A 72,089-nucleotide genomic window follows, 5' to 3' on the forward strand; every position below is an offset into this window, starting at 1 on the left:
TTTGAAATAGTAGTGTTATTTCACAAAGTAAAATGTGTTTTAATATTCATTGAGGCCATTATATACATGTACATTTACAATATATGTTAATATAGTTTACTTTATATATACTTTTTGTTGCTTTAAGAAAACTTTTTTTGATTGATAGGAACTTTCCCTGAATCGTTGCCTTTGCATAATAAATGTGGAGTTTTGGTTTTTCAATGATAAATTATTAATTTGTTCAAACAAAAATGTTACTTTTGACAAAATTCTAAGAATGTTCATTTGTAAAAAACAGATAACTTCATATTTCCTATCAATCAAACTGCAGTTGGGTTGTTTTGATTTAGTAATAATAACGAAACAAAAAATACAGCTACTAAAATTAATAAACATGATAACATTATCAAAACAATTATGTTGTTTATGTATTTTTGCAAAGAACCTCTTCATATTTTGTTTCATGTTAACGTCACAATGCTACTCCTGCACTTGAAAACAATGCATGTAATAAACCTGAATACTCTTGATTTATTGCACCCCAGAATGGCTCGAATCATCATTAAGAAGCTAAGCCTCCACATCCTGCGGTGCAAAGAATCTCATTCCTCAGAACATTTGTATGGATTAATTAAAGTTGAGGGATTTTTAAGTACCCCACCGTTCCCCACTGTGTCCCTGCGGCCTGAACTGTCCAAGCAGTAATTGCTCCTGGCTGACAGTAGTGTGACAGCAGACTTAAATCAGTGTTTAAATATGTGCGTGTCTTTAAAGGATGTTTACTTCCGTATGGGTGTGCCCTGCGTTTTGCACAGCAAATGGATTGGATATGTAAAAACAGCTGTTGCATTGATTTTGAAATGAAGTTGACAGCAGACTGACAGTGGGAGGGGAGGAGTTCACGGATGCTCCAGCAAAGCCGTCTAATTTACGTAATGTGAGATGGATAGTCATTTCAGCGCGGAAGTGCATTTTTAGACTTTTAATGGAAGACTATGAATGACAAAAAAATGTTTTTCTTGAAAAAATAAGAATTGTAAAAAAAATTTCACTGGGACTTTAAATACACATTTGGGATTTGAACTATTAAACAAATTCAAACAATACAGCTGCTGCTTATATGCAGGTATTAGGTATTCACGTTGATGTGCTGGGTTTCAGAGCCAAAAAATACAATGTATTAAGAAACTAGGGGGTAAGAGGGAGAGGTGAAATGAAACTTGGGTTCACACTAACATTCAAAATGTAAATTCAGCTTGACTGTTAGTTTTTATGTGTAGGAGAATGAAAGACATACTTTGGTTTGACAGGTGCCGTCACGTGTGTTTAGTGCTTGATCAATGTACAGTATGTGAACACACGCACGGCTCAGTCACAGTGGTGTGACAGTCAGCTGATATTAATGGTGGAATACCAGAACCCCCCCACCCGCTGTTTCCACAAGCTTTCTGACACCGTGCCAGAATCGCCGTGTCCGTTATCAAGGCCTCGGGCTGATGCTTTGAAACCTCACAGATAGAGTTGGCAACAGTTCTTTGATTGAGACATGAGCTCGATCTGCTGATTCTGCAGAGTTGTATTTACTTCTCCAAGTTTATTCATTTATTTGCTCTTTCGTACAGTATTAAAGGCACAGCTGCAGTCTCACAGATGGATTAGGAATACTTGTGTAATCGCAAAAGCATGTGATTATGGTCTGGGTAATTGTGTGATTCTCTGTGTTTTTTAAGCATGCAAATTCTGAAGACATGTGGCCCTCCAAGGACGTTTGTGAGAGGTTTGATCGTATTGCATGCCTTTGCTTTGAATGAAGACATTGCTCGCTTTTCCATCCGGATGTCATTACAGACACATGGCGAATCTTCTTTGAAACTGTGACTTGGGGACAAGCTTCGTATCATTTTAAATAGTGGAAGTCAGGCTACTGTTCTGAAATGGTAGTTTGCTAGGTTAAGCTACAAACAATATACAGTTGTAACATGTTTAGTATAACAAACTACGTATTGGGAACAGTGTTATAACTTTCCAATTGCATATACTGTATAATTTAATAGGAGCTTGCACAAAAAACCCTCCCAAGTTGAAAACTGAGGATTGGACATCAGTTTTTATTCTCAAACCGTGACAAAATGTATTGGAATTACTATTATATTGGCGAAAACTTATTAAACGGTCATGACAGTATTGATCAAAGCTGTATCAGAATGCAACACTTTATGCATGCACAAACATATTTGTGTCCATATTTGTGTCAAATGTGAATAACTTTGCTTTGTCCACGATGCCAAGTTTAAAATGATCTGGCTCTGGTTAACACAGAGGGAAGAACTCTTTCTGTAACCCGGGATTATTTTACCTTGTAAACATGGTCATTTATCTTGATGGGGTTTTAAATTCTGATTTGCGGTGCATGAGTTCTGTGTTTTACTGTATCCATCTGGATTCCAGGCGGCAGGCGCAGTAACAGAGCTGTGGTTTGAAAGCTTGCAGTCCTAAAAAACATTACGGCTGCAAAACTTCATTTCATGTTTTCTTAGCGCGTTGCCCGAGGCAAAAACGCTGTTTCCTGAGCAGGCAGGGATTCTGCCCCAAAAACACGCCGGCCCCCACTTACTTATATTCACTGTATGTGGTCAGCAGTGAGAAATGGCAGGCATTTAAATTATACTTACTGTATGTGACTTGCCGTCAATTAGATTCAATTGAACTGATACCACACACTGTTATAAGCACTCGGAGCTTAGAGTTGCTTGGTTGTGACTGATACGGTATGTCAGTGAACGTTTGTAATATTTTCATTTTCATATTTTTGCTACTCTTACATTAAAGGTTTCTTGCATTAAAAAGTCACAACAGTAACAGGAAGAAAAGGAGATATACAGATATTTTTGCTATTTTGTCTTTAAGATGTGAATTTAATTGTTGTCTGTTTTGACTGGATGTTCTTTCTGCAACAGTGTAGTTTACAGTGCTGTTAATCCATGAGCTATCTGAACATTTGTAAATGTTTGAATGCTTTGCAATAGCCTACACTTAAAGGGATGGGTCACCTAAAAATGAAAATTCTGGCATCGTTTTCTCGCGCTCTTGTCATTCCATATACTGTTTGACTTTCTTCTGCAGAGCACAAAGGGAGAAATTTGAACAAATGTTGGCATCTAAACAACATTGGCCCTCATTGACGTCCTTTGCATGGACACAAAAAAAATTTTTCAAACACATTCTCAAAATATCTTCTCAAAAAATAAAGAAACTATTGTCATATCTTCAATCGGGTTTCACAGAAGAAGGAAAGTCATACCTATTTTGAACAACATAATGATGACATTGGGTGAACTATCCCTTTAAACATTGCATTTTGTACTTATAATAATCGATAACTGTTTAGGAAATAATTGTATTCTTTTTTTTCTGATTCAACTACGTCATGACGTTCGTGATGAAACTCATTCAAAAGTTGCTTTGGTTCAGGCTTGGATTTTTAAAACGCTTAGGAGGAAACTCTTACTTCCAAAGCCAAGGCTGGATACTTGATATTTGAACAATCCAATTTTGCAGATTAGTTTTCATAAACAGTGTATTGCACTGATACAAAAGCATTGTGAAATTTACAGTAGGGCTGAATTCGACAAAATATGTCCACTTTAAATCATGATTTCCATATCTATCCAACTACTGTAATATTACATTCGCTTATTTATTCTGTGCACTCATTCATTATATGGGAATCTGAATGAATGTGTACCGCAGTTCCAAAAAGTAAAGAGGTCTGGCCGTCTCTAACAGCAGAGATTACTGCCAGCAGCCACAGTGTTTGTGTTCTTTTCACTCTATACATTCTTAAGCCTCTATTGTATTTTTCTCCCCGCTGAGTTTTCTGCGTGTAACTGTGAATAGTTTAAAGCTCTGTACTGTGTACCGGGATGAATGTCTTAATTTAAAGAGGCAGATTATATCCATCATCAAGGAGAGATGTTTTCATGCACAAGTGAGACAAAAGACATATTATTCACAACAGTGCCTTTAAAGTATGCGCTTTTTTCTTGAATAAGTCGAAAGTTTTGCATGCATGCGGATGGAGGGCGTCAATTATCCTTTGATCAATTGACAGACGGACACAAACGCATGTGATTTTACTTGCGAAAGATGCATTTCTTTGCAACACAACAACCCACATTTGATGGTTTATTGTTATGTAATAGTCAAGTCGGTCAAGATGTTTACACTTAATGGATCAAAATATTCATTCGGAGCATCGTGTGTCTGGATGGTCAACATGAAATGATCCGCGCCAGATATCCACACATCTCTATCAGCCCAGAATGTGTTTGCAGACACGACACGGCACCCTTAAATGCATTTTCAAACACTGCCTTTTTTATTAGAAATGGTTGTACTGTATTTTGTAATGGTGATGCTCATGGACAACGCAGTGAGACAGAAAGTGAATTGTCTGCTGTACAGAACTAAAGCTGGCAGTCAAGAGCTGATATTGCGCCAGAGTCTCCCATCTGAACGTCTGTGGGTGAAAGAAAATACAGAATCACACACAAACAGAAGAAGGGTTTTGTGCTGCACTGTATCATTTGCGCTGGGCTTTTTGACAATGCCTCTCTTAACAATTGTGGCTTTGACAGTTTTATAAATAGACGAACAGTGAAAGGGAAAAGAGAATGAAGGTGTGAACGGTTAGTGACACCTGAGAAGGTGACAAGGAGGATGAGAACAACAGAACTTTGTACAAACAATCTGTGTCATGCAGCTTCAGAAGTTTGCTTTGCTTTGTCTTTCTCTTACTTCCTTAATATTTCTGTACTAAGAAAAAAAATGTATGTTAAGTTTAAATAAAATTATTACAAAAACACTCCTCCTTCAAATGATGTATCACGATTGACTGCATGTGTTTCCTCAATAAACCCTGAAGTCTGACTGAAGCCGAACTGTTAAGCATTTCCTGGAAAGATATTTTCTAGGAATAGTCCTTAGTGAAATTGTATGGAATGCAGACCTGCCCGGTCAAGCATTAGTAACACAATTATGAATTGAGTTTCTGCAACGCTCATTTGTTTCATTCATTTACATTCTGCCCAGCAGATATTTAACTCCCCCTGATGTTGTTTCGAACTTGTTTGATATACTTTCTACTAAAGAAAATGAAAGAAGGTTTTAGACAGATGTTAGCCTCAGTCCCTGTTCACTTTCATTGCAAAATATGTGTTTAAAACAGTCTTTTTACATTGCCCCGATTCACAAATATAATAATAATTTACTATTTGTGCCGTCTGATTTCCTGAGAAACCATTTTTTTGTCTTTACACGATGTAAAGATAAGTAGGCCTACATAAAGTAACCTGCAATTTGATGTTTCAAACAGAGTTGGCGATAGAGAGGCAAAGGTTATGTTTAATAATAAAAAATTCTGCCATAAAAGAAAAAGTTTTGTTTGAAATGCCAGGTTGAGTATATAATGACATGACTTCTTTATTTGGGTCTCTATTTATTTAACTATTATATTTTTGTTTTGTTGCATGTTCCCCTAATTGCCTTTTCGTCGCATCTGCCAAATGCATAAATGTAAATCTAATCCCTGTGCACAAACCAAATCTGAATGCTTCTTTATTTGGCGTTTAATTCAAATGCTCCCTCCCTGATTCAGAACAGTTGTTTTTCTCATCAGTCTTCTGAAAGGTGACATTATGTAGTTTCCAGAAGTTTCTTGGCTTCGAGACTTCTGGATACTCGCCCTTAGAGTTTTGCTTTTTATCTTTCTCCTGCATCTTTCATATCATTTATTTACTTCACTCTTCCCTCGTTCATTAAACGTCTGCATTTGGGCTTCTGAACCTCATTATTTCGTAGATTTTTTTAGGTTGGAATGGGACATGGGTGTGCGTTCTGTGCTAATATCACTCCAGTGGGCTTGTTTTCACAGCAGAAAATCAGGTTCTATGGTCAAAGGCTATTTTTTGCCCTTACGTAGGTTCGCACTGCAGGTTTGGCTCTTGGGAAATGCTATCGCAAACTCAAGTCGCTGAACTTAAAGAGCCGGCTGTGTAGCCTGATTCATGAAAACTCAATAATGTTTAAGTTACAGGCACAGCGGTGGCATTCAGCTAATGGTGGATCAGTTTCCCAGCACGACTGCTGGATGACAAGGCAACAATGTATCAGTGACTGTGCATACGAGTCCATTAAAGGGGTCACATGGTGCGAAAACGTGTTTTTCTGCGGTGTGTTATAAGTTGACCATGCATGTTTTAGACACTTAAAAAAGTGTCAGAAAAAAAGATGCATTCCATCTAAAAGCGAATGCTCACCCAGACCTGCCTGACACACCTCGTGTAACCACTTAGTATGATTTGATTAAGACCGCCCAAATGTATGCGCGTGGAAGGTGGGCGTGCATATAAGTTAAATTGCTTTGGAATCAGATGTTCCAAATATGGTAAGAAGCGTCACATTACGCCTGCAGTATTCAACCAATCCATACGCACTGGTTAACTGGCCAATCATAGCACACCTCGCTTTCAGAGCGATGAGCTTTGTAAAAAATCTGCCCTTTCAGAGAGGCAGGGCAAAGAGGAGATAAAAACATGCACGGTATGTGAATTTTGTAACGTCAATCGTGTATACACATTGCATAACATCAAAAACAAAAGATCATATTCGTTTTAGCCGTGTCAAATGACCCCTTTAAAGGTTTGTTTGAAAAGAGCGTACAACCTTTTGTACTTAAATCCATTGACCAATAAAGCAAAAAGCCACAGGAAGCAGTGGGTTACAGTGAATTTTATAACAACTAAGGGCGTTGTGGCATGATGTGACTAAAACCAGTTGTAAATGGCTTAGAACTCAACAGAAATTTCCATTTTATCATGAAGATTTTGGAGAGGGAAGACCAAATGAGAACAACCAATGAGAGTTGCATCCATTTGTGCTTAGACCGCTGACACAGAGTTAGTGTACTTGGTTACCAAGAATGTCAAGAGCTTCCTTGAGATAAAGTACAATACATGTGATGTTTAAAATGTCAAACACAATACATAATGGAGATGTTCATTGATCAAAACAAAGACAACGTACATAGTTTTTCTACTGCATAAAATACATTACCACCAATGTTGGTCATTGTTAGTAATCGAATTGAATAAACTAGTGAGATGTGTGTTTTATAAAGGCTATTTTCTAAAAGAATGGCCACAATGTGAAAACCTTGACTCATTAGATCATTTAATGTAGATTTTAAGACCACGGGACCTTCACTAGGGTCTGTGGCTGCTCGGCTCACAGAGGGATCATCTTACTGTAGTTGGAACCATTGGATCTAGCGAGACTTTCTGAGAGCGCGAGAAGATAGAAAGAGAAAATTAAACGTTACCACATGGCCAGCGGAGAATTGTGATGGAGGCCAGATGTGTATGTATGAGAAGAGCCAACATTAGCTGCCTTTGGACTGAAACTAGACCAGATTGTACGTAATTTTGTTGTTCAACACTGATGGTTTGAAGCGACTGTGGGCATTCGAATGAGGCTGATTGCTTGCTCGCTGATCCTATGGATTCGAAAACGCAGCCATTATGGATGAAGGTCAAGGACAAAGAGATTGTTGATATAATCCAGAAAAAGGTCCTGCAACACTGTTTTTATGAAAAGTCTAATTTAATCTATGTCACTGACACACTGTAAAAAATAAAAAAGTTTCATAAATGTGAAATGCTTTTGGGCGCTTAAATGATGTTGAATATTTTTGTTGTCTTGGTGTACAAATTGTATCGCATTTATATGCTTTATATATGCTTTATTCTCATTTATCCTAAGCAATTTTAAAGGTGCAATGTGAAAGATTAACGAGTATCTATTGACAGAAATGCAATATAACAATGTGGTTTTTATTAGCTTAGAATGAGCTATCTACATACACCGCAGGTCCCCTTGCATGGAATTAACCATGTTGTTTCTACAGAAGCCCAAAAAGGACAAACTGCTCTACAGAGCGCATTTCGTAAATATGCTATCTCCTTCGGCAAAGTAGCGAAAATGTGACAACATTTCATTCCTGTGTCAGCCACCGTAGTGCTTCTAAAGGGAGGGGTGGAGTGAGCCGTTGGTTGCAATTTTGCAACCTCACCGCTAGATGTCGCTAAATTTCATACACTGGCCCTTTAAGAGAAACGTGAAAATTAAACAAATCACTCATGAGAACTCTATAAAATCTCTTGAGCTATATACTGTGAGAGCAATATTTTTTTCCTCTGGCATACAGATGTCACTTTTTTCAATGGATATTTATTTATTCAGACTCGAAACAAATGCTAGCGTTTTATTAGCATTATCATTTTGAAGAATAAAACCTTTTTAGGATGTGTGTGGCCAGAAAACAGTGCAGAACAAATGGGTGCAACAGGGTAACTTATGTAATAGTCGGCTGTTGTTGAGTGAAGCCAGAAATACCATTCCAGGGGCCATCATCATCTTGCATATCATGGTTAATGTTACCCTTCCGTGGGTTGAATATTCCTCTCTGCCTTTCCCCTCCATTTTAAGAGTGTCAAGATGCCGGTGTTGCCTTTCCAAGAAAGGCGGTGGCCAAGCCTTCAGTCGGCTGTAATACCATAATGACTGTTCCAAATCACAACCAGAAGATAGAAGAGATTTGCCATTCACTGAGCTCATCTGTCTTTGGCTGTGTATACGGCATTTAGCTTTACGTGCACAAAAGTGCTAAAACAACATCTTAAGCACAGTTTTATAGATCCTTTTGTTAATCATGTGTTTCGCTGGAGGTAGAGAATTAAGCGAAGGAATTGGAAATTGTACAAACACATCACCATGGCATGCTTTGGCAAATAGCGACTTGAAATAACATTTTACATTTGTGAGTGTGAGGATTATAATGTGTCATAGTATTTGTGTGAACCAAATCTCCCAATCTTTTATTTTGCGCAGGTTATAGTTTCGGCTAGCCTGGGCCTCTTTGTTTAGCAAGTGAAGAACAAGCTTCCCAGTGGAAGACATTCACTTAAAGAAATGCTAGCAAGTTTTATTTAGAACTGTGATGAGAGATCCTTACAAAATGCGGGTTTATTCTGTGTTAACAGACAGGCGGTTAGAAAAGATGACAGAGCTGGTCTGACCTGTTATGTTAATCTACACATGCCTACACTATAAAAACGATTGAGTTGGAATCTTTACAGTGTGTCTCTGTTAGACTTTTGTTTCCATGGACTTCGAATGTCCAGACAATAGTATTTCTAGGCAAGAAAGTTGGAAGTTGGTGAGGTCTGCCTCTTGTCACCAAATGGAAGTGTCCCAATGGGAGAGATCTTCGATAAAAGGGTCCACATTATAGTTTATTCTGTTTCAGAATAAACCAATTTAGACCAAAACAGTAGACCACATGAAAAAGTGTGAGAATGTTTGGCATAACTGTGTGTGTGTTAAATTATCATTATTTTCTCCACTTTGGCTTCACAAAAACACAGACGTAAATACAACGATTGATATTTAGAACAAAAGCACTTGGTCTGTATTTATGGCGTAACTAAACCAAATAAATCAGTTTGTTTGTGTATTGCAGCCTCGATGTTTCATTCCATAATTCGGCCCCACTGCTACGTATATAAAAATTGAGTGCTCAATAAAATTACGCAGTCAAGCGTATTCTCTTTTAAGATATTTAAAATAAAGTCACTTCAAAGATGTAACCATTAATGAAGAGCAGAACTAAACTCCCAGAGTCTCCAGAGTCATTTCACAGCGAAAAGATGTTCCAGATGAGTGTTGCCAGTTCTTTCAGGTTTTGCTGAGTTCCTCTCTAACCTCAGACAGTTAGACGTTTTGGTAAGGAAGTTTTTCTTTCTTATAACATCCTAATTATCGGAAGTCTGGTCCTAAAATTATTAAAATACTACTTTATAATTTTGAAGGTGCTGTGTGTAACATGAAGGAATATCTATTGGCAGAAATACAATATAATGTCTTCAGAGTTGTATAAATACCTATGAAGCATTATGTTTTTTTTACCTTAGGATGATTTACTTCTTTCTACGTACACCGCAGGTCCCCTTACATGGAATTCGCCATGTTGTTTCTACAGTAGACCTAACAGAACAAGCTGCTCTACAGAACACGTTTCACAACTACGTTATCAAAAAAAGAAAGTTAAAATGTCCTGACCTCTTTGTCCATGGTCAGCCACCGTAGTGCCTCGAAAGGGAGGTCCGAGTGGGGGAGTCAGCCGTTGGTTGCAATTTGCAACCTCACCACTAGATGCCGCTAAATCTCCACATTGTGCCTTTAATGCACTCATGCTCCATAAACTTCATGAACATAATGTTTTGTGTATCGTAGTGTCAAACCTTAAGCTTTAATCTTTAATGAATACTTACAAAGGAGTTTGTTTGAATGCTGTACTGTAAACATAAGCTGTCTTAGCAGACAGTCATTATAGGAGCTGTCACCTCTCACTATACGTGCGCAGGTTTTTCTGACAGTTCTCTCAGGGTTTGATTGACATTGGCAATGTCTGTCTGCACCTGTGAATGGTGCTGTAATGCTCACTGAAAGCTCAAGGCACACTCTGTGAGCTGCTATGCAATGCCATGACGTCAATGAACTGCTCACTATCCCGGTGAAACACGTTTTTTTCATCCTTGCTGCTCTTGCTAATCTGTATTACTGTAAGAACAAAAGCTTTTTGTCTGCATACAAACATCTAAAAATTTTAATAATAGTTTTCGTCTTCTTATTTTTGCCCTGTTTTGGGTAAAATGTCTTATCAGATTTATTTGAAAACCTGAAACTACATTTTTTTCTTTTCTGTAGCTCAGTGGTTAGAGCATGCCATGGCGTTAACTACATCAAGGTCGTGGGTTCGATCCCATGGGATTGCACATACTTTGAAACAAATGTATAGTGCATTGTAAGTCGCTTTGGATAAAAGCGTCTGCCAGATGCATAAATGTAAATGTAAATATGCAAAATCAACATAATCCAATGTAATTTAGTTTTTTTTCTCAACCCACTGGGGGAATGTGTTCTCTTGTCTTGTATTAAGTATAAACGTAAACATTTCCAAATTTCTAATAAATTAGAATAAACTAATAAACTATTTGCATTCCAAGAGAAAATTCTGAGAAAATTAAAACTGTAAAAACAGGTCAAAATAACAAAAAAGATGCGCTGAATTTTTTCAAACCTCAAATACTGCAAAGAAAACAAGTTCATATTCACTTTTAAGCAATACAACAACAAAATTTTTACAAAATATATTTTATATGTGACAACCTGGATTTTTATCACAGTTTTCTCGCTGTCAGTCTTTTCACGTTGCTGTTGGATGACTTTGTCACTCCTGAAGTTTGATTTTGTTAATATCCAACAGACACTGAAGTGGAATGGCCCCAATACACCTAGAAATGATGATTAAATGAAAAATTGGAATGGTCTCTTCATTTTCCCCATAGCTGTATATCGTTTTTAAGGTTGTTTAAATAGTGATATGGTAACAGAAGATGCTCAATTTGTTGCATGAATCATTTAATCATTAAATTGAGTAACACTCAATTTAATGCCAGATCTGTAACATTTGTTCAAAGTTAGAAAGAAATCTCCTCAGGAGACCTTTATCTGTGCTAAGAGTGCAGTGTTCATCGTTTCATCATCCGCGTGTTGTGACATGAATGAGATTATGCCCATAAAACCGGATGACTCTTATTTGCAACGTCCAGCCAGCAGAATGCAGAAAGTCTTATCTGCCCCATTTGTTTCTTTCCAGGTTTGGAAAAGAGAGCTAAAAATGATACAGTAGGACACCAGAATACTTGTCCGGTGAAGTCAATGCTAGAGAGAGAGAGAGAGAATGGACACTTGGCAGTGGCAAGAAATGTGAGCAGCTCATCAATCACTCTGTAGTGTTATGTAACAGAGCTCTGCTGGAGAGGGTGGAGATCCACACGAACAGCTGCGGCTGATCTGAGCACGCTACGCAGGAAAAAGCGCCGCTGTGAGAAAGCAAAGAATTGTGGGAGTGGGGCTGAAAACAGCTCGCATGTATCCTGCAGCTAACATCAGGAACAGCATACTCAGAATGATTTTCATAGTACCATTAACTCTCCCAAACTTTTTTGCTTTACTGTACCTCCACAGTCTCATCAGTACAGCATCAAGACCGGATCAGAAATGTGTTCCTTTATTTTACAGAATTTATTGCTGAACATTAAAGTCACTTTTAAACAAAAGCAGCGGATAGCATAGAAAGACAAACTATTATGATGAGATCATTCACATTATATTTTAGTACATTCAAATGATAGTTCACCCAAAAAAAAAAATTCTGTAATCATTTACTCACCCTCTTGTCAATTCAACTTACCAAATTTCTTTTTAATATCTGCAGAAGAAAGAATGTGACAAAGAGTTGAAATGACAGGGTGAGTAAATGATGATTTTTGTTTTTGGGTGAACTATCACTTTAATTGCAGTGTTTTTTGCAAGTTTAACAAAGCAAACCAAAACCTTTCCTGCTAAGAAACACCTAGGGTGCCCGTCATCCTGCAAAAATGTGCATGAAAAGACTCCCAAAAAGAGTGCATGAAGTTGCATTTGCTTCATATGCACATGCTCTTTTTCTCTTTTTCTTTCGTGCATAATTATTTCCCGGTACTTTTAGAAACTTTGTATATGGATAAAAGTGTCTGCTTTAAATGTAAAAGGTATAGAAGTGGTGTTGCATTTCAGTTTTCGCAAGACATTCCTGGTTGCGGTCAGGATCAGGCATTAGTGACATTGTTGTGAGAAAAAACTCTCTTGTCAATCTGCTATGCCCATCTCTATTAAAGACATTTTGGCATCCACAAACGAGTTTTAATCTGATGGTTTCTCTTTGGCGAGCCATTTCATACAGTAAGAGTTGTATGCCAAGATTATTTTTCATTCAGCATGTGGCATGACAGTTAGACATATTGGGGCTCTTGGATCAAAACATAAGGGCTCACAAGTAACAATGCATGTCGTTTTTAAAGGAATAGTTCACCATAAATGAAAATTCGGTCATTTACCCCTGTCATAAAACAACATTGCGCCCCCCTGAATGATCTTCTTTTGTGTTCCAGAGAAGAAAGGTTTATTTTGGTTGAACTATCCCACAACATGTAAACCAGAAAACCAGTTAAAAAAAATTAATCATTCAAAAAGAAATATTAAAATGAATGTGTTAACATATACTCAATGTGAGAGAGGCTCGATTGTAGATTTGTAGTTTAAAGAAGACTTTCTCTCAGTAACACCATCCACAGTCAGCACATGACCTCAGAGGTCTGAAATCAGATCATCACAGTCTGAACGCGGTCACTCGAGAACCTGTTATTAGCTTGGCTCAAGCTCAGGGTAAAGCAAACATTCACATTACAGGCGCTGAATTGTCATCTACGCCTTTAAATAAAAAAGAAAATGACTTTTGATATTTTTGAGAGAAAGCATTACGTAAAGTCATGTATATGTGCATGTCACTTTTTACAATACGTATCATTTGGGAGCCTTACTGAAAACCTCAATGTGTTTTCAGGCCCTGGTGAAACATTGCTTTCTAACATCCTCCATAATGATGTCTTGTTATCTCTCTTTTCTGAAAAGCCTAGCAAAGATACTACTAAAATCTATGGAATGCCTTGACACTAACCCCAGTATTGGATTTACCTTTTAAACTATCTAATATGTTTGGATTCATCTGTTCCGCGACACTGTTACCACATGCAAAGCTACCGCATTTCATGAAAGTTCAAGGGTTATCTGCTTTGCTCTTACTCAATGTTCTCTGTCAGAGTCTCTTCAGTATGCTAGAGATTAAACATATGTACTCTTGGTTTTAGTAAACGCCTTGTAATTTTTTTGTGGAAACTGGCCCTGTTTACTTGTTACTGCGATTTCTTTTGATGTGACAGCTTTACGGGGCATGTTTGAGGCAATCCGCTCCGAGGAAGCAATTAGCCATATTTTCCTGCTTTAAAAGTGGACATTGAATTAATGACTTTGATGGGCGTTTGTGGGTATAAAGTATACAGTACATCTGCCGTATTTCACTTGTTGAATTGTTACTGAGCATTATAGAGCGCCAGAACACGGTTATCATTGCACTTGTCTCTCTCTCTGTTCATTGTCAAGAAACGGATTGTTGACCGTCTTGGGTAAATCTGATCACATTGTTGATCTCTCCTAGATGTGGGATCCCATAAGTCTTAGCAGCGTCCATATGCTTATTAAAAAAACCTTTTCTCGATGTAATGTCATTGCTGTCTAGGAAAAGTATTGAGACACTAAATAGATCTTGTTTGTGAGGTTTGTCGTGTTTATAGGCTTTTCTTGGCTTTGATGTTTGAGATGAAAGATCGAACAGCTGGGGTGTCTGAATCCAGTGGAGGAGTGTGGGAGGTGGCGTAAAGTGAAAGTGAAGCATTGTGGGTAAGTGTTTGTGTGTGTGTGACAGGTGTCCACTGTGTCTCAATGGAAAGGGACAGCAGCTATATTTAACACATCTGACAAGTTTCCATCGCTCCTGTCGGGCTACCGCATACCCATAATTACAACGTGCGAGCGGGTTTCTATTTTACCGAGAAGGATAGTATTTTATCTTGTTTTTTTACATTAGAGGTCCACGAGGGGCATTGCGGGAGTTCTTGTTATGTCTGTTACTCATCGACCAGCCAGTTATTTGTGCTTTCTGATTCTATTTGGGGGTCTTTGTGTTTCGTGATTATCATGCAAACCCTGTAATTCATTAAAACGAGTCTTCTGACCCAGATTCATTTACATTTCCATGACAATTGCTAAAACACAGTTTTTGTCTGTTTCCTGAGTAACATTCATGTGGCTCTTTTCCATTCAGCCACGAGGTGCACGTTATCCTGTATTTCACTTCCACCTAGTGGATGAAACCAGTAATACAGGGAAATAAAATAGCAAAAGTATGCTACGTTATACTATAGTATGTACATTGAACTGTTTCTTCATGCATAAACACAGACCACACAAATATGTCATCATGTGAATTCAACAAGTGCACCAATGCACATAGTGCTATTATGCATTAACCTTCACTTGACCTTGACCATTTACAGGAATGAACTAAAATGACTAATACATTTTTTTATTTATATAATACCTAAATTCCAACTGCTTTTGACGTGGTTACGTGAAAATAACACTCATGTTTGAAACATTGAGAGTACAATAACGTCCACTTTTACTTGACGCAATGCATATTATTTAGTGTTAAGAATTTAATTCCATCAGTTTTATGCTGCAACAGTTCAAATACGAAATCACAATCTTTTGAACTTTCATGACAAGACTAAGTGACGAACCTAAGAATACAGAATCATCCCAACACTGTTTGGAAACATGAACAACATAACAAGAAACAATCACAGATTTTTTAATAGATGTGATCGAGGGATATAATGGGAATTGTGTTGGTTTTAATAGAGCATACGATGCCTCTATTGGTAACATGTTGGGTTCTATTAGTGCATTAAGTTGCAAATGGGAACCATCAGACCACCATTAAATAAGTCCCGGAACACACTACATGAAGACGTTTTGTATTTTGATAGTTGGTGGCATTTCAGAGTAAAGAGAGTATAAAGTGACCAAGTCATATACTGTGCCCTAACACACATTTACATAATTCCACTAACAAATGAGGTCTAAAACCTGTACAAACCCGGTTGTCACGAGCGCTTTCATTTCCAATTTACCAGCGGTAAAGTGACTGTGATATGTGAATGGAAAGAGTTTAATTGGATGTTCTTTGAAGGGAATGGAGTGGTGGGTTTCCCTGTCAACACTATCTTCTCAGTGGCAGATGAGGTCAGACAGGAGGGGAGTGCTTTAAACTGCCAGCAGGATGAAATTTAAGACACGCTCCCCCCCATCTGTGACTACTCCAATCCCACCTCACGTGGTTATTCTTGGTATCCTCAAGATTTATGCGGTTTAAACCGATCTTTCCTTCGCTTTGGGCCACTGTAATAGGTAAGACGTATGTGTTGGATCTGCATGACGAATGAATGCTACACCTGTTACTTACAGTAAAGCAGGATTTTGAATATGCTGGGATCTATACGTTTATGTGCTTGTTATATCCCCATATATGAATAATTCATACTTTCACTCTGCCTGGTGTGCAACATTGACCTTTGGAGGTTAGATGCATGGGCAGCTGCAATGAACCACATACATGGCAGTAACATTTGCATATCCAACCTTTAAAATAATTTAAGTTACATTAATTATCAGGCGGGACATATAGTAACTGTAGGCATATTACAAATGTTTATCTATTACCATTAGTCCGAAGTGTAGATCAAAACCCTGTTAGTTCGTCAAACTAATCTTTAAAAATATGTTACGATCCTAACTGCATTTCATGCCTGTTGTAAACGTGACGTACTTTCATATAAATGTATGTTTTGGTATGTGTACATTAAGCAATATATGTACTTCATAAAATATATGTAACATTAATAAGTACGAAATGACGAATCTGCTCATGAATATTAATTAAGCTCGTAGCTTTCCGAGATTCGTAGCCTTTCGAGAGCGTCAGGTCACGTGGTTAATCAATATTCATGAGTCCTGCCGTCTTTGTAGTATGATTGGCGGACCCGCTTCCCATGTAGGAAGTTATATACCTCCAGTACAGTGAATAATGGCGATATCGTTCGCGATATATGATGTAATATCACGAATATATACACAAACCAACGTCTAATTTGAGACGGTAGGCTGTTTTGTACTAGACCTTTTATTGTTGATGTGGAGCACGCGTGTGATGATCAATGTATCGTCCATTATTATAATCAACAATTTGCATTGTTGTTTATTTATATCGTGGATTTAAAATGATATTTGTATTTGTTAAAAAAGCTTTAAAGCATGCATCGGTGATATAGCCAGTAATGCATGGCTTGAGATTGTCATGGCAACGTGTTATCAAGATATGAATTGTAAACATCATTAGCATGATCGGACTTCCTGTTGATGTCTCGTGGTAGTTCGGTTAATACGCTTACATGTAGTATAAAAAACATAGTCTCCCCATATGAAAATGAACAGTGGTTTTATTACAGTAATACCATAGTAACCACACATTTACCATTCATTCACTACAGTGAATATAATGCTGTACCATGTGTCGGATTTTCTATGGCTCAGAGGCAGTGGAACGGAGACTCCAGCATGCCAGCAGACGAAGTCCGACAAAGGAAAGGAGGGGGCCGCAAAAAGTCCAAGAAGGGTAAAGGGAAGAGTGGCCTGGATCGGACGAGTAGTCTAGATGACCAAAATGACCTGCTCTTACCCGCTCCTACCACACCACCCAAGAAGATTGTGGAGGAGAAGCCCAAAACGGCCCAGGCGAAGATAGAAGATGAATCCGCCGTCTCTATCTGTCTGCAGGTGCTGTTCCCCTACCTGCTGGCTGGGATGGGGATGGTGATGGCCGGCATGGTACTGGACAGCATTCAGGTGAGACCACTTTCCTTTTGGGTTTTTTTATGGATGTTTTATCTGTTGACTTGTTTTATTGCGATCTCGTTTCCCATCTTTGTCTGTATTGTATTATGTTTAAATCAGTCTTATATGCCGTGTGTTCCTGTAGTTCACTTGGTAGAGCAGAGGGCATGGGTCTGAACACACTGTAATGCACTGTAAGTTGGTTTGCGTAAAAGCATCTGCCAAAAACATACAGTTATTATAATAGTACTTAAACAAATTATTTTCTCTGTACCAAAAGTAGTGTACTTTCAATATGATCATTTAGGTACCACAATGGCCCAACAGGCACAACGTGGTCAGATAAATATAAACATTAATAAAAGTGTTATAATGGTTGCTACCGATCTTGGTGTTCGTGTTTTTCAGTTTCTCGCTGGTTCTGGCAACTAATATGTCTGTTTTCATTATCAAGTGAGTCAGATGGTGATATTTATGGCCCACAGTTAGTGACACAGAGTGTGAGTAAAATGAATGAGATCATTTTTCCAGGAGAGAGTGGAATTTAACCACCGAGCAGTATTATAGACTAACAGTAGTCAACCTGATCTAACAAGTTAACCAATAATCATGAAACTAGTCCACATACTGTATGTTTTTTATTATAGTTCATGTAAAAGTACTGTCCTTCCTAACCTGTGTGACTTTCTTTTTTCTGCAGAACAAAAAAAAGTTATTTTGAAGAATGTTTTACAGTAACTAAACAACTTTGGCCCCTATTGACTTTTATTGTATAGACAAAAAATACATTTCTCAAATATCTTCATTTGTCCTCTGCAGAAGAAAAGTCAAATACAGGTTTTGAACGTCATGAAGGTTAATAAATGATGGCAGAATTTCTTTCGGGTAAACTACCCCTTATATTAAATATATAAATATTAAAACATATAAAATTATGATAAAAAACGAATCTTTAACTCAATACAGTGGTTCTCAAATGTTTTCACTGTAAGGCCTCTAGCGTGCATCGCTTTATGATCTTAAACTTAGAATTTTTATTAAACCAAAACCATATTCAGTTATTCAATGCTGGAGTTGGTGGTCTTGTTTGATTGCATCTTATGATAATTTTCTATATTTCATAAAATACCACAAAATATGGCCCTCTGGATCCATCTTGGGGTTCCCAGTTAAAGAAAAACTGACTTAACATTCTCAAAATGACTCATTTACTTAGTTTTAGCCCCAAATATTTAAAGTCGGCATCAAACAGAAGAAGCGACTATCTTCCTTTCCGTAAGGTGACGTAGTATCCAAGTGAAACATTTGGAATACGCAATGGGAATCGGTTTGTTGAAATAAAATGTGATTGTCACTTTCAGACATATGCGGTATTATACAATACACTATATGGCCAATGTGGCCTACTGCGAATTCACTTCAAAACATATCACAGTTAGATTTTTATTCTGTTCCTAAAAATAGTTGAACAGATTTCTAATTCAGAGATCCAGTAATGTCCTGCCAGTCGTGCAGATCACACATAGGTAGTAGGTTTATAAAGGATGTGGTTTTGCTGTGTCATTGTGTCGCTCAAGACCGAGCAGTTCTCCTCGAGCTGAATCGTTCCTCTCGCTCTCTATGTCCTGGCAACCGTTACGCCAATGAGCAATCGAACAACGGTGCTTTTACAACCCTGTGGGCTCTTATTCTGTCTTTGTTTCACATACACACACTTGTTCTCTCTCTCTCACGATCTGTCTCTGCCTTGCCACTTCCCCTCTCGGGCTGGCGAGCGCTCGGCTCATTTACAGCTGATAAGACTGATAAGAAAGAGTTCAGTGCTACGTCAGAGGAGGCATATGCAGACAGGAAGAGGGAGACAGAGCGGTAGGATGGGGACAGACGCAAGACATTATAGGAGAGAAACAATGATCAGATCAAACGGCCAGGCCTGATGCACCAACGAGGACTGCCCACAGGAAGAAGTGAAAAAAAGCGCCTTCAACTTGTGTTTCTGTCATGTTCTGGACCTGTTGATGAAGTGGCTTTTAAAGACAGTTGGAGACTGGAAGTGAAGCCGAACAGTATTATTTGCCGGGACAAATTGGGGACCCCACGCAAACATATTCTGGAGGTCGTAGATCTCACGGACAACAACCTGGTTGAGGATTGCTTTAAAAGTCAGATCTCAAGAAGCTGTTCAGGTTAAAAAAGTGCTGGAGATGTTGTCGTTTGGAGAACACATTGACAAGAAAGATTAAGGATCTTCACCTTAAAAATGAGGATGATGGCCTCATGGGTGCATCAGCACAGTTTCTTGAAGTAACAAAATACTAATCTACTTTTTAATCTTAGAGACATCCTGTTTTGCTGAGAATATTTGACGTAAAACTCAGTTACCTCGTATTATCTGTCTGTTGGTGTGCTTATGTTCTTCTGACCTTTAGTCATTATGAAAGGAACGTCTAGCCAAGCAAAAGGGTGTTGAGCATTCCAGGGACCCAGAAGCACCTCATTGAAACCGCTTGCGTTCGCTCACTGGCGTGGAATGGGGTAACGGAGATGGTGGTCACACAGTTGGAACTGGAGCTCTGTTATCAGGGAAAGAAGCTCAGAGGTTTCACCTGCAAACTCACACGCTCGGCTCATGGCTTCCTGCCGGAGAGCTCGTATGTCATCATGGCTCAGGTCTTGCTGCCGTACCTGCTGGGTGGTCTGGGGATGGTGGTGGCCGGTATCGTCATGGATATTGTTCAAGTATGAGCGATTTTAAACCAGCATTGGTTTATTTTGTTGTATGTATTATTGAACTCTGTCTAAACTTCTTTTATCAGAGTATTCTCATTTCTCATCTTTATTATTGGTAAAACTTACAAAGTGCACAGGGGTGTCAGAAGACTTTTTTCTACCCATTAAATAAAACTTCCGGGTTACTGTGTATTAATAGTTTTGAGAAGTTGTTATCTGGGAAAAATGTACCTGCAAATGACTCCACTGGCCAATCAGAATCAAGCATTCCAACGAGCCATGATATAATTATAAATAGTAATATTTATTATCATCTTACCTTCACCAGAATATGAAGAGCAACTTTTTTAGGTAGCCCACAAGACAAAATACTGTAGTTGTATATTATAGTATTTACTATAGTAAATTGTAGTATACTGTATTATATACCGTATATATATTTATAATATATACTGTTCTTAAATAAAATGACTGGTACTGTATAACTAGAAATTGTATTTACTGAAGTATACTTTAATATTTACTATAGTAAGGTTAAAAAACAACAATATCAAGAAATTGGACTACAAATTACTATAGTAAATATTTTTCTTTGAGAGTGCACATAATTATCTTTAAACCCTCACAAACTATATATATATATATATATATAGAGCCGCAGAAAAAATTTAAAGGCCATTTCAATATGATTTTCAGTTTTTCTGAATTTATTATGTATGGGTATATATTTAGGTAAAATAATCGCTTTGGTTTCAATCTGTAAACTGCTAACCATATTCCTCTCAAATTTCAAATCAAATATTAGGATATTAAAGAAAATATGAAAATATTGTTTCTATTTGCATGAATTTGCAGAAAATGAAAACAGGTCAAAACTTTCAAAATATTTTTTTATGTGACAGTTTTCACGTCTTGTCATGCTGTCAGTCTTTCACATTGCTGTTGGACGACTTTGTCACTCATGAGGTTTGTTTTAGGGGGGCCTCTCTGAAGTTTGGAAAGCTCTGCTGTAAAGTCTTCCAGGTTTTTTACACGGTTGGCACGGACTTTGTTTTGTGTCTATTTATTGAACTCTAATGGGGGGCGGCTGAGTTAGAAGCAAGAGAATAACCTCTCTTGTTTCTAGAAGGCTGAGAGAGAGCAGCAGAAATGGGCGAGTTCCCTGGACAGCCCTGCTTTGACCGCATGTGTGGTAAAAATATCGGTCCCTGGCTGGCTGGCACCAGTCTCTTCTCTGTTCTTTTAAACATGCTGTTATTTTTAAACACTTGAGTGGGGAGTGCTTAACTCGTTGACTGACACGTACTAAATATGGCACGACATCAAGAAGCCATTCATTTTCAGCGAGTCACTTCAAGGTTTTTGTCATAGTTTGAGCATTTCACGATGGCTTATGAATTTGCTGATGACTAGACACATAATTGAACTTATCTTTATTCTTTTGTGGTTTTCAGAAGATGATGAAGAGCTCAGATTTGTGTTCAGAACATTCAGACTGTGATGGGTTGTGACATTAGCATTGATTCTAGATGTCTGTCAACATCTTCTGCAAAATATCTACGGTACATGAAATTCTCAGGCTGTGTACGTAAGGAAATAGATGATCAGAATCAAGGACGATATTACATGTCAGAATGTGCAGTACAGTGTTTCACAATAAAATGGTATTGTGGATTAAGTACGGCACGTTTTGGCAAATGTAAAGGTTGATTTTAATCCAGAAAATGCTTAAATCTTCTATGTTCTTTTTGATTTTGGAGTAAACTGTGAGCCAGACATTTCTTGAAAGTATTTATGAAATAGCCCCTTGTGATGTTTTGTAGTACAATCGTATGTTTGGAAGGAGAACAGTCACGTCGGTGCCAAATACGAGTACAAGCTGTTCCTCTAAGCTGTGCCTCTATGATGTTTTGTGTCTGAAATTGATGCACTGGTTCAAGCTCAGCACAATGGAAAAACAGCACAACATGAAGTTTTAACGCACTTATCTGCACGTGTGTTACAGCATTGGGACGTGTTTAAGGTGATCACAGAAGTCTTCATCCTGGTACCTGCTCTGGTCGGGCTGAAGGGAAACCTGGAGATGACTCTAGCATCTCGTCTCTCTACTGCTGTATGTAAAATCAAACAAACAGCTTGTTAATGCATGACTGTATGTGAATTACTGGTTATCTATGTAACTTTGTCTAAAACAAATATGTTTTTTCTGGTACAGGCTAACACTGGGCAAATGGACGACCCCAAACAGAAATGGATGATGGTTACATGTAATCTTGCCCTTATTCAGGTGGGTGCGAGTCACACAAACTTTTAATGCTCAGTATCTGAACATTTGTTCAATGAAATGTGTCCATACAATTGTGTCCATACAACTGCCCCCGTTTGTGTCCCAACGGGGGCAATTGGATTTTGTTACCAATTCTCCACAAAATATCTTCTTTTGTGTTCTACATAAAAAACAAAGTCGTACAGATTTTCAATGACATCAGAGGGAAGTTTGATGTTTTGGTGAACTATCCCTTTAAAATATAGTACTGGAAAACAAATTTTGTTATAATTTGGTATAGAAACCCTTCAAATATACATTACACACATAGACTAAATGTAGTCTAATATAAGCAATTATGAGACTTCACGCTGAAAAACTGTCTCTTGAATATCAATGAGAACTCTTTATATCTTTATATTATAAATGAAGGAGGATGATATCAGGCTCTGATGAGCTCATGAGCCTGTGTTCTCTTCTACAGGTTCAAGCCACTGTGGTGGGCTTTCTGGCGGCACTCGCGGCTGTGGCGCTGGGTGCTGTGTCCAGAGGTGGTCTGGAGCTGGACCAGGCGGCTGTGCTGTGTGCTAGCAGCGTCACCACCGCGTTTGTGGCTGCGCTGTCTTTAGGTTCGCCACTCTTTATCACTTGAAATCTTCATTGTTTGCATAGTAAATAAAAAGTATTTTCTCCATACTCTATATACACTGTTTGTTATTTTGACCCTTAAAATACAATAATGGGTTTTGCTGGTCTTGCTCTCTCTTTTCAGGTCTGGTGATGGTTGGTGTGATCATTGGTTCCAGGAAGGTGGGCATCAACCCTGATAACGTGGCCACACCGATAGCAGCCAGTCTGGGCGATCTTATCACACTTTCTCTGCTGGCCGGAGTGAGCAGCACGCTGTTCCAATACAGAGGTGAGAGACCATGTGCTCATGAGGTCATCTTGACTGTTATATAACCCAATCGATTCTACTTTTAGGATCAAAATTGCTTCATATAATGCAAATAAACATTCATATTTGCTACTCAAATTGTAATACTTAATTTATATTACATATCGCTGCTGTATCTACCTCGTATCTCCATATTTTGTGAATTTATTTAATACAAAGTATACATTTTGTATAAATTATTCACCCTTTATGTTTGTCATTGGGTTTTGCAAATATCTAATAATAAAATGTATTAAAAAGTGCTTGTCAACAAGGATTTAAAGATGAGGTAGCATGCGCAGTTTCTTCCAATCTCATATTAATCGTAAGGACCTATTCTGTAGTAGTATTGCACACTTCGTACCTTCGAAGAGTACTTAGTTTGATCAAATTTATAAAAGACGGAGACAGCTGTACGAGTCCCTGGAGGTGTGCAGGAGGGGCGGAACTACAGCACGAGCACACAATACATCATCGTAATGATTCACTATAAGTTTGTGTTGTTAATATTATGCACGTGCACGCCGATTGCCTACAAAACACAGACATATGACTTAGTTTGACTTACCTCGTGCGGTTCATGCCCGGCATCTTTAAGCATTGGGACTGCGCCATCTTTCAGTTTCAAACGATCTCCAAATCCAGCATTATATCCACTGTTTATAAAGCATTCATCACCGAAATGCAGTGAACAAGCAAACACAGCTTAACGTCCATCAGCCGAGTGAAGTGAATTGATGGGAGTGCTCTTTCTCACGTTGCCTGGTTGACGCGTGGGCATACTTTTCCAGGAGTATTGTCCAATAAGGGACTAAGAACCTTCGTTACTAAATGGGAATCCATGTTTGAAACAAAACTTTCCGAAGCCTGTACGAACCCTGGCGGAGTGAATCGAGCACAGAAATACTACGTCATACCTTCAACTAGTTTTTTGACAAGTTGACAATGTAAAGCATGAGAAGCCAGCACGTTTAATAGTGTAAAGAAGTCCGAATGTGCGAAAAAGCATGTACCTCCTTTTAATCATTAAAAAAAGTACTGTTTTTTACATTTCCTGAAAAACAGCGAATGTGGACATATGAGGTTTGGGACATAACATGCTTGTGTTTTGTTTTGTATTTACTACATACAAGTGTACATTGGTCAGTGCTTTAGATTCAGATAATTAGGTAGGATGGTATTTGCACTTATTTTATGTACACACTTATGAAAAAACATTGGGAAGCCTATGATTTAAATTTTTTGAGATGTGCTTTTCACATGTTGCATGGAGACAAATCGGTTTACAGTAAATTTAAAGCAAAGCAGCTTTACAGTTGTTACACTAAGGCAACAGAAGAGGGCAGCAGCAATATGCTCAAATATTACGTTTGAACTATGTAGACTTTTATCTGTGCACATTAAAAGCTGCATATCAAAGATAGAGAACTGGGAAACCTTACGTTTGGAAAGTTGTTATATACACAATGTTTATGACTGGTGCACTGAAGGACTTGTTACTATAGAGTTTCTACCAACCTGGGTTTGCCTAAATAATACAAGATAAAACCTAAATGGTGTTCGTGTAAAGTCTGTGTTGCTGGGGCTGGCATGTGGCATGAGTGTAATAAAAATCATTTGTTTGTGTGTGTAGATGTGTGGTATTTGTCCCCGCTGGTGTGTGGGTTCTTTCTTCTGCTCATCCCCTTGTGGGTGCTCATCGCCAGACGGAGTCCACAGATCAAAGAGGTTCTAAAGTCGGGCTGGCAGCCTGTTATAGTGGCCATGTCCATCAGCAGGTACAAACACAGATACAAATACACGCTTTTCATAATAATCACATTCATATGGTATATACTTTGTTATAGATTTAAAAATGTTTTAAATGAATACTGTTTTATATCCAGTGTCGTATGCAAACAAAACGCTAAGTAAGCCATTCACGATTGACTGAATTAACATCTTTTCAATTAAAGTTTCGGTGGTCTCATTCTTGATAAGACCGTGAGCGATCCAAACTTCGAGGGCATGGCGGTCTTCACGCCAGTCATTAACGGTGAGTCTGTTATTTACATTCTCATTCCTTTCATATTCACGAATCCCTTTTGATAAACTACGTATTCCCAAGTTTATAATAAAAATGACGTTTATTTGCTTAATTTAAGGCTTTTTTCTCTTCTTCCCTCATCTTAGCAGAATGGATTTCATCTCTCATTCTCCACAGTTTAAAGTACTCGTGGACTTAAAGTGTACGAAATAAAACCAGTTTCATGCCAAAGCATCACAATAAATCAAGGGCGCTGGATCTCTTCGCAAATTTCTATCTTACATAAAAGAACTCAAGTATTTTAATGGGAGTTTAAATAGCCGAGCTGGAAACCCCAGCTGAGACTGTGAGAGGTTGAATTTGTTTGGTTTTTCATAAATTATCATTAATGGAGATTTGTGAACTTTAGAAGTCTGGTTTAGATTTCCCTTCTCGGGTCCCATTTCTATCCAGCTGCACATGTGCACCAATCGTATTGTGTCCCTTAAAGCAATACCTCGATTTAAAATCGCACCATCCTTTAAAGACTCTTATCCAGTTTTAAGAGTAAAAACCCCTGATCTCAGCTTGAAACTTTTCAGACCGCTAAATCTGGAACAGGTCTGACCATATTTCCAGCTTAGTCCGGCTACAACTTCCCTTAATCAGGAACACTAGGTGGCTATGATTCAAGAAGACCAATTCAACACTTCAGTATTGGTTTTGATATTGTCATGAAGGAATTCTCTCCTGCATTCAGGCTGTCAGCCTGAGCTCAAGTTAAAACGTGGAAAAGCTATTAATTGTGCACATAATACTCTGATGGTAGTGGAATATGTTGAAAAATGCATATTTAAGTCAGCTTGCATACTTGCCCTGGACCAATGCCTGTCACATGCGTACTTCTATTTGTTTTCTGAGGAGAATTTGAGACTTGTAATGGTGTAATTATTGGACCGGTGTGAAATTCTTCCGTCTTTATTCTCAGGTGTGGGAGGAAATCTGGTGGCCATCCAAGCCAGTCGCATCTCAACTTATCTTCATTTCCGGAGCCTACCTGGAGTTTTGCCCTATATGATGAGACAGCACTGGCCCAACCCCTGCGTCACATTTTTCTCCTCCGGTTAGGTCACTTTGAGACTAAATCATCTCTTTCCTTCGCGTGTTTGAGATGAATTGAGTCATTTGGATTATTCTTAATCATTTGAGATGATTGAATATGGAACTTCTGTGTCTTCAGGAGTTAACTCAAAATCGGCTCGGGTTCTGTTCTTGCTGGTGGTCCCCGGTCATCTCCTGTTTCTCTTTGCCATTAATATGCTTCAAGGAGGTCACACTGCCATCACTCCCGCCTTCATCTGCTGTTACCTGAGTGCTGCTCTGCTTCAGGTAAGAGCGTCTGTTTTACAAATACGTGTTTAATCCTACCTTTGCAAAAATTGCCCAAAATGCAATAGAAAAAGTAATGGTTGTGGTTGTAATGGGAATTGTATTTGTTATAATGGAATCAGTAATGGTGTGTACTGATATGTGATGGATTATATTGGTGGGGTGTTATCTGGCAGATAAATCCTATTGGAAAAATGCCCAAAACACACTACAAAAATATTTGTTATGGTTTTAATTGAAAAAGCTAAAGTTATAGTAATGGTTTCTAATGGGTTTTATTGTTTTTTAGCAGGGGCATGACTTCTGCAAAATGTATTGACATATACAAATCTATATAATTATATAATATAATCAAAATAATTCACTTCACATTTTTACATTGAACATTTTTATTGAAGTCAGTAGTTTTGGAGACAATTTTTTAAATAATCAATTCATTTTTTTCTAATGAAATGTGAAATATGTTCATCGTGAATCAATGAATGTGAAACGTGCATCATATTATCCTATAGTGTTACTTAATCCTCTTGGAGATCCTTGAAAATGTTGCTAACAAAGGCATTTTTCAGGTTTTGATATTAAAAGATGATTAAAGGCTAAAACAAATGTTTAAAGAATCTAAAAAGTGGTTGATAATGATTATGAACGTGTCCATGAACACATGTACAATCTCATTTAACAAAATCTTTACGCAAATAGTGAATGCATTTGTTATGATATGCTCTAATACAATTAACAGAAACTGCTTGTGAAATAATATAAATCTTGTTTTGTCCTCATAGGTTGGGATCCTTATTTATACAGCTGACTTAATTGTACGTTTAATGTGGAGGAAAGGCCTGGACCCGGATAACTTCTCTATCCCATACCTGACTGCGTTGGGAGATCTGTTAGGTACTGGTTTCCTTGCCTTGTGTTTCCGTCTGGTCATGTTAGTCTAGGGGCTTGGTCTGTAAGACGCTCGCCTCCTTCATCACCATGGACTCGTGCTATCTTTGGGGCCCCTGTTGCCCAGGCTGGCTGCAGTGACTTTGAAGAAAGAAGAGTATGAACTTTACTGTGCTAACAGGATTGACTGAAAACTGACAGGAAGCAGTCCATATTAGTTACACTTGATATTTAAGTGCGTTGTCCTTTTGCTTGGATGCTGCTTTCAGATCACCTGTATGTTTAGAGCTTCTGTAACTTTAGGTATGGACATCACACCATGTAAAGTGCCATGTTTAAATTAAATTTGAAGTTTACAAGATGTAAAGACCCAGAGGGATTCTGGGCGATGGTGTTTCTGGAGTTTATTGCTGACTTACTAAATGCACACAAGTTTAAACATGCTGATGGATATTTTTACTAAATATGACACGAATATACGGATACACGAATATTTTTTATGCGTTCTGATTTTTTCCTCAAACATGCTTAAAATCATCTCTTGAACAACTAGTTGTTTCATTCGAATGAACGTAGCACAACAACAATGAAAATGTGGCAGTTTTATTCAAGACATAGCGTCACTCCGAGGCTGAATCAAAGTTATTCACATCATTTCCTCCACACTTTGTTGTGGCATGACATTTGTTTCATGACATTTGAAATGAATCTAACAAAACCTCATGATGGTCACTCTTTGTTGAAATACAACTGAAAATGGGTTTCTTCACCTCTTAATGCAAGATTCCTTGCCGACCAGCGCTCATTAGCATTCACAGTTATGCAGGACATTACCACAAGCTTTCAAAACAGGTGCAAACTGTTGGTTACATCACAGGGGGCAAGTACGGTTTGTTTCCACACAAACAACGGTTTACCTGGTTCAAGCTCACAGTTATTTCATATGACTCAAACTGCCAGAATACATTCATACATTTCAAATCAGCTTCAAATAACTAAGACAAGAGTCTTGTACCCTTCAAATCTGGAAGTATATTGTTTCTTCAGGTTGCCCATTGAAACTTTATAAACAGATATTTAGATGCATGAATGAATAAATCCCTGTGGCAGTATTTGAATGGAAGACATCAACGCAATATTATGACTAACTGATACACTAGAAATCGTTTCCAACACAACATTCTGAAAAGGTTATGCAATGTTGCACACAAGGTACCCGCTGTGCACCAGACTATGAATATAACCCAAGGCAATTCCTGTTTATCTGTCGGCCGGATATTAGCCAGATATTCTTATGCTTATCTCTTTCTCATCAGATTTCATTTGTAAAAATAAGTCACCCTTGAAAAGTAACTATTGCAATTAAATGATTCATTCCTGAGCCGACAAATAATACTGCACAGACATAACAACATTGGTCCAACCAACAACATGAGTTTGGAGTTAAATACTGCTTGAAACAACAACTTATTTTTACAATTTTGTTTGGTGCTGGCAATGACGGTATTTACACGTCACCTTTAATTAAACAAGTGTTAACACACAACAAAAACATTTCATTCGGTCAGACAGTTTTTATGCAAATGCTCAAATAAAAGCAGAACTCGACCGTATAGCAAAGACTTTCCAAACCCTGTTCTTGGAGGTTCCCCAAAAAACAACATTGTGAATGTCTGTCTTGTCTGCTAAAAAAGGTTTTGGAGTACTCTTCTAATTAAATATAAAAATAAATATGAAATATTTTCATATTTAAATGAAGGAGTTAAATATGCTTTGTTTGATAAAACATCCAGTATCCATTGGGGTGCCTCCAGGAACAGGGTTAGGAACCACTGCAATAATGCCCTTGCACATAAGGCCTCTTATTAAAAACTAAACATTTAATAGTTTTAAAGGAGGGATAGCATTTTCACAAAGTATTGTTCACAAACCAGAAGCTGGTACCCTTTATTGCACTTCAACTCTTATTAAAGATTCATAAGACAAGTGATTCTTTCCAAGACCCTACTGATGTTTGACCTGCAATGCCCAGTGGGTAGTTTGCACCTATCCCTGCATCCATAACTCAACAAGAGGCGCAGTGATGAGGGTCTACCTTTCCCAACCACAGCTATGCACTGTTTACCCAGCCCGACGCATGCTAAATAAAGGGGTGACTCTGAGAATGTTTCATTCCAGAAGATTTAAACTAGCAAACGTGGAAAGCCCAGGCTAGTTCACGACTAAAAGAGGAGTCTCAATTCATCCCTTTATTTCATTTCCTTGACACTGCTATCTTAACCCAGTTTAAAAAAAAGATTTGACACTTATTTAGCTTTAGATTTGGATAATATGTTCTGTGTGAACTGTGTGGCGTAATGTTGTGAAATCGTATACGCAGAATGCTATATGGGAAGCTTTGACATCAGCCGCGATAGGTATTGATTCAAGATTAAAGTCAAGGCTTTGCTGATTCCAGTTCAAGAGTCAAAGCAATAAATACGCTATGTAAACAATACAATACCATAAATATAATTTCGGTGATGAAACATTCACGGCATTTGTCTGTTGATGAAGAATCCCGCTTCACTTATCAACATTAAGGACAAAGGCACATACTTGTAACTCAGTCATCAGCTGTAACAAAGCCAAATAAATCACAGGCAGTATTTTGTGAACTCCAAAGGGATTCAACACCCATGCCAGCAGTAATGTATTCACAGCACTGGAATTTGCCTTAAGGTAGTCAGGGTATGGACGCCACGGTCAAGGCTTCCTCTACATGTTCTGTAAAGGTGGCTCACTCCGGAGTGATAAATAAACCCCAACGTACACTTGCAAGACACATTCATGTGTAAAGAAAGTCGGTTTGGGCACCAGTCAAAACATGTTGTGCAAAACCTCAACTCAACTTCAAGTATGCCGGCATAGAGTAGTTAAAAAGTAAGAAGTCCATTCGGTAAAGGTTAAAGAGTTTCTTCTGGTAAAATGGACTGATGTTGTCAAAGAACTTGGCAGCCATGTCTCCCGTGGTCCTGGTGCTTTTGGAGCTAGTCGGGAATTTGACCTCTCCGTCTGCACCTGCTACCTTCAACACGTAACGTGAATCCTGCGCAAGCGTCTCGTATTTGCCTACCACGTCGTAATGAATAAGACAAGGGTGGCAAAGCGAGTGAACCCGTTCCCAATGTTCATTAAATGGTTCCTCTCTCTGTGTTTGTGGGTCTACTAAATAATACACAAATTCCTCAAAGGAGACATCGTTGCCTTTTTCCAGAGCCTCGAACTGGGGGTCCGCACGATGCCTCCGGATGATTTTGGTTCCGTAGCGTTTATGAAACGCTGTGTTGTAGCTACGGGTGAACTTGTTGCGATAGGCAGAGACGAGTCTTTCGAAAGGCTCACGCACAAAGATGAACTTTAGGTACGTGCGAAGGCGCATGTTGATCTCGGCTGTGGAATACTCAGAGAGCGAACGCAGGTTGCCCGCTACGTGAGCCTCGTTGGCCGGAATGGCAAGTGGCTCGCGGTAGCGGCCGTCGCCTGTTAGCACCATCATCATGCGTTTCCAGTTTGTGCATGCAACTTTAGGGACATAGCAGTACAGTAACTTGTGTTTATCGTCCACTATGAGGTGACGGAGATCCTCTGGGCTGAGCACGCGTCTTTTATGAGTGTGGGTTCGACAGGTTTCCTCCAAGAGTTCCCGTCGGCCCTGTAGAGTGGCCTGAACCACAGAATGATCCAGCTGAAAGACAAAAGTACAAGATAAGGAGTTTGACTCTCAAAATGTCTCAGTGGTTTTGTGTCCATACAATAGAAGTCAATGTACGTTCTTCAAAATATAAATTTTTGAGTTCTGCAGAAGAAATAAACTCAAACAGGTTTGGAACGACAAGAGGGTGTGTAAATGATGAAATAATTCATTTTTTGGGTGAACTACCCCTTTAAGCAATGCAGATAAAGAAATGAAAACTTGCAAATAACAAAAAATCTACAATTAATAAATCAGTGGATAAATCGTTTCTTGAATGAGGCAAACTAAAAAAGAACACCGAAGAGGTGCATAAACATGTTAGCGAAGAAATAACAGTTCAGTGCATTATGCAATGGAACAAACACAGAAAAACAAGTCTTTTTTAATTGGTTAACATCTTTTCACCAGAATCTGGTGGCTGAAACCAAATGCAGGATTTTCGTAACTTCATTTAGGGGAACCAAATTTCGTAACACATGCAGACAAAATGTCTCCGTGTGACACATGACAAGACAGTTGCTCTGTTTTAAGAAAGTCCAAAAAAACACAAAGCAGTTATGGGTGGGAAACGTTTTGCTCAAAGGACGTTTCACAGATGGCTTTGATTTAGAAAAGAATACAACAGAATTTGAATTGGGAAGGTTTTTGTTACAGAGCCCCTTTAAAGGAACACGAAACACTTCCTTATTTCTAATCTCTTTTTTTTCAGAACATATTTTTTGTGTACATTACACATGCCAATTTAAGTTAAGTACAGAAAATCCGTTGGCAAATTTGTAATCAGTAAAGTATAATTTTGTATCTTTATAAAACGATGATGTACGTGTAAATATAAGGTGTGTGAAGTGAGCCGCTGCAGGAATGTGTGAGGTTGTTATTTTAGTAATTCAACTTCCCCAGCAGTTACAAATCTGTCCCTTCAACACCGGAGGAATGCACCATGTCCCTATTTTGGACAAGCACCAAAATAGCCTTCAAAGTATTTTGCCTTTTTTATTGACTGAACAGTTTCTCGAAGCGATCTAAGTACATACCTGATCATTTTCCTGGAGCGTTTGTAGAGGACTTCTTCCTGATTTAATTGGGAAACTGGTTTGAACCAAAACCTGTTCGGAAGCTGCAAACACACCATGAAAAGAAAGGATGAGAAATAGCAAACAAACAAAATAAAGACAGTAAGAGTTTATACAGTGCGATATATAGACATATATTAAAATTTTCTTTTAAATATATATTATTAATATATCATTTTTTTATAATATTTAAGTAAATTAATTTACAAATGCCAGTCATCGTAGAAAAAACATGCAACGGAGATTGTCAATTTCTACACAATACCACCCTAAAAACTTGGAACACCGTAGCAACGCCCTAACAACCACCCAACACATCCTAGCATCGTGCCATTGAGTTAAAATGGGCAACACTACTTGAATTTTGATCAGAAACTGATACAATTTTCTTTATTCATTTATCCTTTCTTATTAAGATATAAAGCTATCAAATAAAAGACCTGTTTATTCTGACCACATAGCTTTCTCTGCCTGATCAGCCATAAAATTCCTCCCTGCATTTACATTCTCTATAGGAACACTGTGTTCTCTTCAGTCCAAGTAAATCTCCCCCTTTACTCCCCTTCCCACCCGACACACACATACACCCCCTCATCACTGCGCAGGGGCCCTCGCCTGCAAACGTAAGTGATTGGTTTTGCACATGTGCCAGCTATGTCAAAGGGATCCTTTAACTGCTCGAAAGAGCACGAGGGCACAATCTAGGAAATCGGTAAGCTGAAAGTGAACAAGTGTGTGAAAGCACAGACGATCTGGTAAAACGAAGATACGTAGGTGCAATGGATCATATAAGAAACCATACGAAGAAAACAGATGATATAGTGGAAAGAAGGAAACGGGGAGGGGGTTGAGTACATATACAGACCGATATGTGTTACTTGAGCGGCGCTGAGCACTTCCCCACTCTTTATATATAGCCATTGTGTATACATATATAAAGTGGTGTAAAGTAATGGTGTTATTAATGGTGTAATAAGTTACAGTACTTAAGTATCTTTCTGGTTTCTTTGTAGTTTTACTGAGTATTAAAGATTTAAGCAACTTTTATTCTCTACTTGACAACATTTATTAAAAGTATATGTACTCTTTACTCATTTTGCCCTATTTTACTGAAGCTTTAGTATTGTCAGTTAGTTGACATTGCTGTTGTTTTATGCAGGAAGAGGACATGACCGCAGCAGGCAATAAAGCCAAGGGCAGCATGTCCAGTGCAATACGAGTTTTGTCATTTTACTTGACATTATTTTATTTATCCGTTTTACTGAAGAGATCTTTTTGAAGAATATTGGTTTCCTTATGAGTACTTGAGCTTAACGGAGACTTGGGTGTTTGTAAAAGACGTAGACGTGCCGATCCGCGGGGATCACAGATCAGCATTATACACATTGTTTTAAGAATGTTTTTTATGGGTACTTTATGGCTATTCAAGGAAAGACCACACATAATCTGTTATACTGTATTGCCATAACACCTGTAATAATGAAATCTAGTGGAGTATGTCATTTCTGCAAACACTAGCAACACCAAACTGACTTTTGCCGAAGTAGTCACAACGCAAAACTCATCTGATTGGTTGAGCCAAATGCTGACACGAAATTTTTACATTTAGGCATTTGGCAGACGCTTTATCCAAAGCGACTTACATTGCAATATCCTATACATTTATACATTGTATTGTAAACGCAATGCTCTTACCGCTGAGCTACAGGAAAGCTCAAAGCCCTTAGCACTGAGCCACGACGACTCAAACAAGTAATATTTATTTTTCCAGGAAAATAACCTAAATTATATATACTAACTTAGAAAGTGCTTATTTTCAGATGAAATATTGAACTTGGATATGAAGACGTAACAGTATCACGGGTAATATTGACAAAAAGGACACGCCCACTTCAACTATCCTTGGAAGATTTGACTGATTCAAGTGTCTTTATTATCTTTTCCAAAACGTTAAACCACTTAATAAAAACATAACATTATAAGAACAAGGGCAGTGCTATGAAACCCCCCAATCCGATGTGCAGGCATAACAGATCTGTCCTTGCAAATCTATGTTTTCCGCAAGACTTTCCTGCAGATGAGAATCATTTTAAGAGGAAGTCATAAACCGTGCGGAAGAGACCGTTACGAGCCGTCTAACCGCAGAACATCTTGAATGACAGTTATTTCCTCTTTTGACTCTGTTTATTTGAGGAACATTACCAGAAAAACTGAGAAAAATTACGGAGTACACCAGAAACAACTAAATGATTTACTACTCTGGTGACGAAGGGCACTAAACAGCTTTCGAAGGTGGGCAACAAAGAGGCCCATTTTTTGACCTTGTTAGTATGCACTATGAGCGAGTTTCCTCAAGTCAACCAAGGCCGGCGGCAGAAAAAACAAAGGTTGTTTGCTGGAATGCTTCACGGGCCCGCAGCCACTTATGCCGGCTTGAGACGGTTTCGTGAGGACATCGCACAAATCAGCAGGCTTTAATCGAAAGTTCGCAAGGTAACGGGGCAGGAAGCCCTCCTGCTGTCCCGCAGCTGATCGCTTACTAATCGAATTCTGCTTGGAGCTCGTGGGGAGAGAGAGTCTTTGTTCAAAGCTGTGGCTTTTGAACTTTTTTCGTTTTACTCCTGAAATTAAAGGATGTATTGACTCGCCTGTCTTCACAGCCGGTGTTCTCACCACTATAGTCTAAATATAATTAGGCTTTGATACTCTATAACGTTTAAACGAATGAAGTATCAGCTTTGGGGAGTATATTCCTCTGGTGACATTTACTAGCTCCCAGGAAATGCTTGAAACAACACATGGATATTTATGCATGAGACATCTTACTTCCTGGATGCTATGATTTAAACAAAACAGGAAATGTATTTAAATGCTCAAGAAAGTTTGTTAATATTAAAAAATATATCAATAAAATAAATGCAAAGTAAATAAAAACAGTGTCAGCAAAAACAATAAATAAAGGCTAAGGCTTTACATGCAGTAAAAAAGAGAACAAAAGATCGCTCTAAAGAGAAGTTAAAGTACATTAGCATAAACACTGTCATATTGTAAAGTCTTGACTAAACATTTCCCGAAAGAAGCTCCCCTTACGAAACAAAAATATATTGGAATGTACCGGCAAATATACTGCAATATTTGAATGAATGCATTATTATATATTAATCAATGGCTAACATTTTTCAATATAGGAAAACGCGCAATCTTTTTTGTATTATTCAATAGTACATACACTACACAAACATTTCAACAAAATGCAACCAAAAGAACACTAATAACCTAAAGAAATGTTAAACTTATCTTTCAGATTTAATTATATATGCAAAACTTTAAAGTAAAATAAATAAAAACAAAACCGGACGTGCTTCTGTGCTTCATTTTGCAAAGTGGTCTATAGGAAAAGAGAAAATAAATTCTCTTTGCATAGGGGCTTGCAAAAATCACATACAGCATAATACATAGCTGAAAAATCATATATAGCATAATACATAGCTTAAAAATCATATATAGCATAATACATAGCTGAAAAATCACATATAGCATAATACATAGCTGAAAAAGCATATATAGCATAATACATAGCTGAAAAATCACATATAGCTGAAAAATCACATATAGCATAATACATAGCTGAAAAATCATATATAGCATAATACATAGCTGAAAAATCATATATAGCATAATACATAGCTGAAAAATCACATATAGCATAATACATAGCTGAAAAAGCATATATAGCATAATACATAGCTGAAAAATCACATATAGCTGAAAAATCACATACAGCATAATACATAGCTGAAAAATCATATATAGCATAATACATAGCTTAAAAATCATATATAGCATAATACATAGCTGAAAAATCACATATAGCATAATACATAGCTGAAAAAGCATATATAGCATAATACATAGCTGAAAAATCACATATAGCATAATACATAGCTGAAAAAGCATATATAGCATAATACATAGGTGAAAGTTGCAATAAGAAGTCAGAAAAAGTTTAGTTGGAAACTCGACGCCTGTCTATGTTCACAGGAATATGTCAGTATTACGTTTTAAATTAATTTGACATTTGGTCTCCTGGTGAAGGTCTTACAAGCTCAAGTTTTCATTTTCTCTTAAGTGTTTTAAGGAAATTGGTTCTTTCATAAAGCGCTCATTTGTCTCAAGACTTTTGGAAAAGTAGAACGGCTTATATGCCATAAAGCAAAATCCGTTACAGAATGAGGAATGTACTTAATCAGAGATTTGGATAGAGTAACATCCACTCTGAGTGGCACGGCGTGTGGAACTATACAGTTCTCCATTCATAGCATGAGCTTACTCCCATAACTATTACATTTTAAGAAGAAAGAAATGTTGAATTGTAGTGCGGGTTGTATATGATATGAGAAGGTGTAGAAAGACCGACTCTCACTTTCTCCTCAGGGAGTCACTCGATCCGATCCCTGACTAACAGTCGTGATTGTTTATACTTTGGGCAGTATTTATTAGAAGGACGTGGTCCTTTTTCCTTTCCAAGTCCTAAAGAGTGAATAAAAACATACTGAAACCAATAAAGTGAACACGCAACAAACTTGTGACGCTCAAGCATTGCTTACTCGGAACGTTGCCGACATCCAAATTCATGACAGGTTGGGCTATCAAACAAACAGATAAAGTCACCTAGCATGATAAAACTAATTAAATCAGACCTCCAGATCTCTGTTTGCTTAAATTACACTTCAAGTTGAGTCTGGGGAGTCCAAAAAGAAGAAAGAGTCGGTGAGAACCTTCCCAATGCCCAAACATTTCACCAGCACCATAAATCAAACCATTCTGTGTACAGTTCCTCGTAAAATATAAAACAGGTCCGCTGGGAAACTTGGCCTTGTATGCAACAGCTCTCAGTGTTATGCAACTTTATGGGTAGCGTAATGGTTGGACAAAACCCTAGCAATGCTGATGATGCTACAACCAAACTTTTGCGTATTTGTGCAAGAACCGGCTGAAAGGACTGACTGATCATTTGTATGTTTGCCCCATAGTATCTAACATCAAACAGACATTAGACTAACCTTTACTTGCTCCCAACAAATCTGTTTCTGTATGAAGTCTCGGATTAGAGCAACTTGGGTGGTCAAAATCAACAAGGTTAATGGAAACCTGTAGTATCCAATCCATCACCACATTTGACTACAACTAGAGTGTTAATGGGTAGAAGACATGTAAATTATTTACCAAAAAGGGAAAATCTTGGCTGCATTAATGCAGGAATTCCACTTCGGACTTCTGACATTGTGTAATGTGACAGGATCACAGACGGCTTTGCTTCAGGGTTTCTGGTGCAAGGGTCCTAATAAAGTTTTCCGACTGGTCCGTGTACGAGCGCTTGTGGTTTGCATGACTACTTAACGATGAGCTCATGTTTTACAGATGTGCTTTACGCTTGTAGTTTACAGAACTAATGCTCACAACTAAGTATGTATACATGAAAGTGTGACAATTTCTTACCTTTACATTTATATTTTGCATTGTGGCATTGACTTTTAATTAAAAAAAAACTTTTCATTGGTCAACATTATCTCTAACACAAGATAACCTACAAGTCAACCTTGAAGGGATAGTTCACCCAAAAATCCCATCCCACATTTACTGCCAAAGTGGGGAAAATGAGCGAGGAAAATAAATAATGTGGGAGTCAATAGGGGATGAGATCTGTTCGGTTACTGACATTCTTCCTAATATTTTCCTTTGTGTTTAGCAGAACAACTAAACGTATAGAGGTTTCTTTCTGAACAATGTGAGGTTGAGTAAATGATGACAGAATTTTTGGGTGAACTAACCCTTTAAGATGGAAATAATCTATTTTTAGCAAAGGTTTTTGCCATTCTGATGTCAATATTTGGTGGCTTAAATACCCAAGTCTCTCTTTAAGTTTTTTAAGCAAATAGTCTACAAATTGTCTCATCTATAATGGTCCATAATTCTCAAAAATGAGCACATAAAAATACAGTAACTATTTTATGTTCTATAAAGAGCCATCACTTCTCCATTTTTTGGGTATTATTGCTTCTGGTTTGCGCATTTTTATTCACACAAATCTAAGATTTTTGGTTTTGACCAGAAAAGTCACATGCATAAATTTGGAATAGCCCAGATGCATAGAGAGTTGATATAAACAGACTGTTGAGCTTCAGCTCACATAAAAGTAGCTGTAAATGATGTGATGAAGAAAGCCTTCCATAGTTTTATAACTACCCTTGAATATGACGTTTTATCAGATCAAACTGTGAGAGAGCTCAGTAAAACTACGCCTGGCTGGTGAGATGTCAAACCAAACAAGTCGAGAAGTGTGACGTGTGGCGCAGTCAGCAGCCCTGCGTCTGCAGAAACTGACGGTGCTCAGATAAGCAGTGACACGTCGTGCACATTCAGCAGACACATCAAACGGGAACGAAAACGTTTTCGGAAGTTGTCTGAAACGATCCTGGGAGACTTAAATGCCAATAAAAATCATTTTAAGAAACAGAGACATTGCTTTTATCAAAACTGACTTACAGCACTGGTATACGTTGAATCTGGGTTTCAACAATCGAACACACAATCTCTTCCAGTCGAGGAAGACAACCCCATTTCGACAAGAACTAACCTGACCACAGTTTAGTCGAAGGACGTGACTAATGTATCCGAGGACCACAAATCTTCAGTTTACTGGAAATGGTTAAAGGAGCTTTCACAACGGTTCTGTGGCTAATATGATTACTCGCTGACCCCCAAGAAAAAGAGAAGAAGCCTCATATGGTTCTCATGGACATACCGCTACAAGTTTATTGGCTGTTTCTCACCAGCCACCCTTTAAAGTTTTAACTTCGGGTAAAGGAGGCATATCAGCAGAAAGGAAGGGGGAAACCAAGAACCAAAAATCTCTCCTATGGTGTATTTGATTACAAACACCTGAATAAATTCTGCATGCGCAAACACAAAAGGATGGATACAAAGCGGCTTTTGTAAAGATGACACGGTAGTCGAAAAGAGTCGTTTTAAAGCAATTATTTAAAGCCTCGATTATGCAACACTCTACTGGCAGTCAAAAGTTCACACTTCACTAAAACGTGTCTTTTGAAAATGAAAATCGTTCTTCCGTGAAGCTTAGTCTTAAAGTGTGAACGTCTTAATTGAATAACTAAATACATCCATTTGTTCAAATGGGTTAGTAAACAGATAGCAAAGTTCAAAACCGTAAAACAGGGTGGCTACTTTGAAGATGCTCAAATATTTAGCAGTTTGTGTTTTTTCATATATTTGATGTGTACACTTTAAAAAGTTAGAACATTATACTGGAGGCGTCCAAATTGTTGACTCCCGTTGTACATATCTGAACTTACTGCACGTCTTCTTGATGTGCGGTACACGTCAGACATCTGTGACCCTGTGACCGCTGAAGATCCGGGTGTACTTTAGTGCATACAATTCTTGCTTACGCTGAGAAACGAGTCAAGAAAGATTTGCAAAGCATAATGCACACAACGGCACCCATGAGTCATCTTAAAACCTGAACTTGGTAGGATCCCTCTATAATCAATTTTAGAGCGATTCAATGTGTGTGTTAAAACATTTATAAACACCTGATCAAGAGAGACAAATGAAAGATCACGTGACGCAGTTAAGCTATTTGCCCCTAGCTGCTTTTACTTTCTGGGTCATTTCCTGAACCAATTTTGAGCAGTACGTACCATAAAGCTCTTGAACTCCACATGGACAAGTCTAGGCAAGAACCAATGGGCCACATATTCAGAGGACGTGTCCTTCGCATTTAATTGGATAAGGGACGGCATCAAAATCTTGGCTGTATAATACAACTTTCACAAAAACACGCTGTATCATCTGAACTTGGCGCAGTGTCTTTTCTGGGCAAAGAGAAAGAGGATTGATTTGCAAAATGAAAAAATAAAGGGCTAAGCTGCCACTTTCCAGACTCTCTCTGTCTGTCATGAAGTATTTGATCTAATCATAACCTACAAGAAGGACATATATACAGGTGGTTTTCATAAACAAAAGTTTACACTGCCATGAATGTAAATCTGCGCCAAAAAGTATACCGACTGACCTCAAATTCTCCCTTCATCTGTAATCTCACCTTTATCTCGCATAAAGCCCCGTCTAGGCGAGGCAACTGTGGGCATCGTGGAAGGGTTTAAAAGGAATGCCCCAGATTCTCTCAGGGGGGTTTTACAAACATTCCAGGGGCACTTTTCCTCACTCTCTGCTTTGTTCCCAGTGGGTTTGAACAGCCTCCATTTGTTCACTTGCTCTAAACAGGCTTAAGTCCACATGTGTGCACTCTTGAGGACAGACTTCTGTCCTTTTAAGTCTGGAACCGTGGGTACGTGGCCTGCCTGTCCACATTGGACAGTGCTGCTTAACTTACCTTGACAAATGTCGGTAATAAAAAAGACACTAAATTACCACATAATGGGTTTTAATCCCGTCGTCGTGGTTGTTAAAAAAGCCAAGTAGCTTCTCATCTGATGTATTAAAACTCAAACCAGGACCGGTTTCTTAACTCTGGTGTGACAGCAGTGATCAAATGATGCTTAGAGTTCAACTCAATCTCCCCTTAAAAGTCCATTCTGTAGTTATTTGGGATGTCTAGACGTGGGAAGAGCCACAAAAGTGTATATCTTTCAATTAACGTGTCGTCACGAACGCATACGATGCTGCTACAGAAATAAACACGTGTGAAACATACTGTCTAAAACAACTTTTTCATTGAAATGAAATATATGAGCCGGTTTTCTGTAGCCTACCAAAACCCTGCAACATTAAAAGCATTAAAAGCAAAAGATCACGACTGCTAGAGAGATCAGAGGAAACTACACGCAAGTGTTTCATTCTGAATGAGTTTTTGCTTGACTCACCTGATCTTGAGATGTTTTGAAAGTATAAAATAAGAATAAAAAAGGACCCGACGCACGTCGCCAGAAACACCCGACCCGCTTTCCGCTTTATCATTCTGATATAACGGACAATGCCCGACTCTCGCCCGGCGACGGAGGTCCGAGAAGGGCTCAACGGTCCTAAAAGCATCTATACGCCGTCTTCATTTTCGACCGAAACAAACTACAGACGATCCAAAGAACCGAACGTAGGAACAGTGTGACTAAGTCAAGTTTTCGCCCAAAGCAACCCGCTCGTCCGCCGGAGAACCGAGCGCTTGTTTCAAACTGGGTGTTGCGCGATTCTTCAACCACCCGAGAAAGTTTAAAGGGCGCGACTCTGTCTCCCCGAGCCCTCGCGCACGTTACAGATAAACTCCATTGATAGTATGTGACTTCTGCTCCGTCACATGTTGCTGTTGTCAGTAGCGCTCAACTTCCCGTAAACATGGAGGGCACAGTATCAAAGTTTGTCTATGACGTAAAGCTCACCCGCATTGAGCGGAACCTGTGGGCGTGCTTGTGACGTCACCACCCGAACGCCTCTGGAGATTCCGAACGTATGGCTTCGTCGTAGCGTGCGCAGGTGAGAGAAATAAACAACTTTAGTGTGTGGCTATGCTTATATTACAGCGATTTTCAGAAACCAAAGAACGATTCATTGAGTTTAAGTAACTGTTAACATTTATTTGTGTCCAATTGTCTAATCATAAGACAATTGTCTAATAAACTACTGCTTATTATGTGTTCATAGCCACATGTACATTATGTTCATAGTATATAGCCATCTGTATATATTGTTCATAGTACATAACTACTGTCATATTTTCATAGCATATACTTACTGTATGGTATATTATTCTGTATTTATTCACTCTGTATATCCTGCACTTGCTAAATGCACTTCTGGTTAGACCTAAACTACATTTCGTTACTCTATACTTGTATATGTGTGATGACAATTAATTTGTATCCAGCGCCGCCGCTCCCACCACGCGAAACACGCGCTGTGCGTAGGGTACCAAGTGCTGAGGGGGCACCAAAAATAGCCTAATGAAAAAAAAATTGTTTTAATCTAATATTATTTCATCAGGCTATAGAAAAATTATTAGGCAGGCAAATTTTAGCCACGTATATGTAAAAAAAAACGGCCGAACAGTCCTATATCAACCCCCCACACCACCACCCGCCCATGTACGGTCCGCGCGGCAGTGCCGGTTGATCGTGCGTGCGCCTGACGCTGTTTGACAGACGGTAGCCTAGGCAATTTATTTGGAAATGGCCCTGAAAAGACAGCAGGAGTCAGAATCAGAGAAAAGAAAGAAGAAGAAACTGCGAGATGATGCCCGTGCATCACTTGCAGGTAAGTCCATGTTTAATCAAATTAAATTCGGGAAATGTGCATGATGTGCTGCTACTGATCGTAATGCGCGTCGAACTTGTGTAACAGAGGCCAGCTAGTGAAGAGCTATGTAGTGTGTAAACCGCACTCCCCGGCCAACAGAGACGCTTTAGCCTGCTCTTTAGAGCGCCCGTCTCACATTCGGACCGACGTCGATTCGAGGCCTGTGTAGAGCGGGGCGAGTAATTTAAATTTCATAATGGAATTATGTTTAGGGCACCAAAATGGCTAGCAGCGGCCCTGTTTGTATCTAATCTAATCGAATCTAAAAAATGTCCATAAATGTTTGGATTAAATGTGTTTTTAGTGCCACCTGGTGGAAACAGTGATTTCTCTGGTCTGAATTAAAGGACTTGATGTAGTCGACTTTGCTTAGGGATTGTATGGTTTGTAGCAAATATAGGCTAAATGTACATGTAACTTTATGGAAACGTGAGTGAAAAGTATTATACAAATTCTGCTCATTTGTTAAGGACAGCCTGTGCTAAATTTTTCCTAACTTGGTTGGACTAGCAATTCATGAGAGGAAACGTATAAAGCGTGGTTTTAATGACACACATTCTATGAAAAGAGTCTATGAAAAACATGGGTGATGTCGATCTTGATTAAGGTCAGAGTCTGGGTCTGATAGAAACAAGTTCACGTTGATTCAAAGTCAAAATGACCCGGACTGCAGCATACAGTAGATGTTTGGGGACACAACCACACTATAACGTTTATATACACAATATAGCAGGTAATAAGAGACTCGAGTGCATTGAATGCAACATTATTCAGGTCACATGGGGATCGAGCGGGTAAACAATGAGCTTTAGGACATTGACTATTGTGTCAATATACTGTATGTGCTTATGCATTGCCAGCCCCACCTCTGCCGTTTCCAATTACATAACCGGTCTGAGTGGAGAGAGAAGGTACTGTATATACTGGAAAACTGCAGCTATATTTGGTTTCAGACCTAGACACTTGCTTCATTCTCAAAACGTCTGGAAGGTCTGAAAGGTGTTTGTTGATTTCCAGTCGGCGAACTGGTTGGCTGCATGGTTGTTTGCACAATGCATTGTATTGTTATGTGTCATTCTTGGTGTTTAATATAAATAAATAATGCATTTCCTCAGTATATAACACTGATCAGATCAACAAGTGTCATCCCTGAGAGAGAGAGAGGTGTGCACGATAGTAACTGCTTTTATTGGGTGACATCAAAACTCTTCATAGGGTGTCTGGAGAGAATATGTTTGATATGTAGCCTTGCCAAACTGACGCAGAGGCTCTCGGTTACCCTATGTTTTTGTTTTCATCCTCTAGGCCAAATGTGGCCATCATTCTTTCTGATTTATGAAAATGTTCAGTTTTTATTGCTGTTGGCAGATAACCTACAGTTTTCCTTCACAGTGACTAAACTTATGCAAAATGCATTGAGTCGCTGATTCACATCCCTCTTGGGAAAGACAGTTTCGTCGTCAGGTGGTCTAGGTAACCGATTTTAGGGCTTCAGTAACACAAAAGCCATCACAACGCGGTAACGCTTTCAAAAGGAAAGTCTGACTCTGTTCTATTACCGAACGTATGGTTGGTAATGCTTGTCTTGCTGTGGTGAGGTCCTACCCAGATGGCACAGGTATGTCTGCTAAAGATCTGAAACACATCTGCTGTGGAAAACATAGGCATTTTAGAAAAGGTTTACATACATTATAAATCATGAACGCCTTACCGGTATCTCGATGTCTCGACATCTGTAAGAAAATGTCTCAGAGGCTTATTTCAGATGAGCAAACAATAAAAAATAAATGTTTCGTAGATGTAAATGCAGACATCAATGAGAGATCTCTGAGATGTATGTGTACAGAAACGTTTAATTGAATTATGAAAAAAGAAATATGAACCGCCCTGTTAAAAAAAACTTTTCTTTTCGTTTCCTAACAGGCAACAGCAGAAGGTACAATTTAGTCCCCTGATGTACCATTGCATAAGTTACAAAACCTTTTATGCACAATGCCGCATCCAAGCAATTCCTGTCCAATAAAATTCGATTTATAGTCCAACAGTGCTGTTAGTCTAAACATTACCAAAGATATAAAATGCACTTTTGCATTTTAAAATATCAATAAAATCAATAAAGAAACGTTTGCTACTGAATCATTCATTTTTAAGTTTAAGCCCCACCGCATGCCATCTTTGAAGATATCACTGAGCAAATAATCACTCCAGCCTCCCACTGCATTTAGAAATATGGCTCTTTAATGTTAGATTTTTCTGGCCTCTGTAGTGCTTGTTTTGGCAGACGTTATATTGTCTGTGTGAGTCAGCAAAGTATAATTCAGACAGAGCTTCTCTCACAAAGACCTTTGTTTGAACTCGTTTTATTCAAGACGTGCTGCTTCATATGGACTTATAATCAGAGCCAATCCATGAGCTTCTGATCTCTGCTGACCCCTGACCTGGCGTTTGTCATGTGGCTTGCCTATTAAAAGCAGGATGACCTCATGAGTTTGTTTTATTGGAGCTTTAACACAATATCATCATATTACGAAGCAATTTGTCTCTATAAAGTAAACTAAAGATGAGACGAAGAAAAATGTTATGATTGATGGGTTGGATTGTACTGCAGCTTAAAGACTGTTTTCAGGATTTTGTTACCTATGAAAGATGTACAGTATAGACACTAAACACAGCCACACAGTCACTGAGGATTCCAAAAAAGAGATACTATATCAACTGGGCTGTACTCACATTTTCGGTCCAGATTGAGAGACACATGTGAAGTTTAATTAAATTCTGTTAATCACAGTGTCAGTGGACTGTAAAAAACTCAAGGTTCTTCCCAACGTTGGCTTGCTGCCGCTAAGCCACACCACAGGGCAGGCCCCTTTCATCCAACATTTCATTAAACAGCTTAATGTGTTTTTGATTTAACGCGTTAATAAATTCATATTTTGAAAGTGGTTTAATCCCGTGTACATGAGAATGACTCCAGTCACATATAGTCTAATAAAACCTTTTCAATTTGACATTTAGCCTGGGGGCACCACGCTGAGATCACATGACTAGCCGAATACAAGAAATATATACACGATTTATGTCGGACACACGACTAGGACATTTTCTAATATGGCATTGATAACTTAAAATGTTATTTGCTAACAATGGCGCACTCCGCCGCTTACCCCTCCCTTTCAAAGCACTACGGAGGCTGACACAGGACATAGACAAAGACTGACTATCAGAGACACAAAGCCTAAATGGTCTATACAGCAACTTGTTTTAAGCCCATGTATATAATCAGGATGTTTATTTACGTAACGTAACATATGGGATGTTGTTGCCACCTCCCATATGTTACGTTTAGCATATTTAACGCCTGACTGATGTTGTTTCAGCATTCTGCGCATATGTCACTCATAATGCACAATACCGCACTTTCACTTCATTTATTATGCACAGCACTACACTTGACCATCTTCCACAATCCTCCTCAAAGTTACATATTGGACCTTTAAAATACTACAGTGAGTATCTCCTCAAAAACATCCTCTCAGACCCAGAGTTTTGACAAGGGCTTTCATTGCCCAGGTGTATCAGGAAGCTTTCTCTTCCAATGAGACCGGTCATGTGTGAGGAGAGAGGTGACAGATAGATCTGAGATAGAGAGGACGTTGGCTGAGCCGAGACTGATTGGTGAGAGATGGTAGAGAGATCAGAACACGAGTGCAGTTCATACAGGGAATCAATACTGATACAAAGAGTTGTTTTACACCCTCCGAGTCCTCGATCTGATGCCACACATATAATAAGAAACATAACAAGTGTAGGACAACATTTTATATACAAACACATCTGGCTGAGAATTGCATTATGATTGTATGTCCATAATGTTGCACATTAAGAGGACTAGAGATGTGAGAGGTTAAACAATTGTCGGCCAATCCCAGATCTGTATTAAAAAATCGCATTTGGATTTTTTCTCTCTGGAACAGCACACCATCTCTGCCAGCAGATGACATTGTGTGCCCTATACAATTTAAGCAGAGAGTCTATGCCATAGAAAAGAAACCAATGATAGATGATGATATCTTAGATATTTCTATTCAGATGGTTTCTCTGGTGTATTTGAACAGGTTTACTTTTGTTCATTGATTGAAGCTCACAGGTATGTTTCCATGCGTTTGCATTTGAGTGAAAATTTCTCAGTTGTGTGTTTTCTATTTGGTTCCTCTGCGCAATTGATGCGTATTGTAAATTACTGTATGGCCCCTCTGAGCATCACTTAAGGGATAGTTCACCCAAAAATAAAGTGTGTTTTGTCATTCAAAACCTGTATACGACTCTTTCTCCTGTGGAACACAAATGAAAATATTTTGAGAAATGTCTAGGTGGTTTTGTGTCCATTCAATGGGTCTCATGTGGTTTGGGTACCTATGTTTTTCCCAGAAAACGTTGTGTTCTGCAGAAGAAAGAAAGTCATACAGATTTTGGAAGAAATGATGAATGAATTCTTATTTTGGGGTGAAGTATCTCTTTAAACAGGGCAAATGCAACTAAACGGTTAAAAAATTACTTTGGTTTTATAGTACTGAGAATATAAATGTTCACTTTAAATTATACACAACGAGGAATACTCAATAAAATTAATCTGTTTACAGTATATAGATAAAAAAGAAAAACATGACCACGGCTGCTTGGTGTAATTATTATCCAGGAATAACTTTTTTTATCTAGATGAAAAAAATCATATTCACTAACCCTGTATGGCCTGCAGTCGACTGAAGATCAAAGGCGTCTTGATCTATTTTCTGTCCTCTGCCGTAAGAGAGAAACTGATGTGATGTAAGAACTCTTTTAAAGACACAAGGCGTTGAAGATCGGACCGAAACTTGAAACTAGACACTGATGTTAGCGCCTTTCTATCAAAGTTGGGTTAAAACGGCCACATATCTTAACTGGACCGGACTCTTTGAAACCTGAATGCACTTTGTATCCGTGAGTTTTTAGAAGTGTGGTTCTCAATCTCCCAACAAACAGGTTTACAAAATGTTTCCACGTTTATCTTTCAATTGGTTGGACAGACAGAATTCTCCGTCCCCAACTTACATTAGTTAGCACTGTGTCAGGCTGACAGGGATGCATTGAAAACAAATAAAGCGTTGTTGTAATAATAATACAAAAATTCAAAATAATGATTATTTCTGAAATTTCGTTCTGCTGTTGTCATTGCGTTTTGTGTGGCAACAGTAATGCAACAATCGTCTCAAACACTATGTAACATTAGCTTGTGGTATCAGAAGCACATGGGCACTTCTCCATTTTTAATGGAATTGGGTCACATTATGATTGAAAGCAAAGCATTTTATTTAACAAAGTTCTCACCTGCAGTGCAAGAGAGCGGGAGCTGAGGATGGGTGATGATGATGATGCTGTTATCCTTGTCATATGCATAGCTAAGCAGCTCCTCAGCGGGAACAGGAAGGTGGAAGTGCCAACAATCTACCACCAACAGATTAAAATTATAAACTGCAGGTAGAGAAAGACATGAAATGTTTAAAATCAAACTGTAACATGCTCTCATGTAGTTTTGTGAAGCACAAAAGAAGATATTTTGAGAAATGTCTCAGTGATTTTGTGTCCATACAATGGAAGTCAATGGGGGCAAAGTTGGTTGGTTTTTCTAAATATCTATTTTTTGTGTTCTGCTGAAGAAAGAAATTCATAGTTTTGGATAGACTGGGTGACTAAACGATGAAAGAATTTTCATTTTTGGCTCAACTATCCCTTTTACTGCCAAATGAGAAATGACACAAAAGTTTTACTCTTGTAGTCTCCATCTCCATGAATCAAACTTTTACAATTTGATAATCATAGCATTTAATGTGATTTGTTCATGACATTGAACCATGGCTTTGTTTATAACTGCACAATATTATTTTCCAGGAGCAGCTTAGTATTAAAAAGCTTTTTCACATATTCAAACTTTGAAGGGTTGAAAAGCCTGGACCCTATGTTACCTTTACACAAAGTCTGATGTTAATTGAAAAGCTTTGACCTTCTCTTTTGGTACCACAATGTGATAAATCATATGCAATAAAAATAAGTGAAATAACTAGTATTGAGTCTGAGGGAACGTCAAGGTTGTCTTGCCAAAGCAGAAGTCTCACTGTAATGAAAAGCTTTGAAGGTTTTCAGGTATTGAAAGATGGTGCATGTGTGCTGACCTGTACTCCATTCATCAACTCATCTCTTTCAAAACAGACCTGATTCAACGTCCATTATAAAAGACCCTTCACCTGACCTTACACTAATTCTACAGCAGTCAGACCAGCATAAACATGTGTTTTGTAAAAAAAAAAAACTAAAAAAACCCACATATTGACTGTGTGGTACTGTACGGTAAACATATTAGGGACATGGCATTTGACAATGAAGATCAAACAATAAAGTATTAATATGATTATCATTCATATTAATGTAGAGGATTTTCATTTTCGTGTAATAACCTCCAAACGCTTAGCACATTTTGTACCTGAAAACTGTGGGATTTTCAGCATCTATGGTTTAGAAATATAAAATCAAACATGCCAACGTAACATGTTGTACCTGACATATCCATTAGAGGACAGTGGTGCATCACGCAACTAGACTGAAAACAAGACTTTAATCATCACTCAACGCCCTTTCCTTATTGCCTTTAAAGATAGGTCAGCTCCTCTGTCAAGCAATAATGCAACATATGGAATGAAATGCAAGATGACATTTGAGGATTATGCAAAACACTTGCGATTATGGCGCTGCATCAACATGCCCTAAAACGTGAGATACCGAATTAAAATGTTCTCACACATGCACCTTAGTATTAACCACTAGCAAATGTTCCAGAAGACCCGATCAATATGCTGATGTTGTAAGCAATTCTGCAAAGTGCAGAATGGACCAAATTGCCCCTTGGTATGGGAAAGCGTTGAGTGTTTCATGGCATTCAAACTTGAGGGCCGCTCCTCCTACCGTGATTGGATTGTCTGCTCATCATGGGATGTAGGATAAACACACACTCGTGGAAATCATCGAGGCTTTTCATTTCCAAATCACCCCTCCGTCTTATACAGCAAGATGCCCGGAGTGCCCTTACTTATCGTCTTTTCATTGCCAATTACCACACTTTTCAGTCAAACGTGTTTTTTTTAACAGCTGTTTTTGAATTGATCGGACATCGCCTGAAAACTACAAAATAGAGGATGTCAAAACCCAAAGAGAGACTTCAATGTGAGATTGTAGGGCGGTGTGTAATTGGTCAAACGCATGCTACGTTAGAGCAGGTCAAAGATTTTCCAAATCGCTCCTACGCCAAGGTGGTTATGGGGGATTACGGCCGACGGCTGTGTGTACGTGAAGATACGCGAACGCTTACGGCGTCTTCTGTACTTCTCGAGAGCTTTGCGGTTCTTCTAAGTGACAATATTTATTTACGTACTCATTCTATAATAAAACAAACCTTGACTGAATTTGCTAAGGCCATTTGAACTACCTCCTTTTCCTTCTCTGTGAATTATCATAAGAAGATTATAAAAGTGCCATGATGACAGAGCAGAAGTCTATCAAATGCCTTTGATCTGGGGGCTCCAGTCGCAGGTACAGCACAAAGCTTCTGACAGGGATTTGCTCTCGGGTGAGTCTTTTCAAATGATAATTACTGTTTTGTTGCTTCTCCCGCGCCGAGGACGCGCAGATTTCAACAAGCTAAAGAAGCTTGAAAATCCACCTCAATAAAAGGAGCATCTGCCGTTATTTTTCAGCTTTTCAACGTTTATTTTAGACAGCAGGCCACTCAGATGAAATAAGCGGGTTGATTTTTCTCCCTTTCGATTTTTCTGCGTAGGAATTCTTCACGTCGACTTAAAATGCAACCACAGAGCAGTTTGTATTGCATCAACGTAAATGAATCGAGTCCACTGGTAGTTGTTTTTTAATCTAGCCGGGAAAGGTTTCCATAATGCTTTGTATACAATCGAAATAATCACTGATGACTCTGAATATGATATAGGTGTGTCCATTCTCATACGTATGTTCATAGTTTATATATACTGTAGCCTACTGTATATAATGTATTAAAGAGTTTATCTTAGGTATGGGACTTTTACACTGAAATACATTACGTTCGCATGTGTGCGTGATCATAAACAGATACCCCTTTACATATACTGTTTACATACTGTATATGTGTGTGAGAGAGAGAGAGAGAGAGAGAGAGAGAAATGTGTATGTCTGTAGTTTTCTTTAAATGCCACAGAAGACTAAGCAAAGAAATGGCAGTATTTCCAAATAAAAATTTAAGCACTAAAATTGCTTAATTGTGCAGTTATTTCAGCAGCTTTATTAACATAAGCAATTCCTGGGACACAGCACTACTATAGCAGAAAATTGGCATTCTGGCCAGAGGGAATTAAAAAGCTCAGCTTGTAAACGGTAGACTGAGATTTCTAAGCTAGCGGAACTGACATTTTTAGTTTCTCGCCAATTATGATCCCAGCCCTGTACATCCCTTTGCCTCTTGAACACTTTAAAACAGTATAGATTAACACACACATGGGTTGGGGGAGGATTCTTTATAGCATGTGATGTTTAACAAAATCTACTGCCTTGATATCCGATGATGTTTATGATCCAGTGATCTACAGTATATACAGGGCATGACAACAAATGTTTGGGGACGTGGCTAATATCATAATGCGTGGTGCAATATCTATTTTTATAAGGATATTAATATCCCAAATATTAGGGTGAAAATCTTTCTTCCCAAAATCAATAGGAAAGAATACTTTCATTTTCAGTTAATATGTCCCTTTGACTGTTGTATTGATACATCCCAAAGTGCCTTGCGTGTTATTAAGCAAATAGATATCATAAAAAAACGATCAGAATTAATTTTTATAACAGTTTTAACCGTAAAACGAACACACCACAGATACTGTATAGAGAATCTTCTGTGCAAATCTCTCAAAGGCTTCATAAAGCTTTTGCCTTAAAATACCACCTGCGTGTGCACAACCCACATATTCTACCACTAAATGACATCACACGTGTCTTCAGCACCTGAAAATATGCAAATCCCAAACTTTTCTTGAACCGTTGTAACATCCTCTCTATTTTTCTTGCTCATCTCCCCTCAGTCGAGCTCATCCATCCAGAGTAAATAAAACGTTTTTGTACGAGATCCATACACCATGTAATCTCGCTAAATAACTGCAAGACACCCGCTGCTTTTTGTGGGGAATGAAGATGATTTGCGTGCTTGCAGACTAAATGAATCACGCTGATGCGGAAATGAAGATAGGACGGGCGCGTCTGAGGCCCGCTGAAATATCTTTTTTCTTTTTTTTGTTCAACGCAAATCGATTTTAAAACGCAGCGAGTTTGAAGCTATTCGCACCTGAAGAGCAGGGATGTGTAGCAAATATATATTTAAAGGGTGAAATGACTTGTTTTGTACTGCTTATAGGGAGGAACTTAAAGTCAAATTGACTGGGTATATGCAAAAATGACTTTGAATCAGATCTTCAAGATGCCTGCTATTATAAAACAGATAGTTCCGGGATGCAACATGATAGCAAAACCCGATGCAAATTGGTCAATAGAGCATCCCAGCAGTTTTAAATACATACTCGAGCTTTATGGACAAAAGTAGTGGACGACCTCTATTAATTGAATGACTTAAAAAATGACACAGTGTTGATTTTTGGCTTTCCAATGAAGGGCGTTTGGTGATCGACAAATTACAGTGCCCCGTTGAAGCGGGGTCATAGACCTAGTGCCCAATAAATCCCACGCTTCATTAAAAACGCGTCGGAAATAGTTTTATTAATTGCAAGGTTATGACACATGGCTGCTTTAATTTGAGGAGTTTTTTTCTTATGAAAAATACCACCACCCCATCTGCATATTCAAGCCTGTAGCCTCACCTTTCATCAGTGTATTTTCTATACACATCCTCGCTATTGCCGAGCTGACAGGTAATGCAATAGATGAACTCCATGTTTAAGGTAGAGGCCAAGCATGTTCAATACACTGTGAGTCAGTTTTAGGTTTAAAGTGATAGTTCACCCAAAAATGAAAACTGTCAACATTTACTCACCCTAAGCTTCATGACTTTCCTTCTTCCGCAGAACACAAAAGAAGATATTTTGAAGAAAGTTGGTAACCAAACAGCACTGGACCCCATTCTACTGTATGTACATAAAACCATTGCAAGTGAATGGGGTCCAGTTAATAACATTTTCCAAAATATCTTCTTTTGTGTTTTGCGGAAGAAAGAAACACACGTTGAAATAACAAAAGGTAAACAATGACAGAATTTGTTTGGGGGTTGAACTAAGATCATGAACTTGAACTAGATGATGTATAAGCATAATACAAAGTTGTTTAAAGTTTTAGCACTATTCTTAAAGTACAAAATAAATATATAGTAAACATTCTGTAAAAATGGTTACAGTACGGTGTACTGTGTATAAATATAAACGTTCTGCATAAAATGATGTGTGCATTAGAGTATGCAACTATTTATTTTCTGTTCATCTTTTGTGCTTCTCCTGTTAAAACGTTTTAACAGTCTAAATTAATATTTCCCTGACAATCTTTCTCTTCTTGACCCTTACAGTTTGATTTTGCTTGCTGGCACCCACACAGGGCGCAGTTGGAAGTGTTCATTCTGTAATCTCGCTTCTTAATGCTTTAATGCCTTCCTCGCTATAAAGCCTGTAATTACGCTTCCTCCTGGATTTCCATGCACAAACAGGCGGCATGTGATGGATTTGCATTCATTTATCTGAGCTTCAGTAGTTAGAATGATTGTTTTATGCTCATGTAAGGTTCCTGACCCACGTTTTCACAGATTATTCACTTATTCTTTAATGAGTGTGCAGGGACACAGAGGAATACTTGATCAGAATGACTAACCATGACAACGATGCTTTGATGAAAACCAACATTTGATTTGGCTCTTAATGGGAATTTACACAGCGTATTATTAAAATAATGTGACATTTTCATTTAATTGTTTTAGTGATACTTTTCAAAATTTGTTATAAGTTAACTTCGATAGTTAATCAAAGGTTGTTCTGCTAACATTAGTTAATGCACTTTGCATTTGCATGAGAAAACAAAAACAATTAACTTAACAAAGATTAATGTTCAAATTGTATTGCTCATAGGTTGCTCTTTTATAGCTCAGGATGTATTTTTGAGTTCTCATGCGTGTTTCCTTTCAGTATTAATATCTGTAGTCTCGGATGTTTCTCCTAAAACATAAAAAATGTGTTTTAAAAATACATGAAGAGTATATGGAGGAATACAATGAATGTAGATTTCAGAGGTGAAATAAACAGGATTTGAGTGATTTGATGAGAAATGTTTGAGATCTTCCAGACGTTTGACTTTTGACAAATCTGAGCTCAGTTTGTGACATTATCGAGATCTTTTTTAGAAACTCTAATTGAGACCATTATGAGATAAGACGCATGTCAATTTATGCAGGTTTCCATTTACCATTCAAATGCATGCCTAGGATAAATAAATGAGCTATTACAGAGATTAGATCTGTGTTCGTTCATTTTGTGTGACATTGTAAAATGAATATATTTCGTGTATCGAAAATATAACAATATTCGATCCAATCTTTAAGAGGGTAGTAGTTTGACATTGCATCTTTGTGAAGATGTGATATGATGAAGAACACCAGGTGACTTGCCAATCATTGCTCAGAGGCGTGAAATGGAAAATGAATCAGGAAACTCATGCATAAGCAAAAAATGTTGTTACATTTTATCTAGCGACAAAAAGCGTATTCAATTTTAATAACTGTAGCCAACGCACCTCAATAATGGCGGAATTTGTTTGGCCACTTTCGTAATCGGATACAGAATTAATTATGCATGAGGTTGATGCATAAATCGCAGAAAGGAAGGAGGATTTGAACAAGGAAAATGTTAATCACGGTAACTATCAAAGCACAGAGTCAGAAACCCTTCGAAGTGTGCAGAAGATGGGAAAATAAATGTTTATACTTGGGTCACTGGGAATGTTAATTAGAATGTGTTTTTTCCTACGCTTTGCGCTCGGATTCGCGAAGGGGGCTCGCTGAAATTGCTATCATGTTTCGGCGTCTACGATGCATTGTAAATGACAGCTTGTCACAGGAGAGGACATTTCCAATGACAAGTGGCCCGCACCAGGATACGGCACCTCGTGATACAGTTTACATGTGAGAAACCTGTAATAGTCATTACTATTTCTCAAAGCAATACCTTTAAGAGGAGTGATGTTGTACTTGATGAAACTCATTTTCATAGAGATGTTATGCAAAACTCCAATTAGCCCCGTACATAGGTTCGTCTTCCACCTAAACGCACAATGAATGGTTTGGATAAAAGCTTTCGTCATGGCAATAGATTACAAGTAGATTCCATTAAGCTAAACCAAGTGCCAAGTAAAAATAAATGATATTGTGTTAAGATCCTCTAGTCTAGAAAGATAAAAGCCTTTAGCAGACACCATTTAAGTAATACATTATATGACGTTGTATTATATTATGAATATCGATATGGCTAAGATGTGACACAACAAGATGACATGCCCTCAGGAGCAGAACAATTGATAGTTCGAAAAAAATGTTCTTAATATATACAATTTATTATTATTTTTAAAACATTGAGCCAATTTTTATGGGAACATTTCACCTAACAATTCAAATGTTGTCTTTCCAAACCCCTAAATGTGACCTTTTTATCATATGTCATATCATTAATGTGATATATTTTGAATTTGTTGACTCTCTATGATAGCTTTGCGTTAAAAACAAAAAACTTTCCATTCTCCAAATCTCAAAAATGGACCAGCTTAACCTTTGTATCAACCGTCTGCAAAAAAAAAATATTATATAGAGGCCTTGACTTGCTTTTAACCATCTTGCATATGGATGAGCACAAACAAATAAATTCAAGCTTGTAATACAAGCATAAGCAATGTCTAAAGCAGCCTCTCGTGAATTAAAGTTAAAAGGTTTTATTTTACCGGTTGGGGTAAAGTATGCACTTTAACTAAGAGACCTTGTTAAGCTGTGCAGAGAGCAACCTGTAAATACCTCTCAGTCTCAATACTGTAAGCAAGAACCGAAGTACTGCCTGATAAGAGCAAGACACTTAATATTGTTCTGGAGGTCGAGCATCTCATGAGGCAGAGAGAGCAAGAGAGAGAAGCAGAGGGGGTTAATAACCAGATCTTACAGGGTCCAAGGCGTTTAAATATTACCGACGACAGGAGACCGCTGTGTGCTCACAGAGTTCACTGGACTGAGAAAGCCATCAGGAGATAGTAGACAATCCAAACAGCACCAAAACGCTTGACGATAGGAAACCATGTTAGGAGAGAGTAAATGAATTGGACCTCTCTCTAACCTTCCTTTCAGAATTTTAAAGACGAACTTAGTTCTTCCAAAGAAGTGTATTCAAGTGTGATTTTTGTATACTTATTTTCAACTAAAAATGATTTGTTACTGGGCAATCTTGTCTTGTTTTCTAGTAAAAATATAGAAAAATGTACTTTTATTGAGCTTTCCTCTAGCTCAATGTTTAGAGCATGGCGCTAGCAATGCCTTGGTCGTGGGTTTGAACCTAATGGATTGCATTTTTTAACGATCTAAGCCCATGGTTTAAAGCGCATGGCACAGGTGCTCTCAGGGCGGGTCCGAATACACTTTTGCTAGTTTAACGGCGGAAAACCGGTCAGCGCGCATGGGCGCATGATCTCAATGGGTTGTCCTGATTCTCTTAATAAGTAAGGATTTTTTTCAATAAACCCATCACTGTGGTCTCTGTGCACTGTGCATGTATGGAAAAAACTGATTACATTGTTTTAAAAAATCAAATTTTGTTCATATGGGCAAGACGTGAGAGCGAGACAGTATTTTGGGTAAACTATTCATTTACATTCACGCATTTGGCAGACGCTTTTGTCCAAAGCGAAGCAACTTACATTGCATTATACTATACATTTGTTTCTGGATGTTTGCAATCCCTGGGATCAAACTCATGACTAGCATGCTACCATGCTAGCGCCACGTACAGCATACTAACACAGTGTATCAACTGTTTAAAACCTTAAATGAATTTGAATGCATATTTTATCACCAAATACTCTTTAGAAAGTAAAGCGTCTCGCTTTACAATATAATCACACGTTGGAGTTTGTATTTCCTTTCTAAAACTTGAACGAAGACACGTGAATGAGTTCATTGTCATGTGTCAAAACACCTTTTTTCCCGATTTGACTATTTTCCCATCATGTTTCAGGGCAAGTGAGAGCATTCCATCTATAGTGACAAAACACATCGCAGCTGCACGCTGGATATTTCAAATACAGACGCATATGCAACACCAAAGGTTTTGGGGCGAGATGTGGATGTAGGGCCCACCATCTGTTCTTTTGTGTACTCTTTGTAGAATGCATTAAAATCAGCATTAAAGCCTTATTAGGCTTCATTATCTTTAAGTGCCACCCATTGTGAAAACAGATGCGAATGTTTAAATAATGAGGAAACATTTTAAAAATGTGAATTTCCTGCGAGCATTAAGGGCTGAGATAGAGACGGACGCTTGTAGCTCTTAGTTACGTGCTTTTCGTCTGTATACCTACCAAAAACATCCTTGTGCTGTTAAAGAGAAAACCAAAAGCAAATTATCTTCGAGAATCCAGTCGCAACCAAGGCATTAAATTTGAATTAAGAGAGAAAAGAGGAAAGCTCTTTTTATCTACTTTTCTTTAAAGGATTAGGCTTGCGTTTTCATATAAATTCTAAACATGTTTCCTTAAGACAAATAATGAATTGATTTTTGCAAGAGTTTGGACATTCACTTAGATTAGCAGCTTCACTACAGCAATAATGAGATTCACAAGATGAGATTCTTTATGGGAACACTAAAGTAAATACCACTGACCATACAGCAAATAAACCGTTGCTTAATTTCTAATTTGCTATGTCAAGAAACACTATTACTATTGCTCATACTTAGAGGTTTGAGCGAACAAACTTTAGAAAGATCTCCTGCACCATTTTTGCTATTTACATAATCAGAAGAAATCACTTCTCTAAGGATGCTTAAATCACCTAATTACATTCAAGTTAAGACCTGGGCTTTTATAATTAGCTGAATATTATACCCAGAATAGACTAGAAACCAACCAGCAACAACCAGGCACCTACACAGAACACCTTAGCAACCATCCAGAACATCCTCACAACCAAGTTACAACCACCTAGAACACCATATCAAACACTCAGACTATAGCAACCACCAGAATGTCCTAGCAACCAACTTACCACCTACCAGAATGCCATTTCAACCAAAAAGGACACCGTTTTAAACACCCAGACCAAAGCAACCATCCAGAACTTCCTAACAACCAACTTACAACCACCGAACACCCAGACCATCCTAGCAACCATCCAGAACATCCTTACAACCAGCTTACAACCATCGAAAACCCAGACCATCCTAGCAACCATCCAGAACATCCTTACAACCAACGTACAACCACCAAACACCCAGACCATCATAGCAACCATCCAGAACTTCCTAACAACCAACTTACAACCATCGAACACCAAGACCATCCTAGCAACCATCCAGAACATTCTTACAACCAACTAGCAACCCCTCTGTCAACCAATGTATGCGGACTACTCAAATATATTGCAGAAACTATCCAAATCCATTTTTTATGTTGTTTATCTGTACAATTAACCACAAAACGACCCAAAAAGGATTCCGTACTAATGCACCCTTTTAGAAACATCCCCTCTGCGCTGTTTTCAATTATGTGGGCGTATTCTTATATAAAATCGGTTAACAAGAATATCTGTCAATTATTCCATTCTAATACACAGCGAGTGATACCCTTTACACCCGAGCCGCTGACCTTTTCTTTTATGTCCCACATTTCATCTCTCCTCACTGTCCTGGAGCTTTTACTCAACGCCGCCTGAAATCCAGCAATCAATTGAACGAAAGCGCAAACCAATTAAACAATTCCACGAAGCACTCAAGGCTGACAGGACGCTGCTTTCTGTTGCCCAAATGCCATTTGAGAAGAAAAAACCCATGAATACATAATTTCACAAATGAATCAGAAAAGTGCCGTTTCCATTTTGTGAATACGCCACGGACCTGTTTGCCGGGTTTATGGTGTATTAACAGTTTAGGCTTTTCAGTAGCAAAAGACACCTGCAAAAGGAGATGCTTCGCATCCGTTGGTGATCCTGAACCAAAATTCTTCTCAAACAACCCTGGACCATTACCAAATTTTCATGTAATTAGCATTTCTAGATGTATTGTGGTCATTCCAATCCAGTGTTGGTTGAATTCTAACAGTCAACCAATAGCAATGCGAAAGACTGACAGCATCTTTGCATTTGAGGTCTGAAGAAATACTAGAGCATCTTTTCTATTATTTTGACCTGTTCCTCCAGTTTTCATTTTCTGCAGATAAATGCAAAAAGAAATAATATTTTTTTTGGAAATTTGGGAAAAATATTTTTAGTAATTTACAGAATGAAACAAAAATGAGCATTTTACCTAAACACATAGCTATACATAGTAAACAGTTTCAAAAAACGGATTTTTAAATGGTCCCTTAAAACAGGAATTGCTGTTGTTTGATATTGCGGTGATCGTCCGCACCCTTGGTCAAGCTCAGTACCCATGATGCCCATGAACAAAAACAGAGGTCTTGGTTTCTGTTTCCTCGAGAGAGATAATTGAGCTCAAATTAAATGTGTCAAATGAAGAGATGTGCACGATTTTTCTCACAGTGGTGAAAATCACCAACATTTCTCCAGAACAAATGAGACATCCTTAACAGTTCCTCCGTGATGTTTTATCTAGGGAGCCATGGAAATCTCAAGCAGCCGAAAAGCCTTCATTTATAACAGATGGTGGTTATGATTTTATGCTCATTAGAGTCGTCCTCGAGAACCAAAACACTGTAGTAAAACTCCGTCAACTACTTCAGGGTCTCAAATATATGTTGAGTTTGAAAGCTTGAACATTTCTCTTCAGACACCTGTTGAATCAACTCTAAAGATGTTTTAATTCTCTTAACAAGTCAAGCTTTGCTGGCACGCATCGCAACACCGCCAAACTCCTACTCATCAATTAAAGTGTTTAGCGTTAAATGAATTGTGGCAGTAACTTGCAATGAGTTAGCAGCTGGTGTCTATCCTCCTGTAATACATCAATATGTCGGTTTGAGCCCTCTATGTACTTTTTAAAGACATCTCGACTTTCTTTCGTGCTTATCGCGTGCAGCAGCTCTATAGAAAAACGGGTTCACACTAAACGTGACGCTCAGCATGTCAAAATATTTCCTCCATTGAAGGCGCTTTGCTGACAAACACAAATCACTCAACCGTAAATGTTCAAGATTACATGTTAACGTGTTGATTCACTTACCGCTGACCGGCTTAAAGTACATCAATGCGCAAACTTTTAATTGGCCCCTAGGTGCACGCCACATTTCTGATTATGATGTCACGATGAGCATTGGGAAACTTTCTTGCTACTGTTAAGTAATTGATACAAAGACTACAGTGCACATCTGAGTGTAGCTGAAACAGCGAAATCTAAAGGAGGAATGCTGATTCAAAGCATACAGAACCAAGCTGATATCTAATCTCGGCCTAAAACGTGTGTCTGCGCTATCAGCTTGTTTTTTCACAACATTAATACTTTTTCTGTATATTTTGCCATCCATGCAAGGGAGGGGTGGCAGTGTACAGTACAATAATAATTGACCACTAGGGGTCAGTATTAGCTTCAGGAAAATGAGAGACGGAGGAAAACCATGGATCAACATCAGTGATGGATCTTCTGAACCCCAATGTGAGTTTATACCAAGAACATGGAAATCTTCATCATAGAGCAGCGCATCTATTATGAAAGACCCCTGGGGACGTCCATGTGACAGTGGGATGTAATCAGACCTACTTCCTGTTTCACCTGTAGGCCTATCTATTGAAACCCAATCCCAATGATTTTGAGGAAGCACTTCATATTTCCATTCAACACGAAACCGGCACTTTCTCAGTCAGCTCAGCAGACACTTACATAAATATTACATGAGGAACGGTAATAGCTGAAACAGCCATTGGAATTTAATAGGCTTCCTATTATGGACAAGATCCTTGACCGATGTCTCTGTTATGGTGGTTCAGCTAAACATATCCTCCATTCAGGATGTTCATGGTTTTATAATATCACCTTTATAAAGTCACAACTAGGGCCGCTAATTGGTTTTGAAAGCCTGTAATTATTCACTTCATTCAGACGTTCACGCCGCACGTATCAGTTATTTGAATACGGGTTTTGTAATAAATGTGGATGGGAATGAACACGAAGTGGGACTGGGCAGAAAACACTGAAAAAATGGGTAATTTCTTTCCTTCCTAAATAGCCAAATAAGACCTGTAGGTCATGTCATTGTGATTTCATGGGGGTTTTAAGAGGCTTAAAATCCTTTCAACGTCCCTGTAGCTTAACGGGTTGAGCATTAAGTTAGCACCGCAAAGGTCATGAGTTCGATTCCCAGGAACACACAAATTGATAAAATCCATCTTGAACGTATTGTAAATCTTGGTGGAAGCAAGCAACGCAACTCATACAGTCAGTTGGAACCCTCGGTGACTGTCGACTCAATTGAGTTTGAAAGATCTGAGCTTGAATCGCTGCTTTTGTGAAAAATAATTACAACAACTAATGAAGCACATTGTGAGAATGATCTCTCATATGCATCTCAAAACTGTTACAAAGCATCCACACTGTACCACTCCATCACATCCACTTCTGAAAGCTCATCATATCGCTCTTTGAAATGCATCAAAGTGTATCATTAGAAAATAATGATCTCCGCAATCGCGGTGAAAATATTCACAAATGTGTGCAACTGTGTTAAGACATAATGACGCAAACGCATGCCAGTTTAAAATTTAATACAATTAATATTTCAGAAAGTTGTTTAGTCACAAGGAATGTTTTTAGCTTATACAACTATTTAAGAAAAAATGTAAAAGTGTTTTCATATCTTTGTTATTTCCGCTGCAAATAACACCCATTAATTTCTGTAAATTTCAGAAATCCCAACAATGTCACAAAGTGTGCTCAAATTTGTACGATCAAAAGTGAATAGGCCTATTATTGAAGATCTCAACATGAACTTCCTGCAAAACATGTATCATCAAATTGACCCGAAACAAGATTATTTTACTTTCACAATTTATACAATCGTTAATTTTACACCCCCATACTTTTAACGCATTTTAACAGTTGTCTCAATTGTTATATTTTTAACCTTCAACAATTTAAGAAGAAACATCTTAGATACTTCAATGAAATAACTAGCTGGATCTATCGTAACGAGTTTTACGAGTTGGCTTGTTCATATGAGTTTGTACTTACGCCCACCCCTACCCTTACGTCACTGGCACGACGGCAAATCAAACTAGAATGTACGAAACAGATCGTACAAATTTATACGAATTAGCCCAAATTAGTGACATTGTGTTGAAATAACTGAGAACTCAATCAGATCTCTCTAGGAAGCACATATGAACCAACAGCTCCTCATCCGTACCTTGAAATATTTTAAATGGGCAACAAAAACATCTCTTCCCCAAATTAAGCAGAACCCCCAATAAAACATCAGAGAGATGTGCGTCTAGCCTGTCTGAAGGACCCGTGTCACCTTGAAGTGCTCTTACGGATGCCAGGATAATTACTTAGAGAACACATGTGAAAGTAAAAAAAGAGCTATTAACATAACCCCCCTCATCCCCGCACCCCCTCACTAAACCTTCAAAGAGCAGTTCAGTCAACGGGGCTCTCTCTGAACGGTTTGGGATGTTTATTTATTTTCGAAATAATTTTGTGGTGAATCATTGCAAAATGGCTACAGCTGTAATCACTAGATAAGTAGGAACCGACATGGCAGGTGTTTGGGCAGAGATAAGCGAGGAACCATTGTGAGGGAAGACGATGCTTCCAGGAGGGAATGTTTGGGGGCCCGGATTCCCGTTTGATTTGTTACCTACAGCCCTCCTTGAGGGCAGGAAGAAGATAGGCTGAGCGTCTTGTTAATATATTTTCGGCAAAGTGTGTTTATACATCCTCCAGACGTATTCAGAAAGAGGCACGTTTTCCTCAACCCGACTGCCACGCTTGTCTTCTCATGTCAAAGTGATGAACCGCTGGGGCTCTGTAAAACTGTAAACCACTGTAAAATATCTTTTTTGTCATCGTCTAGTTGAACTCACATTCAGTTTGGCACAATGTTAGTTAAATCACTCTTAGTCAGACCTTGAAGACATAGAAAATAATGAGGTGTAATTACTACAATGTCTGAACACCGTTTAGTAAAACTATTACTGTTAAAAATATACAGTATCGCCGCTGTCTTTCTAAAACCTTGTATCTCCACATTTCGTAATCATTATTATTATCAAACCCTTTATGTTTAACTTTGACAACAGAGTATTTCATCTTTTAGAAAGAACTGTGTTTTCATTTCCTGAAAAACTGAAAATGCAAGGTTTTGGAAGGACTGCGACGATTACATACATTGTATTTGTTCAAAATGATGATGTAAATTAGATCTTTGACATATTCTACAGCTGACAGAGGTTAATGTTCATTTAAGTTTGCTTTCCGAATTTGTTCTTCTTAAGTAGCCCTTCCTGCTTCTCAAAGTTTCGCCTTTAAAGTTGTTTTTTGAAATAGGAAAAGACGCAACAAAACACTTGGAAAACATGAGCGTTGGACTGAGAACTGGAGAAGACACAGACGGCTGGTATCTTTAATCTGCCATGGAGCTGTGATGTTCTTCAGACCGGCCTGCTTTTTCACAGATCCACAGAGAGATTCCTGCAGAACTAACCTCAAAAAGTCATCTTTGCTGAATGTAACATGCTGATGAAGGCTGGGCCTGAATCTACAGAAGCAGTAATGAATACTTTATAATCTCTCTCACACACTCACTCTTTCTCCTTGGGATACGAGAAGAAAGATAAAAACGCAACTTTTTTTGCCTACATCTAAATATGTAAAGTCTTGTTCAGTTTTCTGTTTTGAAATACACGGTAATACCTTTTTGGACATACTGTAACATTATGGTATACAGTATTTTTGTATACGAAACTAATGACACAAAATAAGTATGTAATATCATCAAAGTGTATGAAGAGTTTATTTGCAAAAACAGAAAACTCTGTTTTTAAACAATTTCATAAATCATGGTTTTCATTGTTTTATGGTTAGCTGTATTTTTTTGGTTATTTGTATTTATTGAAAACAACCCAAATGCAATTTGATTGATATTACTTGGAGTATTTTTAAAAACTGTTTACTCTTTGTTCAATGCAATGTGCGCAAATGTCTGTTTGAATTATATTCAAAGCAACAAATTCACTAAATCATACCAAAAAAAGACTGAACGGGATATATTCATATCAATAAATTACTAAAACAAATTGAGTCATCTGCAAATGAACTCTTCGTATATAATCCAATAATATAAATGTCACCATGCCAACACAATTCATTTTCTCTACAATGGTAACTCCTCTTTGTTTCTTTATAATATAACAATACTCTTTGTTGAAAGCAATGCAACATGTCCAAATGTCTGCCTGAATTATTTTCAAAGCAGCAAATTCAAAGAGTGAATATATTATCTGTCGAACATGTCTTGCGCACATCTTGCAACGCTCTGGAGTTTGTGTGTGATAAGAAACCGAAAAATCCTGCATAGTTGAAACAACCAACACCAACATACAAGAACACAACAAAAGCAAGAGGTTTAGCCTTGGTTACCATAGAAACGTGAGAAAGGTTTTCACTTGCATGATAAAAATACGACCGGAGGTCCAGATTTACTTCAAGTGCCTTCATAACCAATGTTGCTGTTGCCATTAGCCACCAAGTGAGTAATCACGACACATCTTCCCTTCACAAACAATCTTTTTCCTTGTCAACTGCATATTTGTGGAACACGGTTTGGTCAGTACCCGAGATTATATGTTATAGTTTGATAAAAAAAAGAAATGAACATGACGCTACGTAAGACCATTGTGTGTAAGTATGTGTGCACGGTTAACAGTGACGCAAACCTTTTCGATTTTAATACACACGTAATAGGTCTCTTTCTATTAAAAGTGAGTCTGCACACTACAGTTTATCGTAATACTGTGATATCATGCACCTAAAGAGATCAGGAATTAATCCGAGGCTCCACTTCAGCCAAATTGATCAATTTTAAACAAGCACTCGAGTTTCCGCGAGGGCTGCGACGGGCCTACGGTATATCAACGGGGGGCACATAATGATGCCAGCCTGAAGCAGGTGAGGAGAAATGTTTCCAAAGAGAGTCTTTGCTTTTTAGTAAAAAATGACTAAAGTAATGCGCTAAAATCCTCTCTGTTGGCACAGTAAATGTCGAATGAAAATCATAAAATCGGAGGACCGATAACTCCCAAACAGCTTTGAAATGCCTGGATGTTTTCTGCCTCGATCACTGTTAGTTTGGGAATCAATTTTAAGATGGTTGTCACTTGGATGAAAGGTTATCCTGATACATGGATCTCAAAGGGGATGTGATTAATAATGGCTTTTATCCACCTTAAGGAATATTCACTCACCTTAATGTCATTTCTAACCTGTATGATTTTCTTTCTTCTGCAGGACACAAAATGTTTTGAAGAACGTTGGTAACCAAAAAACATTAGACCCCCATTGACTTCCATTGTATGGACACCAACCCATATTCTTCTCTGTCCTGTCAGTGTATGGCGCGCGTTCATGAGAGTTCGTCTTCTTCTTGGATGAGAGCACTGTGTTGTGAGTCAGAGCGCCTGGCGTCCAAGCCCCCTTGCGGTGTTCGGCGCACAAACCTAATACGCATGCGTCAAAGTGCTCTCGTCCAAGAAGAAGACGAAGAAGAAGTGCTCTCGTGAACGCGCGCCATACACTGACAAGCCAGAGGAGAATATATAGATTAAAGTTGGTATTTTGGTTGTTTTTCGCTCATAAAGCATTCTCGCTCGCCACTATGCACGGATGGACCACTTTAATGATGTCTTTAGTACTTTTCTGGACTTTGGCAAAAACTGACACCAGGATGAAAACATGGGGATATTCGTGTCCATGAAAACAAATGAATAGAATCCAAATTTCGTGTCTATGCCACGAACTGTCTTGAGACTGGGTTGGCATTTGATCACTTCATACGCCGCTGCTTTGAAGCTCCCGGAACATCATTTTTCCGCACGAGAAACTCACCCCTGCCTAACTCGACTTAGAGTCGCACTGGTGTTGAGCCAACCTGTCTGCTCCTGAGCGCGAGAAAGCCATGTTTTCCACTAATTGGGAGGTCTGTGCTTGGCATATTAATGTCTGACAGCTTAGGTTTGTGTTAATATTCTGGACATCCCTGCAGAATCACACAAATAAGAAGAGCTTCATTCTGATGGAGAGAAGGAAAGCACAATCAGAATTGTAAGCGGTGTTACAAAACACCAAGGTTACATCCATGCTGAGACAGACTTTCAATATTGGTGGCTCTGAAGTGACCTAAATGGCATGCGAGCCGATAAAAATCGGAAAATGGCGCATTTCTGATCGCTCGCCTGATGCACAATGCGTTCAAGATGTCGACACAATGTCCAATATGAGTGGGCTTGTCTTACTCGTCGTCGGCCGGTCCTTTTGAGTGGGTTTGGCACAGTGAAAAGGAGATGCAGATGGCACGAAAGGCATTCATGATGAACACGCCACGCCACACCACACACACACCAGACTGATATGGTGATGCACACGTTCATCAAAATTCCACGCTATAGTCGGTTTGCTCAGACAAACACGCAAGTATGAAAACCCACACGCATGATGTGTCTTTTGTCGACGCCTACGCAGACAGAACGCTCACATGATGCTGCTGCGTGATCGGCCTTTGTTTTAAGTAATTATCTTTCTTTCAGAAGAGCCGCTTCATTGCTTTACTTTGATTGTATGTAGGTGTTTGCACGGCAAGAGTCCTTGAGTACAAAAAAAGCATGTGGTTCGTTGCGCACGGACTTTGACATTTGCGCATTAAACATCATTCTCATTTAATTCATATATCACATTTCAAAAAGTATTTAAATAGGTCATGTGCCAGTCGTGTGGTTGCTAATATAAATACTATAATAATAATATACACTTCCCAATCACCGCACCATTATTTTCACCCATTGTAGGGTCAATTTAACCCAATGGTTGGGTTCGTCCCTGTTTGACCCAATGCTGGGCTGAAAATAACCCAGTGTGTAACGGGGGTGCCAGGATATCCAAACGTAAGGATATTCTGCATTGTTGCTTGGGTAATGAGTTGCTCACTGGCCCAAGTTAAATATTATTCTTCCTCCTAAAACTAAATCGAGCTTTAAAAATATTTGATTGTTTGTAGGTAATCCATAGTTGAACCATTATAAGGCTTGTACCTGAATACCAATATGATTCTGTAAGTGATCTAGCAGTATGGCATAATCTATGGTATGGTATGCACTACTAAGGTCAAGCAAAACTAGAAGTAAAAAACAGCTTTGGTTTTGGTCTGAATGGACTCAACTGTGCTGTTTTGTGACACCATCGATATAACTACTAAGAACGACTATACTTTAGTGCAATTTTTTTACCTGGGAAGGCTTACCAACTACAGTCACACAAAGTACACTAAATACAGAAAATACTGTACAATGTAATTATATAGATATATTTTAATACATTTTATATATAATAAATATTGACAAAAAAGACTCACTTAATATGAAGGGTTAACATGTAATGACTTGTATTGGAGAGCAATCGCATGCATGGTCCAGGTGTAGCAGACACGAGAATCCTGTTTGTCCAAATGTATGATGCACGATCATCCTTGACCTGCTAAACACACATACATTTTTGGACCCTAGAAAATATATATATATATCTATATCCTGGTTTGAGTAGTATTTTAGTTTTCAATTCTATATGAAAACATTGTGTGGCAATTCACTGTTCTAATGTAACCACTGCTCATTATCATTCTGATCAATTCTGTTTGAACATCCCAGCCCCATTAAGAATCTTAAATAGTATTTTTTATGTAGTCACTCAATATGCAGGCAGGGAGGCCCAACGGAAGAAGACCACTTCCTGTGACCGTGTACGGTGGCCTGGTGTGACCACAAAGCACAGAAGTTTAGGGTACACAAGATAAATCAGATTCCCACAGAGACACACTGATTCCTGCTTGTCAAACAGAGCCCGAGGGGAGCGCGTCTGGAGCTCGTCCAGGCTTTTGTGCTTGGACGCTTTCCAGGAATTCCACACTGTGCCATATTTCTGTACATAGCACTTATTAGTGTAAACCGGTGACAGACATATCATCTACATGAATTATTAAGACAGCATCAGCAAAGTGAGCTTGCAGTTTTACAGCTCCGTAATGCAGTAGCTTTGTCATCTCTTCTAAAACTCCAGAGAAGATGAGTCTTTTCAGGATAAAATCAGAGATGATAGGTCCATTTGAGCGCATTTGCTCTCCACTGAATCTCATTGCTGCATAGTGGGATATTAAAAAGATGTCTTGTGATGACCAGCAGCTCTCTATATGATGTTTTATTAACAAAGAACAAATAATTGATCAGCCATCACACCATCTGTCAAATCGGCGTCAGAGGAAGTCCCTATAAATATAGACAAGCCGTCTTACCTTTAATTTCTTGACTGTTTTCAGCATCCCTCCGCAGCATTAGCCCATTTTCAACCTCAGCCAGAATATGGCGCGAACGCTCTGGGTTCGGGATCTAAATACAGAGCTCGGAGCCCTGTACCTGGACTGCACGCCAAATACGTGCACTTTTATTTCCTTTATATTTTATTTGCAAGGGCGAACTGTGTCGGGTTTATTATGGTGCCATTTAGTGTTAACAAAACTAATAAAATATGTTTTTTCACCGACTGACATCAAGCTTAATTGTACTCTACCTGTTAATCAGCAAACAGCAGACGTAATGTTAATTTCATGTTGACTTACTGTCTTGAGTGTTTGTGCTCAATATGTAGTATATCAAAGTCTTAACTGATGTTGTCTGAGCACACATCACAAAGCACTGTCAACATTATAATCTCTCCTCTTTTATAAATTATTAAATGTGCAGGGAAAATGATGTTTAGTCTCCTAACACATACACAGAGAAAGAAAGACAGAGAGAGAGAGAGAGAGAGGAACAGCATCATTCAAAAGCAGAAAAGAGTGGTGTGGGTGTGATTTGGAGGTACGTGAACAGAATTCATAAATAAGACACAAACACACATGCACACGAGAACAGGTGGCTTGGGCAGTCCCTCTGAAAGAGCTCTCAAAATCATCACTGGAGGACCACAACAAAGCGGACTGCAGAAGTGAACCGACTGACAAAACAATAGCAGACAAGCATTATAATACAAAACAAGCACATCTCTATCTTTTTTTGTATATTCCAGGAAATTGATCAACATCTCGGTCAGGTGCGTGAATGATATGAACAGTGGTGCCGCAGGAACTTTGATTTTTTGTTGTTGCCGTAAATCATTACTATTAGTCACCCTTTATGTTTGTCAACTGGTTTTACAAATATCAAACCAATAAAAAGTTTTAAAGAGTGCATGTCGACTTTGACATCACAGTATTTAAACATTTTTAAAAGTACAGGTTTTCTTTCATTTCCTGAAAACCTTGAATATCTCAGATCGCACTGACATGAGAAGAGGGACAAATGTCGAGAAAGTACACTGTTAAGCTCAAGCATATCAAAGTAAATCACAAATCTCTTCTTATTCTTCTCGATTGTCTATTTTTGAAAAAAGAGATTAAATGGAGAGCTAATGGAAACTTTTGCTAAAAAAGGAGCCAGAAATCTCACATATCTCCATTAGTGTTTCAGAAGAGATCTCAACAATGTCACAATATGAGCTCAGATTTGTCAAATGTGCTATCACAAGTCAATATTATTGAAGATCTTAATGTGAACTCAATAAATTCTCACACAATTTACCCAAATCCAGATTATTTATACGTCTACAATCTACATTTTCCAGAACAATACAGTACTCTTCATGCATTTGAACAATTGTCACATTTGTTTCTATTTGAATTTTTCCCAAGCAATCTTTGAAGAACAATCGGATACAAAATTGATACTTAAATGAAACAAGCGAAGACTAATAAAGATTTTCTTCAGGCCTTTTTAAACAGGCATACATGTATATTAATATACTTTAATAAATGAATTTATATAAATAAATAAAAAAAGGTTTAAGACTTTTGGACCCCACTGTTAGATGTATCTCCCCTTAAATATAGATATAAAACATATATCTTTGTTTTAAAATGAAACCCCATAAACTTAGTGCCAAAATATCCTTTAACTTTAAAAACAGACAAAAGAAAATGATGAAAAAGAAGCATCATTCAGTTTGACATCTGCCACATGATTTGAAGCGTCGTGTCTCTCCGTCCCCTCAACGTATTTCGCTCAACCCGTCTCTGTTCTTTATTTGAAACTCTCAGATAAAACTATGTTTTCGCAAGAGGATAACACATAAAATGTAACTTTCAGGTATAATATGCTTTAATTGGAAGTACTTTAGAGTGTTATTAAGTGCAATTGCCAGATCAATTAGACTGATGTTGAGTTGTGAGGTGTCAAGATGCTGTGTGGGCACTGCAATTATTCCAACCAGCGTGACCTTCAATTTAAAGATGAGATATTTTTAGTCCGTATCTTTCACTGATAGCAGCTGAGCAGGATTTCGTTGTTTGCTATAATAACTCGCCATCCTCACACACGCAAACACACACTTTCGGGCGAACACAAGACTCTCTTCAGAGTTTAATTAGAAACCTCAATGTTGCTTAAAGTAGCATCTGTAGAGGAGAGTGTGGGAGGAGGCTAATTGGCTGCCGGTGTTAATTCGGCTCTGACCCTCCGCGAATCTCAGAGCGCGCGTGTACGAGACGCGTCGAAAGAGAATGATCGGCCCTGAAGGACAAGCAGATACTCCCAAATCTCATTTGTGTCTAACAACTACACCTTTCAACCATTTCAGATTACACATCCTTTAGCTGTCAATTAGCACAGCAGCCCCGACCATCTGTGTACCAACATCAGCTTCATCTCAGTCTTTAGGCATCTAACCTCCTATTTAATTGAACGTGGGACGCGCAAAATGTTCAACAAATTTGAACTGCTATGTTCCAAATGAGGTGAAATATAAAAGCAATAAAAGCTTGTTTTTTTCCGTGTCGAATAACCTGTTTTGCATTAAAACGCATCATATTTTTAAAGTGTGAATGGTGTTCGTGTGCTCGTTGTAAATAATAAGGCTTTAGATTGACATCTCGTGACACAGAGTGAGGTTTTTGTCCGGGGCTCTGCACCCGTTCTACTAAACTCGAATGTGAACTACTGTAAGGTTCGATAGCTGTCGCCCTTCACCATCACTCCAGATTAGGGCAGCAAGAAAAATCGTGATTAACACAAAATATCATGTCAATCGACCTGTCTGGAGCGATTATGGTGTCGCAAGGTCTGCGATTATGTTTCATGCGCTGTTTTTCTGTGAACCACATGCTACTGTCGCTTATAATGTGCATTAAAAAAGCAACACCCGTCAAACATAATCATTATAAATATATTTGATTATCATGAAAATACACGAGGAGGCTTGAAAAACAGCGATAGAGAGATCCACATTTCGTGGAACAACGTGCGTTTTGGTACTTCTTCTGCGGCGTATAGTTGGAGTTTCTGCACGAGAGCGCCCTCTGGCTTTCAGATGCAGCAGTATTTAACAATACTTTACTGACAAACTGCGCACAAAAAATCTAAAATAAACCGTACACGATGTGGCGGTTTTATCTGTGTTTCAACGGAGGGCTCGCCTGTGTGAACGCCTGCAAAAGAGATATTTTACCCTGCAAAATAAGCGAATGGGGGTCAACGCTGTCTCCTATCTGGCTAATTGGACGAGTTTGTAGTCGGAGCTTCGGCAGATTGAATCATCAAGCTGTTCCTTTCCAAAGCTCAAGGGTTTTCTCTCATTGACTGTTAATGACCGTTCCATCTTCACCGCGTCCACTTCTGTTGTTCATCACTTTGA

At 38.4% G+C, this 72,089-nt stretch overlaps 2 protein-coding genes across 4 annotated transcripts; one reads left to right on the forward strand and one right to left on the reverse strand.

Annotated features, from left to right (window-relative positions):
• Window positions 1-15,949: 15,949 nt before the first annotated feature.
• On the forward strand, window positions 15,950-28,203 carry LOC306906188 (solute carrier family 41 member 1). Of its 3 annotated transcripts, none has more exons than XM_079477338.1 (11): window positions 15,950-16,011; window positions 17,194-17,505; window positions 22,229-22,336; window positions 22,439-22,510; window positions 22,974-23,118; window positions 23,262-23,408; window positions 25,060-25,204; window positions 25,382-25,461; window positions 26,420-26,554; window positions 26,672-26,820; window positions 27,603-28,203. In XM_079477338.1, exons 2-11 carry the CDS (start codon window positions 17,218-17,220, stop codon window positions 27,759-27,761), a joined length of 1,428 nt encoding a protein of 475 aa, XP_079333464.1. In that variant the 5' UTR covers window positions 15,950-16,011; window positions 17,194-17,217; the 3' UTR covers window positions 27,762-28,203. The 3 variants fall into 3 exon arrangements, with proteins under 3 accessions (XP_079333464.1, XP_079333463.1, XP_079333462.1); XM_079477337.1 differs by lacking the exon at window positions 15,950-16,011 and adding an exon at window positions 16,626-16,759; XM_079477336.1 differs by lacking the exon at window positions 15,950-16,011 and adding an exon at window positions 16,653-16,759 and having other exon boundaries at window positions 17,151-17,505.
• An 87-nt stretch (window positions 28,204-28,290) lies between these two features.
• On the reverse strand, window positions 28,291-41,924 carry LOC306906463 (carbohydrate sulfotransferase 11). Its single transcript, XM_079477872.1, has 3 exons — window positions 41,424-41,924; window positions 32,479-32,561; window positions 28,291-31,435 (listed from the first exon to the last, which is right to left on the reverse strand). The coding sequence occupies exons 1-3, from the start codon at window positions 41,590-41,592 to the stop codon at window positions 30,590-30,592; spliced, it is 1,098 nt and encodes a 365-aa protein (XP_079333998.1). The 5' UTR covers window positions 41,593-41,924; the 3' UTR covers window positions 28,291-30,589.
• Window positions 41,925-72,089: the final 30,165 nt, after the last annotated feature.

The sequence above is a fragment of the Barbatula barbatula genome (genome assembly GCF_947034865.1).
Source record: "Barbatula barbatula genome assembly, chromosome: 17".
Classification (NCBI taxonomy): domain Eukaryota; kingdom Metazoa; phylum Chordata; class Actinopteri; order Cypriniformes; family Nemacheilidae; genus Barbatula; species Barbatula barbatula.

What these genes read in the sequence shown, in the direction of transcription:
- LOC306906188 (XM_079477336.1), top strand. Translation starts at nt 17,185, where the DNA reads ATGGCTCAGAGGCAGTGGAACGGAGACTCCAGCATGCCAGCAGACGAA. An exon ending in GTAATCTTGCCCTTATTCAG is followed by an intron (nt 22,511 to 22,973) that starts GTGGGTGCGAGT and finishes TCTCTTCTACAG; the next exon opens with GTTCAAGCCACTGTGGTGGG. An exon ending in CACGCTGTTCCAATACAGAG is followed by an intron (nt 23,409 to 25,059) that starts GTGAGAGACCAT and finishes TTGTGTGTGTAG; the next exon opens with ATGTGTGGTATTTGTCCCCG.
- LOC306906463 (XM_079477872.1), bottom strand. Translation starts at nt 41,592, where the DNA reads ATGCTTTTAGGACCGTTGAGCCCTTCTCGGACCTCCGTCGCCGGGCGA. An exon ending in TCAAAACATCTCAAGATCAG is followed by an intron (nt 32,562 to 41,423) that starts GTGAGTCAAGCA and finishes GTGTGTTTGCAG; the next exon opens with CTTCCGAACAGGTTTTGGTT. An exon ending in CGCTCCAGGAAAATGATCAG is followed by an intron (nt 31,436 to 32,478) that starts GTATGTACTTAG and finishes TTTGTCTTTCAG; the next exon opens with CTGGATCATTCTGTGGTTCA.